The following is a 69,788-nucleotide window of genomic DNA, read 5'->3' as shown; positions in this document are numbered from 1 at the left end:
ATGAGTAAAGTGCATGCTTCTTTTGTGACATAACTTTTATGCTAATGTGTGTTCTAAACCGCGCAATTTAGAATTCACACACTTATTTGTCATTAATGTCACACTAATTCACTCACTCAATTCTAGTGATTTACCTCATTCCAACAATTATGCTTCCTTGCTTTTGTATTACCTTACCTTATGGTGTTATATTTTTGTTTTTCATGATGAATGCACCACAAGCAATAACGGAAGCAAGACTAAGAACACGTAGCAATCCGGAGAGTCGTCGTACCCCCTTGCTCATCTTTGAGTGCACCGAGGACGGTGCAAACTTTTAAGTGTGGGAGGTCGTCTGATCGTTCGACGATTTCGGGTGACAAGTTTCTAATCCCAACACTTTTGCATTTCATTCTAGGATTTTAGGATTTTTTACTTGCATTCTCTTAATTTTTGTATATATATACACAATAAGCTTAGTCAAAATAATGAAAATTTTCAAGATTTCTATCTATAGGGTACCTTAATTGATTTGAGTGAAAATTTCTCATTAAACTTGCTTGAATCACATATATATATTGTGGATCACATTTTTGAGCTAAAGAACACAAGCAAGTGAGATTTGAGCCTAATGGTGTGGTTACATCTTATAACCACTTATTTTCCTTCTTGTGTGCATTATTCTCTTTCTATGAATGTAATCTTTGATTTGTTTGATTCTTTATGTCCATTATTTTGTGTATACATGCATTTATATGATTGAGGCCATCATTTCATTTAACTCACTTACCTAAACAGCCTTACCTTTTATCTTCCATTGTTAGCCAATTTGAGCCTACGCTTAACCCACTTTGTTCTTAATTTAGCACATTACAAGCCTTAAAGCGAAAAACAATAAATGTCCTTATTTGGATCTTTGATTAGCTTAGGCTAGAGTGTGTGAGTATCATTCAAGTGTGGGAACCTTGGGACATTGGGGAAATAAAAGGGTAATTTTGTATTTGTATTGTTATTGAAAATATTGGGAATTTGGTACATACTCATGTATTGATCAAATGTAAAACCTTATGCATTGAGATTCTTGTATATAGAAAAAAATGAGAAAAACAAAAGAAAAAGAAAAGAAAAATAATATGGAAAAGAAGAGAAATATAGAAAAAAGAAAGAAAAAAGAAGAAAAAAAAAGAAATGAATAAAAAGGGGACAAAATGCCCCAAATCAAAGTATAGCTCAATAAAATCAATGCATAAGTGTTGTGAAATGAAAAGAAAATGCATGAGTATGTGAAAAAGTGAAAAATGGGTAGTTAGGTTGGAATTTAATTGTATAGGATGTCATAGGGTAGGTGGGAAGTTTAAGCTTATCAAAGATTCAAATTTCAAACTCACTTAACCAAATATGCATCCTACCTTGACCCTAGCCCCATTACAACCTAAAGAAAAGACCTCATGATACTTGTATGCATGCATGAAATATATGTCGATTGTTAGAAGAAAAACAAATCTTAGAAAGCATGATTAGGAGAGAATTGAGTGAATCAACCCTAAACACTTGAGCGAATAGAGTGCAAACACTACCGGTGAGGTTTGATGCTCAATTACATGTTTCCACCTATGATCATCTCTTTTCATGCAAGTTTGTAAAAATATTTAATAACTCAAATCAATTGTGGATTAGACTTGTTAGTCCTTAGCCCTTGTTCATATATGCTTCTTGGGAATTAATTTATTTTGACCAAGCAATTGCATTCATCTAGATAGTTGCATATAGGTAGATTGCATTTAGTTAGTTTCCATTGAATAAATGCCATACCCTTACTTCATTCTTGGTTTAAGCATGAGGACATGCTTGGTTTAAGTGTGGGGAGGTTGACAAACCCCGTTTTGACGGTTTATCTTGTATTGATTTTAAGAGATTTTATCACCTTTTACCCACATTTATTCAATGAAATAGCATGGTTTTATGATTGTCTCCTTATTTGTGCTTAGATGTGAAAACATGCTTTTAGACCCTTAAATTGATGGTTTTAATCTCCCTTTGATTCCACTAGATGCCTTGATGTGTTTGTTAGTAATTTCAGATTGAAAAGGGCTAGGAATGGATCAAAGGAGTGAAGAGGGAAAGCATGCAAAGTGGAGAAATCATGAAAAGTCAAAGAAGTTGAAATCGCCCATGGACGCGCGCGCGCACCTGGCGCTTGCGCGCACCTGCGAATCACTCCATGGACGCATACGCGTGCTGTGCGCGTACGCGTCGGTGTTGGTTTATGATTTTTTAATGAAAACGTGGCCAACGAATTCTGAAGGGTTGTGGGGCCTAATCCCAACCAACTTTGGCGCCAAAGATGCTATTTAAAGCCAAGGATTGAAGAGAAAAGGGGATTCCAACTCATTAGTTCATACACACTCATTAGGATTAGTTTAGAGTTAGTTTCTAGAGAGAGAAGCTCTCTCTTCTCTCTTGGATTAGGATTAGGATTAGGATTAGTTCTTAGATTTAGGTTTTAATCTTTGCTTTCTCCTACTTCTACATTTCAATTCTATGTTGTTAGATTCATCTTCTTCTATTCTTTTGTTATAATTTCCTTTATGTTGTTCTTAGATTTTGTTGTAGATCTAGAATTGTTCCTTCTACATTCTTTCAATTCAATAAAAGGTAATTCTTAATAAATGTGTTTCTTTTGATTTGTTGTTGTTAATTCCTTGTAATTGAGTAGTGTAGATTTACTTTTCTTGCCATTTACTATGCTTTTCTTTTATGCCTTCCAAGTGTTTGATGAAATGCTTGGTTGGATTTTAGAGTAGAATTTTATACTCTTGGCTTGGAAAGGTAACTTAGGAACTCTTGAGTTACTAATGTCCAAGTGATTGATGATTGGGAGCCATTGACTCTAGTTCTCACTAATTGAATTGGTGGAGAGTTAGGACTTATGGACTAGGATTGATATAGCTCATTTGACTTTCCTTTACTACTAGTTAGAGGATGATTTAATGGGATTAATCCTTGCCAATTCTCATATTGTGGTTAGTGATTAGGATAGAGATCCTTGACCACCAACCCTTGCCAAGACCTTTTTAGCCATTAGTTTACTTTCTTACCATTTATCTTTCATGTTTCTTATCCAAAACCCCAAAAATACATTTCTAACCAATAACAAGACACTTTATTGTAATTCCTAGGGAGAACGACCCGAGGTTTCAATACTTCGGTTTATAAATTTAGGGGTTTGTTACTTGTGACAAACAATCTTTTGTATGAAAGGATTATTGTTTGGTTTAGAAACTATACTTTACAACGAGATTTTATTTGAGAAATTCTAAACCATCAAAAATCCATTCGTCATTGGGCGGCTAAAGGGGAGCACGAACATAAGCTGAGTGTGGCAGAGATGAAGATGTTGAGATGGATGAGTGGTCATACGCGATTGGATAAAATAAGGAATGAAGATATAAGGGAGAGAGTTGGAGTAGCACCCATTGTGGAAAAGATGGTTGAATCGCGTCTCAGGTGGTTTGGACATGTGGGAAGAAAACCGATAGAACATCCAGTCAGGAGGGTGGATGAGATGGAAGATGGACAAAGAGCAAAAGGCAGAGGAAGACCTAAGAAGACCATCCGTGAGGTGGTCAAACGAGATCTACATGTAAACGGTCTCTCTGTAGACATGATACATGACAGAGCACAATGGCATCGTTTGATTCATGTAGCCGACCCCACTTAGTGGGACAAGGCTTTGTTGTTGTTGTTGTTGTATTATGTTATCGTTAGTTTTTTAAGATATTGTTGAGACTTGTTATATTATTGTTGATTATTTAAAATTTGATGTTGAATCTTGTTATATATATTTAATTTTTTTAATTTATAAAACCGTAAATTCAATCTGATCCAAACCGTTTGAAATTAGATCGAATTGGATTAGATTAGATTTTTTAAAAAAAAACATCAAATTTAAACCGTACTATAAAAAAATTAGTATTCGAATCGAATGAAATTTTTTACTCAAAATCGATCTAAATTGCACCGCCAATATTCCTAGTATCTATGTTATACTATAATGAAGTTATGGAGAGTAACAGAATATATAATAAACAATTATCACGTCAATGTTTAATTAATCAATGTGGCAAAGCATGCATGTGATACATGACTACCTAGTAGACAATAATGATCATAAAAACCAGAATGCAAATCATTAATTTCCAGAAAACGTAAGAGGAAAAGATAGATGAAACATCCAAAATTATATTGTGTCAATAACCTTGTGGAATTTAAGGAAAGGCCAGGTAAACTAATATCTAATTATATATGATAATAATATAATATCACTAGTTTTTTTACATTGTTCCCACTTTAGTAAAGTTTTTATTACAAAAGTAATGTTGATGTTTACAGAATTTATATTTATTTTTTAAGTTGCTTAAAAAAAACGTAAAAAGGTAAAATGAGAGAATATAAATATATATTAAGATATTTTCTCTTTCAACAGTAGAATTTTGCATCATTATTACTATGTCAATTTTTTTAATTATAAGCATTTTAATTAAGAAATTAAGTTCACCGAAAGTTACTTTCATCTTTTTACATTTTTTCTTCCTTTAAAAAAGGTGGGAGAGTAAACAAAAGAAAAAGGATATTCCTGCTATCATTTCTCGTTTGATATTAGGGTAGAAAAATTATGGTCCCCTCCACTTTTTTCAATTTCATAATAGAAAAAGTTGAAGAGGCCAGTATTTTTATTAAAATTTGGTCAATCATAAAAAAAAGAGAATAATTTTATATCATTAAATGTAATTTCACATTATTAAAAATATTAATGATAGCTAAATTGATGGTTACAAATTCCAAAATCTATCGATTCCTAACACTTCTAAAAAAAAAATATAGATATAAATTAAATAAAGGTGAGATAATATAAGTTTATTTTTCTTTAGGTCTACTTGAGAAATAACACATAATGGATGTATGCATGGATATATTTACTCTCATTCCTATTCATTTTTAGTTAATTTTCTTTCCAAAGTCTTTTAATGCATTTATTTATTTATTATGAATATTATTCGAAAAATAGGTGTGCAGCTGACTTTGCTAAGTTTTAATGTAAAATATTATTAAATTAATATTATTATTTGATAGTGTTTATTTTTTTAATTGAATATTTGACTGGTCACTTTTTTCAAAAGTTGACCGCATTTTATATTTGTTTAACTAGAGTTTTAAGTTTTTATTTATACAAATAAATAATTCATAAAAAATTATACAAATAAATAAATAAATAATAACAGTATATAAATATTATTTCAATATATAAATAAAAGGCCATTATTGTATAATTATTTTATTAATATGTTTTCCACACAAATACAATTCATACTTTCATTTTTTCACACTCTTATTCCCTTTTTTATCTTCATAATTAACTAATTAAGTAGTACTTTCCTTAAATGTAATATATATCCATGTATGTATTGTGTATTTCTTGGGATCAGATACCTCCATCAATTTTGTGAAAGGGATACAGCTTGGATTGTAGAATTTTACCAATTTATATATACCAAATAAATGGGGAGAATACAGCTTGTATATACAAGCTGCCATGCATTATAAAAAAATTTAATATCTTAGAGTTGCTTAGAGTTTTGCATAAGATGGAGTCACAAATTTTAATATCTTACATAAAACTATCCATTAATTATTGTAGATATATATACATTTAAAATCAGCTTTATTTATCAAAAATTAATAAATTCAATAATTTAAGTAGTTCATAATAATTTGCTTCTTTAAGTAATGCCTCAAAAAATAGTTAAACAAATATATTGTGCACATCAACCAAAACCAATAAGAATATATATAATATAACACATACATTATTTTTTTTTTTTTTGGTTTCCCACGGTATCCCCCAACCCAACAGGTCAAGGACTAATCCGTCGCAGTACTGAGCTCCATTTAAGGGTTTGCCGCTGGCCAATGGGTTGCTGCATGCACAAGGCGGGATAACACATACATTATTATTCTTTCATTTGAAGTAGTTGGAACTCCAACTTTTTTAGCCCATATTGTAACAGTTTAGACCATTCGCTAGCATGATATTATCTATTTTGGTATACAAGGTCTTACGGTTTTGTTTTTGACGATAAAGATGATAGCCGAAATTTCCTACACTCATTTGTCAGAACACATTATGCTAGTGGATAATTCATTATAAGGTCCCACATCGGTTGGGGAGGAAAACGAAGCATGCCTTATAAGGGTGTGGATACCTCTTTCTAGCATGACGCGTTTTAACGAATGAGTGTGAGAATTTTGACTATCATTCTTATCATCAAAGACAAAACTGTGAAGTCTGTTAGCAGATAATCTAGTCTGTTACACATAAATTTACATTTTTTTCCTCTTTATTTTCTTTCCCTAGTAATTAGTAAACAATGGAAAATACATGCAAACTATACAACTTCACAACATAGAGCACCATCTTCCATTTAAAAAAATAATTTATAATTGAATATTAAATTCTTTTCATAAAATTTTTTTATCTGATTATATGACAAAATTCTCACTTGACATAATAAGATAAAATTTTAATTAAATAAAAAGCTCCAATAATTACAGGAGGGAGTTGATTAAATTCCAGCAAAATCTCTAACAGTAAAACCAACTTTCTCAAAGCTTCCCTTTTGATTATTCTCCCTAAACTTCAAATAATCCAAGCAAAGAAAGGGAGAATAGAATCTCTTATTGGCATGATGAAGAGCAACAACCTCATTGGGTGCCACAATGACTTTGTGATCCTCAAAGCACCAAAAGAATGCCAAAGAGAATCTATTCACACAAGGTTGCTTCAAAACAACTCTATGTTCTGAAGATCTCAACTTGTCATTGCTCCAAGCTTGTAACATGTCTCCAATGTTAACCACTAGTGTTCCCTCTGATGGCTTTATGTCAATCCATTCTCCATCATTTGACTTCACTTGAAGCCCTCCAATTTCATCTTGGTATAAGATTGTTATGCAACTCATGTCTGTGTGCATTCCAAGTCCTTCAACTTCTTCTTCTTCTGGTGCTGAATAGTTGTTTATTCTTAAGTATCCATGGCACTTTCTGAATTCATCATCATAGAACATTTTCTCAAATCCTTCACCTATGCTCATCAACACAATCTTCACAATCTTCTCACACAGTTCTGCCATCTTGCTACAATATTCTTGCAAAGTTTCACTGTCAAACAAACAAAAGGAGAATCAATTTTTGATTAAATGAATTGAACATATATATTTTGTTATTTTAATGTAAAACATAAGGTAGTGTTTGGTGGAGAGACAGAGACGGAAAGACTGAGACTGAGAGATAGAGATTAAGAGACAGAGATTGAAATAAATCTCAGTATTCTGTTTGGTGTAAAGTAGGAGACAGAAATTAAAATAAGAATGAAATTCTAATTTAATTTGTACAAAGAGTAAAATTAAAATTAATTAATTGAAATGAAGGTATTTTAGGTATAAAATGTTATTAAAGTTTCGGTCTCTATTTCTAAAAATTTTAGTCCCCTGTGTCTCCACCTTTTGGAGGTACTGAAATATGAAATTTTGGGGATAGAGACAAAATTTTAGTACAAGTCTCTGAACCAACAAACATGATATTGAGGTTTTAATCTCGTAGTTTCTATCTCAATACCTCAAAACAAACACTGTCTAAGATTATACTGATATAAAGTACATAAAATTTAAATGTGAATCAAAAGAGTACTTTTTGAATAATCTCGAACCAAATATTAAAGATAAAAAGTAGTTATTCTTGCTGATGCGACTACAAATGTATAAAATTTTGTTACATTAACAATGAATGCATTTAAATTAGATTATATTAATTACCTGAATTTGGAATTGGTTTTGTGAAATAAAACATCCTCAGAAGACTTTGCAGAGAGATAAAAATCTGGTCCATTAACTCTGAGGCTCTCAAAGAATGGAGAAGCAATGAAGGGTGGTGTGTAAGATTTGACATTAGAGAAAGGCCCAAGCTTGAGCTTGGTATCAGATGGGAGAGAGAAGAGACATTTGGACAGTGAATGAAGCTGGTTGCATAGATCTTTGGAGATTCCATGGTTGATTATGTGGAAAAAACCCCATTCTTTGCAAGCTTTGGAGAGAGATTCTAATGAAGATTCTTCTAATGGCTGAGATATGTCCAAAATTGGAAGATCAGCATAATAATAAGCTTTATTATTATTGGATTTTGATGACATTCTTCTTCTTATTAATCAAACAAAAAAAATGTATGTATATGAAGAAGGAGGATTATGTATGTATGTGCTTATGTATATATGTTTCTGCCTAAGGTTTTGGGTTTAATTTTATATATATATATATATATATATATATATAGTTCTAAGTCAGAAGCTTGGATCACAAGAAGAATGGAACTCAAGCATATGCATATATAATTAAGCTAAGGCAGAGTATAAATAAGACAAGTTTATATTATAAATTTATAATGATATACTCTCAATTTTGTCCTTATCTAAACAATTATGGGAGACAAAATATTTTCTTCTTCAACTAATAATTCATTCTTCAATATTTTAAAAGTTGAACATATATTAATCATTTACTCCTCATGTACAATTTTAATTCTATATGTAGTAACTAATTTGTCACTCTTACTTATTTGAATAATTATATTACGGATATATTAAAAATTAATTATTAAATTAATCACGCGTATAAAATATATATTAAAATTTAAAGGGTAAAGTATATTTTTTGTTTTTGAAGTTTGATAAAAAATTTTGAGATAAAATTGAAACAAAATTTTTGAGATAAAATTAAAACAAAATAAAACTAAGGGATATTTTTAAAACTTTTATTAAATTTTAGGGACAAAAAATATACTTTACCCAAATCTAAATTATACATATGAAATGAATTAAATCACACGTACATATATTATACAAATATATGATGACTTGTGTACATAATATTTTTTGTTATTTGAATGATAAAGAATGATTTTATTATCCTTTATGTTTTTATGGCCATTTGCATTGGGTTTATTTTTATTTGAATAGTAAGAGATGAATTTATTGGGACAACTTTGTTTTCCATACTTTTGTCAAGGATTAAATTAGATTTACATTGTGTTTGAATGGTTAGAGATATATTTATTTCACGTTAATTATTTGCAAAAATTAAAATTTTTTTGTAAATAATGTAAAATAAATTAATACGCTTAAATTTGAAAGACAAATTTGTCTTTTGTGTTTAAGAAGTAAAATGAGGGTTTATTATTATTATTATTATTTGTCAAGAAAGTGGAGAAGTGCCAACAAAGATATATACCAAAAAGCTTAAAGCAAAACTAATTAAATTCTTGGTGCCCTTTGCGTAGAGTCATTAGTCATTAATTATTCATTAGTATATAAGTTAATAACTTATAAAAGATAATGGAGGCCTAAACTGAATGAGACTATATATATATATAAGCAAGCATCAAGCATGAGGCATGGCTTTTTGTAAAGGCCTTCAACATGGCTTTAGTAAAAATATAAAATCTTTCCTAAAAAGTGCTTAAAAATTTTTCTTAGCCTCCACTATGAGAGAGTTATTTACTTTAATACACTTTGTTTTCTGTGTGCGTCAAAAATGGTGAAAACTCAGGTGCAGTCGACTTCACATGAAGTTGATAGCTGAGAGTTGTTAGATGAAAATTTAGTCAAATCAGTCAAATCATCTAACGCCTCTCAGTTATCAACTTCACATGAAGTCGACTGCACCTGAATTTCCACCGTGAAAAATACTTTTTTTTTTTGTCTAGTTGTTTAATTAAGTTGGTGATGAAGCATTGTTGATTATTTTATGTTGTAGATGGTTTAATATTTTATTTAAGAAAATTAAATAAAGAAGCCTGATATATTCTATTATATATCATAGCATGCATTATAGTTTCATTTTCTTTTTTCCCAGCAACCTGATTTTAAAATAATAACACCAACATGATTTGGTCATGGCATATATATATATTTCTTTTCTTTTTTTTTTTTAATTTCCAGCTTGAATCATAATATGTGTAAGAAAATGCATTCACAGTCAGAAAGACAGGCTGGTAAGGAAAGCACACCAACCATGATGGAAATTGTATATTCCGCAATGCATGGAACTCACATTCTTATGTGAAAAGGTTTTGACTAAATTACTTGGTCAATAACCACTACTAATGGTGCTTAAGACCAGGAAATTAACCATTAAACCATCATTATTTTTAAGTTAATACATATAGAAGAAGCTTTGTTGACTTATTAGTTATTAAAGAAAAGAATAATTAGGTCCTTAAATTTTTGATCCACAGATATTTAAGTTTTTAAAAATTTGAAAATATATTTAAGTTTTTTATCTTTTTAAAACTTAAACATATCAATCCCTCATATTTACTTGGATCTGTAAGGTCCAACGAAAAAATCAAACATGACTTTTCTTGTACTAACCTGGTTGATACGAATGCACACGTGAGAAAATTTTTAAAATGAAACAAACTAGACCAAGAGATCGATGTGTCCAGATTTTGAAAATGTCAGAGGCTTAAATATATTTTTAAATTTTCGGGGACTTAAATATCCGCAAACCAAAAAGTCAGGGATCGATTTATCATTTTCTCTAATTATTATATTATGTACTTAAACATAAAAATATAAAAACATTATTGAGATGATATATAGAGATAGGAATAAACATAAAATTGAACAAATCTTGTGTAAGTACAAAAATGTTTTCCTTGTTTTATTTTCTACCTTCATTTTTTCAAACAAATTTGTATTTTTATATCTTTTTCTTTATTTAATAAAGTAGTTATTAAATGAGGAGTTATAGAATATAAGACACCATATTCAATGTCACAGTTGATTTACTATTAATGAAATAAAGTTCTTCATTGAATTTGCAGTCAATCGATCTAATAATAAGATGTAATTTAGTACAATGTCCATTATATTAATATTTTATAAGTACACATATATAATATAATTGTTGGTCAAATTCAAACATATGAACACATTAGTGCCTTCACAGTAACATAGACACAAACAAGTACTTGAAATTTAGGTGCTGTTGCAAATTAAAAATACATATATTAGCCCATTAACATTTATGCAAAGTTTGATACATTGATTCCATACATATCCTCTAATTTTGACCTTGCAAGTCAAGGAATATTATTATGACCCTTTTTCATTTATTCTTTATACTCGCTTCTACATTATAAGAAAATAGACTCTCAATTGAAAGAAATAGATATTTAGTCATATAATGTTCCATTACAATTTGAAGATTTTAAATATATTTTCAGTCTGTTATTTTATTGTTTGACTATTTTTAGTGAATTATATTTTATTTGTTTGACTTAGTGTTTTGGGATGACTTTTTTGTGCATGTATTTATTTTAATAAAAATACTATTCGTAAATCAAAATCAGCCATACTTGACAATTTTAGTGTGCATGTAAAATAGTCGTTATTTTAATTATATCAAACACAATGTCATTTCCCATATAAATGGGGTAATATTTTATGTAAATTATAATGTCATTTTTTGTTTTATGATATCTATTACTCTCATTTTTCTGTATGAAAATTATTACTAAATTGTCAAGTATATCCTTAATCAATGAACTAAATGTAGTAAAATGAAATCTCTTCATTTATAATCATCATTTAGTTAAATATTAGATAATAAAGAAGTAATTCCAAAATTGAAATTATCCCAATTTCCAACCATGGATGCAGAGACATTATTCTCTGGCTCCAACCACAAAACAGTGTGATAAAAAGATATCTAAAACATATATAATAAGATTGACCTAAGAAAAAAGATTATGAGCTAAGAAATTAGTTGTAAGACACAGAATCTGGACACTAGATTGCAATATAGATAGGGATATGTATTAAGATTGCACTTGCATTGGATCATTTTGTTGATCAAATTAAATACTCACACCAATTCCCTTTAACCCAAGTTGAGTCAAACCCACCAATGAGTTATAATTCAAATGACATAGTCTCCTCATACTCACCTAGAGATCGCGACTAGAAAATACCGTGAGAAACCAAAAGATATAATTCAATTATGATGTTAATTTTCGTTAAGATTGTTAATAAAACCAAAATTAAAACAAGGAAAAAGTGAAGAGAGACAAAGAAAGGAAAGAAAGAAATGCTACTTATTCAAGCTAAGATAGTGGTTATTAGAAAAGCACACTATTTCACACATTTGTCTTCTTGAAAACCATATGACCTGAGTCATCTACATCAAAAAGGCGCCCAACAAACTCATTCCAACTTTCTGTTCTTTTCTTGTTGGACAAGAAAGACCCTTTGGACCTTCTCAAACCGCCCGAATCTTCCCCGTCATGTATTTCCTGAAAGGTTCCGTATGAGGACGGCGAATAAGCTTGCGGAATATCCAAAGCGACCGCCCTTTGAAGGGCCGCGTGGTACTCTTGGCTGTGCTCCCGAGCCAGTGATTCTTGCCGGACCATCTTTTGTTCTGCTGGAATTTCCATCTGCTTATCTTTCTCTAGCATTAACTGTTGCAAGAAATATAATGCTTTAAATGCAGATACACACTGCCATGTCAAAACTAAACAATGATAAATTAGTACTAAATAGTAACACAAATTCTTATTGAAAATAGAATTCAACTTTTAGGATTTAGACCATATTTATAAAATATAGTCATCAGTATATAGAGAAAAAAAATTCGGAAGAACAAGATACATTGATATATTTGAAGGATATCCCTATATAATATTGAAGGTTAGATTACTCAGCAAATCCATATAGTTTCAATTAATTGTGATAAAATTGTGAAAGAATAGGAAAAGAAAAGATGAAGAACTTTTATTGAATGTTGATTGATTGAATTGAATTGTAAATTATGAAGGTAAAACTAAATATATATAGAGCATTGCCTACGAAAGATAAAAGTAAAGATAAGATAAGATAAAAAGATAACATAAAGATAAGAGAAGATAATAAAGACTAAAACTAGAACTGAATTTATGTATTCTGTTAATTCGACAGCTACGATGAACTTGACGAATACAATTCATTGGAAGAAATTAATAGCTTACATTAAGAGCCCACTGGGCTTCTCTCTCAATCCAAATGATGGCATGGTCGGAAGTCGCATTGCAAGAAAGAACAATATGATCGAACCTCCATCAACGGGTACTGCTGTCCTAACGACAGGTGGAAATCTTCCTATCCTGCACCCACAATAAGCTAAATTTCTTTTGAATTTCCCCAAAAGAAAAATATATGCAAATTTGTCTCTTCTATATAAGAAACCATAAACTTAAAACTTTCAACTCTATCTTATCTATGTTGACATTTGTAGAGTTACATTCAAAGTATTTGTAGTCAGAGTATCATAATTTACCTCAAGGGCTTCCGCTCCACAATGTGATAGAGACGACCAGGTGCGTATAGACGCCTTGGATCTTTAAGCATCTTCTCCTCCAGTGTGCAAGTATCCTTTAGGCACATTATACACAGTAAACAAGGTAAACTGCCAACAAAAGGGTTCAAAACTTTTTTAGCTCATCTTAATGGCAAAAGATGAATTGTACATATACAATGCAAAATTCACTAATTTGTATCAAAATTCAAATTATTCCATGTAATGCATCTTGAATTCAATCTCTTTACATTTCAGTTTTCATACAGTTAAGACACTGACAGCTTAATTATAGTTTTCATTGATGCCTTAATTGGGGGAAAAGGGTAAGGAAGACATACAAAATTTACCATAAAAGCAACTTGAAGACAACTTCTAGAGCAGTAGTTGTCCGAGGCAAAAAATCATCCTGCTTGCCAGATGAAACCATGTATGGAATATTAGTGCACAAAACTAATAAATTCAAAGGTAAAAGTTAAGGAGGGGGGGGGGGGGGGGGAAGATATAGGCTAGATACGTTTACTTGTATGAATTGTAAGAATATATTTTCTTGTTTATATTCAACACTAAAACTGACACAAAAACATGCTACATATGCAAACATAGATGTGATATAAAGTCCATTTTCATGTTTATATCATCAGTTACCCATTTTCACCTCAGCCATTACTAGCCCTTTTCTCCAAGTAGATTATCCCTTTAAAATTACGACTTTGATCAAATTAGAATTCAAAGGCTTCAGAACCCAAATGATTGCATGCATTCACGGCTAATTTTGTGCATACGTTGGTAAACTTTAACAGATAATGTTGTCCACTTAAAACACTACTGTGTCAACTAGTTCAGTCAGGGAAAGTTAACAAGATCAAAATCAGAGAAAACTATCCAACCTGGAGTACAACGGAATTGATAACATCCGCATATCTTACAGCCAAATTGAGAGACATGCACCGAGTAGGAGCTAAGGCGAAGCATCTTATCTTGTTTCTCTGTATCCCCAATTTGTCTCGGTTATCAAGTGCTAGCAATGTCAATAATGCTACCACCCCTGCCCCTAGGGAGTGTCCACCAAATATAAGCATATATGTCGGATTCTTCGCTATCAAATCCCGAAGAACCTCATACTCCGCATCGAAAACCCAGCCTGCAGCCTTAAGTAACCCATTATGAACATAACCACCATGAAACTCAGCCTGCCCCAGTTTGTTATCAAGTAAAACTGCATAATCACTTTCCTTTGCTAAATTAAGGCCCCTAACAGCCAGTATAATTTCAGCATGATCATGGTCAAGATATATCATGTATGGAGTAACACAACCTTGATTATCCTCATAATCCTTACGCAAGACAACCCAGTCAGGGTTCATGCCATAACCCCCTGGTGGAGCCCATTGGGGGTTCCGAAGATCTTCCTCATAAACCGATAAGATTATCCGGCAGATTCGAGGTACAGGCTCGAATTCTTCAGCAGTAGCTAAGCCCCAGTTTTCACTCTCATAGCCTGCAGTGTACAGACATTTCTTCCAAACCCAACGAGCACACCCAAGACAATACACACACTCAAGTATAGGAAGGCCACAGATAAATGACATCAATGCCTATGATTCAAGTATGTTGAAAAGTGTCAAAAATGGAAATAGCATATAAATCTCATATTGTAGATAATATCAAAAATAGGGTTGTGTTTGTGTCTATATAAAAAGGACATATGCTGCAATCACATTGTACCTCCAAAAATATCATAAAATCATTCACATTTTCTCTCAAGTAATTGAGGCTTTTACTTCCATGGATTTAAACATGGTATCAGAACCTTTTCACTTGCCATACAATGATTGAATGAGCTTCAGCTCAAAACAAAGTTTGAAACCCTTAACTATTTCCTCAATATAACATATAAGGATAATCCAAGGATTCAGAATAGATTCAACAACTCTATGCAATATGAATGGTAACAACAAACACTGAAAGCTTAAAGAAACCACTATTGTATCTCCAATCTCCATACATGAACCAACATGGTAGACAAACAAAACTCAAGAGGTGAATACACAGATATGCAAGTCACAATCTCAAAAAAGAAAACTTTGAGTTGAATTGAAGTACCTAAAGCATTTTCCAAGATACCCAGTCCTTGATCACAAGCACAGAGAGGAAGTGATTGGTTACACTCTTTGTATGTTCCTATGAATGGTTGCTGGGTGAAGACTAAATAGCAGAGAGTTTGAACTTTCAACAACCAACAATTGAAACTTTTTCCAAAAGGGTAGCAGAGAATTGTGAAGGGATGGTGTGGGTTGGAGTAAATCAGTAGAATTAGAAAGGAAAATGAACAATGAAGAGAAGAAGAACAAGAAAGAGAAGAAAAGGGTATTGAAGATGAGACAAAGATACCTGCCAGTCAAAGTCATTTTCTTAATCATAGGCTTTCAGAATCTACTCACTGGAATCATTTGATGCGGTTTGATAAATAAATATAAATATTATAGGAAAAATTCTAAGAATATAATTTTTTTTTTTTTACCAAAGATAATAATAATAATAATAACTCTCTCCATATTCAATTAAGAGGTTGTGGATTCAAGTTTCTTATCTTTAATAAAAAAAATTAAAATTAATATAAAAAATAAATATTTAAAAAAAATCATTTTTTAAAAAAGAAAATATTAAACAGAAGCTAAAACAAAATCATGATATTTGCAAAACCATAAACATATACAATAAGATTAAAAAATTATATGATTTTGTTCTAAGGTAGACACTAATATAAAGTATAATTGAAGTTATGCAAAAACCTCATCGGATGAAAGTTGAAAAATCTAAACCAAACCCAATAACATTGGGCTTTGGTGATGAAGTTATTGGACTTGGTAGAACATGCCTTGATCCCTTCCCTAAATTAACATCGGTGCATTATGACTCCATAGTCCACACATACATTTCTAATTTTTTTTTTGGTGACTTCCAATTCATCCATTTAATTATACCAATATGATCTTAATTCTTCTTTGTGCACATTTCAATAAATATCCGTTATTGAGTTAATTTTAGTTTATATAACAAGATATATTAGGCTCTCTCATGAATATAATAAGATAGTCAAGTTCTATACTACTCACGTAACAAAGGCCAATTGCTAATTTATTTAATAGTAAAGGGAAGAATAAACATTTTATAAGAGGGTAAATGTTTGTTTGAATGTTATTAAGTTGATAAAAAAAATATTTTTTAATAAAAAATATATTTTTTATTTTTTAACGTGTTTAATAAAATTTTAACAATAAAAAATATTAAAAATAAAAAATATCTTTTTTTAAAAATTATTATTTATATCTTTTTTTCTAATTTTTTTTTAAAAAAATATTTTTTATATAATAAATAAATAAAAATTTTTTTATATTATTATATCTAAACGTAATTAATAAATAAAATTTTTTTTGCATGAAATATTTAATTTTATTTTTCTGTAAAATTTAAAAAAATCGAAAAAAGATATTTTTGTAGAGTACTTTTATTATTAATGTAGTATGGTCTGTTATCCCTTCTAGCATTTTCATTTTCCTCTAATATCTTGATAAAATTTGCTTTACTAATTAATTAGTTGTGGGTCGTGCTCATTTTTGTACGCGTGTTCAATTCCTTGTGTTATGAGTGAATTGACTTTTGACTTTTTTAACTACTTTTTGCATTACTTCTTCCTTTAATTAACTCATTTTAGTTGAATTAAGGTTTAATAATCATCATCATGTGCTCTTCATGGTGACCCGTTTCTGGTAATTAGACTATTAGAGATCATACATATCAAATGAGCATTATTTATATGTAAGTAATAAGCTCATGGTCAACTGTATTTCTAATTTTCAATATAATATGATAATTTATTAGGTAAATTAATTATTGTTGGGATAAAATTTAATTTGATCTCTAACATTTCAAATGTCATATTTTAGTTTTAAAAAATTTCAAATAAATTAAATGTTGTACCATTATTAAATTTGACACAAGCAATTAACATATTAAAAAAATAATGACATTCGATTTCATTATATAAGTGAAATCGACCTTCCAACGATCATCAATATATATAATTTTTCTTATTTTTAAAATATTGATTATTGATTATTAGTACTTAAAATTTTATAAAAAAAATAATAAAAAAAGAAATATTACAAAAAGATTTTTAATTATATTTTTTTAACATCTGAAAATAAAAACATATGACTTAATTAAAAATATTATTAATGTTCATGTTACTTCATTAATTATTCATATTAAATTTAAAGGTGATATAACATTGAATTTATTTGAATGTTTTTAAAATTAAAATAAAACGTTTAAAACATTAGGAATGGAATTAAAATTTAGTCCAAATATTATAAATTAAAATAATATTTTATCCTAATTTAATGAATGTTTTCAATAATATAATATAAAATAAATAACCACCCAAATATATGTTAATCTTATCTTATGAACAACAAGATTATTTTCTTATATCCGAAATTATTTTGGGATAGATATTTTGTTATCCAGTGATTGGATGTGATAGATAATTAGATATGTGTCACTCCACTGTATCTAAGTTGGATTAGAGTTAGTTAGAGACGGCATGGCAATTAATTACGTACCTATTTTTTGGACGGAACAGAGACTAAGATCCGCTGTGGCCCACCACCGACCACCGTTATTCACGTGCACGCCCAACATTCTATCATTCCTTCTTCTTTTCTTCACTTTCATATAAGATGACATATGATATGATATGATATATATGAGTCAAGAAATAAATAAACATATTTAAATTTTGAGAAAAGTGTTTTTTGACTCATTCTCTCTCTCCGCCTAACCCTCACATCACCGTCACTGCCTTTGCGGCTCCACCGTATAAACCCACACTCGCATCACACTGTATTCCACCCACTCCACGTACTATAATACTATATATATATATATACGTCATATTTGTGGCGATAAAACCAAACAAAAAGCGAATTTGAATTTGTTTTTGAATCGAGTGCGAAATGGACAACGAGCAAGGTGAGAGAATTGAGTGTTTGGATCAAGAGAAAAACAGAAAACGAATGCAATAACATTGTTTCTTTGTTTGTTTTGTGTTGCAGTGATTGAGTTTTTGGGATGCGTTCCTCTTGTGCAGAGGCTTCCTCGCTCTTCAGTCAGGAAGATATCTCAACTCGTGGTTGTCAAGCACTATGGTAAATTCGAAGAACATGTTAGCATAGAATCATGCAGTGAATTTTCTGGAAATTCTACTATTGTTGTTGAATTGTTGTATGTACTTGTGTAGAGGCAGCAGAGTATGTTGCTCGCGAGGGTGAGGCTGGGGATGGTGTCTACTTCATCTGGGAGGGAGAGGCTGAGGTTGTTGGATCTGTGAAGGCCAATGATGAAATTCGTCCACAGTTTCAATTGAAAAGATATGACTACTTTGGTTATGGTAGTAAACATAATTCGTCCTTCGATCTTTGTCTTATCATGAATAGTTAGTTCAGTAGTATTAGGGGATCAGTACATTTTGTAATTTATAGTCATTAATAGTATTTTTAATTATGTGAAATTATATTTGATGATGTGAGATTACACATTTTTTTCTGTTAGTTAAATGCTGACTAAATTTTAATAAAAGTGTTGGCTCTTTAGATTTTCTTTAGTTAATAATCCTTCTACTTGCAGGTTTTTCAAATCCAGTTCACCAGACAGATGTCATTGCTTTGTCAAAGGTGCCCTATTAGTTTGTTTCTTATCATGCATTGTTTAATTTTCCTATGTCAGCCTGTATTCACTCTTGTTGATTCTTGTGTTAGCTCACTTGCTTGGTGCTGCCTCAAGAACACTTGCCACTGCTGCACCCTAATTCTATCTGGAGAGCCGACAACTCTGTCAAAACATCTTCAACTCTGGAGATTATATTGCATTTGGAACCCATTGAGGTTATTACTTTGAAAATCTTTGAAATGGATTCATTCATATTGATTTCTACTAGAAAGGATAAAGAAAAGCTAACCTATACATAGATGTCTATCTTTGATGATTGGTACTAACATGTTGCATATCAACATTGAAAACCTTATAGCCTTTTTTCCACTTTCTGTTTTGAAGGTAAATATTTTCAAAGGAGTTACCCTTCCCGATGCTCCACATTTTGGCAAGGTGTTTGGGGGACAGTTTATTGGGCAGGTATGACAAAACTGCTGTATGTTCATATAATGCATTTGACTTATTTCAGTAGAAGCTTCTAGACATAGACTACTGAGATGACCTCTTACTTGCAGGCATTGGCTGCTGCATCAAAATCAGTTGACTTTTCTAAGCTTGTTCACAGCTTGCATGCCTATTTTATTCTTCCAGGGGACCTACACAGTAAGCATGTTTACTCATAAACTTCTCTTTCTGATACTTTTTACTTCTCTTAAGATGAGATATATATATTTATTGAACTGTTTATCCTTTGTCTGAATGTCTTTTGCTGAGACTAGATTAATGAGTAGGTAATCAACTTTGAATAAAAATAGGTAAATAACTCATTAAGCATAAGCTATCTAAGCAATAATAGCAGTAAGTAATTTCAATTTTCAAGCTCTCTATGCTTCTGTACCAAGATAAACTCAATGCATTCATGTAGATTATTGCACTGCTAAAATAAATTGTTTGCTTTACTTCATAATTGTAAACAAACATACTTAGTATGAACATTCTTCTTCCAGTGCCAATTGTATATAAAGTTGATCGTCTCCGAGATGGAAAGAGCTTTGCCACGCGGAGAGTTGATGCAATTCAAAAGGGAAATATTGTGTTCACTTTGCTGGCTTCATTTCAAGTAATTTATGTTCTTCTTAGAGACAGTATTGAATGAACTTTCCCATGCAACAACAACTGAGACATGTTCATTTAACATATTCTCTTTCATAAATTCAGAGTATGCTTAAGTTATTTTCTTAATATACAGAAAGAAGAATTAGGATTTGACCACCAGGAGGTAGCCATGCCATCTGTGCCTCCACCAGATAAGGTAAGTTACATGGTTATTTATATTAATTAAGATTTAAGAATGAAAATGGTGTTGCTGATTTCAGATTATTAATTGTTTCTAGCTTTTGTCAATGGAGGAGCTGCGGGAGAGACGCCTTACTGACCCTCGTCTTCCAAAGTAAGATTTTGGGGGGTGCAATGTGTTGTTAAAGAATATATATAAGATTCTATTTAGAGAACATTCATGTATCTAAAACTAAGGATCTCTGATGACTAAGTTTGTTGCTTCAGAACTTACCGGAACAAAATTGCTACAACTAAATTCACCCCTTGGCCAATAGAGATACGGTTCTGTGAACCTACAACTTCAACAAATCAGACCAAATCTCCTCCCAGGTAATATACTTTGCAGGGGAAAAGAAGGGTAGATCAATTCTTTGCCTTCTTTAATACTTGTTTAAATGTTTTATGCAGTTTGAATTTTTGGTTTAGAGCAAAGGGAAAACTTTCAGATGATCAGGCGTTGCATAGGTACATATCTTGTATCACTTTTGAATACTTAACATTAGGCATAAGCTTTCTTGGATTTCATATTTTTTGTTTGTCCATTATCCATTAGGTGTGTGGTGGCCTTTGCTTCTGATTTAATATTTCTTCAAGTAGCTTTGAATCCCCACCGGAAGCAGGGTATGAAGGCAAGCTCTGTTAGTCTTGATCATGCGTAAGTACACAATTAACATTTTTTACATCTCAGGCATACCACCATTCAAAAGTTTTCAATTCTTCAAATTCATTTCTCAGGATGTGGTTTCACCGACCTGTAATAGCTGATGACTGGATACTATATGTGGTGAGTTTCACAATGTTCCTCTTTCAAATGAACAATGAACCAATCAATCAATATTTGACAATTGTGACTTTCCCTTCAAATGTGTTCTGCAGATTTTTAGTCCTAGTGCCTATAATGCACGTGGCACTGTCACAGGCCAGATGTTCAATCAGAAACGAGAGGTAAGTGTAATATCATTTGAACATAATCTCCATCAAAAATCATATTCCTTTTGATTCTTATGGTGGGTGTGCCTATTTTGTAAAAACATGCAGCTTCTTGCATCATTGGTTCAAGAAGGCCTAATCAGAAAGGTTAAAAGCCAAAGTTCTGCAGCTAAATCTAAGTTATGAAACTGCTGAAAATGGAAAGAAACATGTAGCCTGTATATCTATGGACAGGGTCATTCTTTGTCTCCCTTATAGTTGGGGGGGTTCACAACATGCAATACTGTGATAAGTGATATAAAATTGAGATGAAGTTTTGTCACTAGAGCATAGAAATATACAATGTAATACATTAACCAAAATGTTGTTCTTAGAATGCTTGTTGAATCTAACCATTGTAGTCCCTTAAATCAAATCAAGTTTGTCTATAAAAAGTGAGTATATATAGAAATGAGAATAAATCTTTTTTATTTTCGATTCCATTGATATTATCAAGTGTGATTTTTTATTATATAAGATATTTTTTTAGTTTCAGCATATTATCAGACCAAAGAGGAAATTGCTGACTTTCTTGATGATCTTGATAGTCAGCATATAATAGAATTCATAGGACATACGATAAAACTTACAAATGCAATACAACGGTAACCTGATTCACTAAGTAGATGCTAAGAGTTACTAGTGTGGTGTAATTCACTCTTGCTAGTCCATCATTAAAGCATCCCAAAATATATCATTTTCTGCTTTCTATGTAATGAGAGAGAGAGAGGAACAGCCAGTACTACTTTTTGTTGTCATAAGCAGCGATATTCTGGGGTTCACACTCGGGACTAAATAAACGAACCAGCAAAGCTGTGCTTGCGCTTGTAGTTACAGCACCACAAGCTGCCCAACGAAGACTCCTGGGAATTGTAATTCGAGGGCCTGCAGTGATAATGATGCAAAAACTTGATTATTAGTTGTAGTGGAACTGTGGAAGGACTCAAAAAAGTTGAAAACGTTTGCACCCAAAACTATTTGAAAAATTCATAAGACCATTTTAGAGTGAAACCAGATATCTGAAACACACATTTACTTTCTTTTCTACAGCTTTATTTTCTTTTCTCATATTCTATTTAAGGGGTAATTTGCAAGTTGGGATTTTGGAGAGGAGAAGAAGGAAGTGGTTTATAGTGTAGAATTTCAAAGTACAACACTACAAACCTTCCTTCCCCTCCCTTTCTCTCTAAAACCAACTTACAAACAAACTCATAGCCAACAAGAGAAAAAGTGTGACAAATGAAAAGTAGTGGCTAATCTCAGTGCAATGTTCACAAATAACATTAGGACTAGCTTCTACCAAAAGAGCAGACAAGAAATCTGTATAAGTCATATTGGCTCGCATTAATAAGTTGATTTCCTATTTCTAATTAGACAAGAAAAAGATCCATACATTATCTATTTGCTTTAATATCATCATCCAAGGAAGATCAAATGACTATTCTTTGTTTTGGTAAATAGAAAAAAGGCCAAAAAAAGAAGCAAGGGCTCAAAGTTGTAACAATTTCAAGAAGCCAAATAAATCACAGGAAATGAAACATGGAAAAACATCAAACAGAAGAGTTTGCTGAGATTCAAGTGGGACAATGTCACTACTCTTCTGTAGCAGTGCCAATGGGCCTGAATTGGCTTGGCCGCTTAAGGATTTCATGAAGGGTTAGCTACAAATTGGAGGGGTTATATGGGGCTAGCATCAGAAAAAAGTCTGAAGTCAAGCATGGTTTTACCTAATCCATGAATAGGATTTCGTCTCTCTCCATTCTTCTATTTTGATCCCAATTCTTTGACTAATTGCAAGTGTGGTTAAAGAATCAAAGGGTTAAGTGTAGTGAACCTGTTATATTACCATAATCTTACACTTTATATTGATACTGCTACAAGAGTGTATTGAACCTGTTACATTACTATAATCTTCTAAAAAACATTCAGTGATACTGCTAGCATTACATTGTTTGTTCATTTCCCATTTCTATAGTAGTAATTCTGGACGAGGTAAGTAGAGCTAAGCATATCTCTCTGTAACCAAGTATTCAGAGTTACATTCTTCCCATTATTTACTAGAATGATGATCTTTTATTGTTTCCTAGTCCACTAGTGATACTGTTAACTATGGGTTGTTAAGGGCTTAGGAGAATACATACATAAAGTACCGAATAACACAGATTAAAAAAGGATAAAAAACATGTATTATATATTTATAAATGGGTGAACCTTTGAAATTTGCTTGTGAAAGACATTCATAAATGCAAGGAAGCAGAAACTAAAATCTTACCATTATGATAAGTGTAGCATTTCACCAAACACTTGGAAAGCATGTGAAAAATAACAAGATGCATAGACATAAACAAGGGAACAAAAGAAAAAAGCAAACCATAGTGCAATCGGCAAAGAACCCAAAATCCTAAGGCTCCACCAACACTGAATATCCCAGCAGTGTGTCTCATCAACCTGGAGCAAGGTTTTGCATCAGACCTCATCAGCTCACCATCGGAAAATCCCAAGAAACGCCGCAGCGACATCTTATTATATTAGCTGACACAATTTATTAGCACCACCTTAGAAGAATGAATGATTATTCAATCTAGCTACTGGTTCACTAGATCAATGGTTCAATCGTAGTAAAAAAAATTAGCAAGAACTGAACAATTATTAGCAAAAAAATTAATAAATCAACAAGAACAGTAGCAGCAACAGCAACAATCACTAACAAATTAATAATAACCATAACAGCAATAACTACAAGAACTGAACAATTATTAGCAAAAACTTTAAGTAATCAAGAACAATAACAGCAAATATATTCAATAACTACAAGAATTAGCAACAAGAAGAACAACTAACGGATGCTGAAGAAGAACAATTAGCGACGAGATGTTGAAGAGCTGAATCGAGGAACAGAGTCGCGCATTATACCTGAACGCCGGAAGGGATGGAACTGGAGGCGAGTCTGGCTGAAGAAAACGGCAACGAGAGGCAGAAGACGACGGCAAGGCGACAACAGAGCTCGCGGAGTGGCGGACAGAGGAACTCGCAGCTTCAATCTCTGGGAGAGGAAGGCCAGGCAACGTCGGAGATGAGGGAGACTATCACGGCGGAGCAGAAAGGATGGCGGCGTCTGGAGAAGAACTGGACGCTGGTGGCTGCAGCAGAACGGGACGGTGTTGGCCTGCTGGGAGTGTGGCGGCGACTGGACAGGGAACAAGAAAGTAGAATAAACTATAAAGTAATATAAATTTGAATTTGAAATTTTTTTTGTTTTTTTACGGTATCCTCCACACAGGTCAAAGGACTAATCCTGTCGTTCGTTGGTTAATAAATTGTTGTATGTATAAAGTGAAATTCGAACCCACAACACTTGTTTAAACGGATTAGTGAACTAATCACTAAATTAATCAAACTTGGTTATTTGAATATTTTTATCGGAAAAGCTCTGCATACAAGCCATTAGGGCTTGTATTCATTAAACAAATACGCGCTGCTCCACGTACATTGATTACACGCGCTATATAACATCCCGCGTATATTTAACTACCAAATTTAAAATATTTGTTTCCTTCTTCGTTTTCGATATTTTGAGATTTGGTTGTTCTTCTTCTCGCGCGCCTTCCCTCCTTCTTCTCCATCGTTCTTTTCCTGTCCTTTTCTCACTAGTATGTTCTTCGTTTACGTTACCTTTTTCTCTCTCTGCAACTCGACTTTCGTTTTCTATTTTGATTTGTTGTTTTCTGAAATCAAAGTTTGAACTCGTTTTGAAGATAATGGATCATTCAACCTCTGATTGTCAGCTGAATCCAGGCGAAGTGGATTATGAATTTGAATTTAACGAATTTTCTGAGGTTTGATTTTTCTTTCAGTAATTTGTATAGCATTGTGTAGTTGAAAAATTGCTGAACATTGACTGTGAAAGTAACACGTTAACATGAATCTGTCCATTCAATGTATTAGTTGTGATTAATTACCTGGAATTTATAGCAGACGCTCGGGTGTAGATCAATTCTTCTTTGGGTGTATTTTAGCTAGAAGTGTGGGTGTATCTACACTTTACTGGTTTTTTGTTATTTTAATTGAGTTGTTGTTGTTCAGGTGTATTATATCAGACATGATTGGGTGTGTTTTTAGTTTTTGACATGGTGTATTCTGCAGCCTGAGTATTTACAGTTTATGGCTTTAAAGGTCATTCTATAGTTGAGTTGTTGCGGTTCGGGTGAATCATATTAGACATGATTGAGTGTATTTGAATGATATCTATGGGTGTATTCACAGTTCTGACACGGTGTATTTTGCAGCCTCTTTCGGTTGTTGATGACGAGCTTGTTCCGAAGGTCGAAATGACCTTTACCACCCTTGAAGATGCTGGAAAATTTTACAGGAACTACGCCAAGGCTGCAGATTTCTCTACAAGAGTTCGGTGCACAAATAGGAAGGGAAACGAGATTAAGAATCAACTGATTACATGTAGCAGAGAGGGAAAATGGAGATCTAAAATATCTCCGACCGAGAAGACCAATCCGATAGCCGGTTTAAACTGTCCTGCAAGAATTTATATACACACATTGAAGGATGTCGGTGCTTGGATCATTTCAAAGGTTGTGCTGGATCATTCACACCCCTGCTGTCCAAGCAAAGCAGAGATGCTCAAATAGCACAGGGAACTAACCATGTCCATTCGTCGTACGATAGAGAATAACGAGGAGGCCGGTATCAGACCAAGCAAAACCTACCAATCATTTGTTGCCGCTGCCGGGGGTCACCGCGAGTTAAATTTTATCGAAAAGGACGTGAGGAATTACATTATCAGGGAAGTGCGGAATGTTTCCGAACAAGAAGATGCAAAGGAATTCGGAAAATATTTCTTAAGAATGAAAGAGAAGAATCTGAATTTCTATTTTGAGCTCGAACTCGAGGAGGATCAATCGATTAAGCTGGCTTTTTGGGCCGATGCAAGAAGCAGAGCCGCCTTTGAGTATTTCGGAGACGTCATTTCATTCGACACCACCTACAATACAAACAGGTAACAAACTGTCCCTGTTTATGATGCTAAATTAATTTATTTTTACGAATCCGCAGCAGAGGTGTATATTGGCTGTCTCATTGGGTGTATTCGAAGCATTTGTTGGGGTGTACCTAATGATTTTGCATTCTAGACCATGGTAATTTGTTTCAGGTATAATTTGGTCTATGGTTCTTTTGTCGGGGTGAATCACCACGGTCAGTCAACACTTCTCAGATGCTCTTTGATGAAGAACGAAGAAATTGAATCATTCAAATGGTTATTTCAATGCTGGCTTCGTTGCATGGGAGGAAACGCTCCAAAAGGGTTTCTCACCGATCAGTGCGCATCAATGAAAAGGGCTTTAGAGGCCTGTATGCCAACAACAGTTCACCGCTGGTGTATTTGGCACATCATGAAGAAGATTCCAAGCAAATTAAACGGGTACAAGGGACATGCCGATATCGAACAAGAAATGAGCCATGTTGTTTGGAACTCTCATAGCAAAGACTCATTCGATAGGAATTGGAACGATTTTCTGCTGAATTTTGGTCTTGCGGACAACAAGTGGCTTTCAGGTAATGTGTTTTTAAAATCTGCATCAGAGGTGTAAATTGTATGTTCTCTCGGGTGTATTTTACAGTCTGTGTTTGGGTGTATTATGCAGATCTGTACGAAGACCGTCACATATGGGTTCCTATCTATCTGGATCACCACTTCTGGGCAGGGATGAGAAGCACACAAAGGAGCGAGAGCATGCATTCATTTTTTAACAAGTACATCACCCGGAACAGCTCGCTTATTCAGTTCGTCAAGCAATACGATAATTGCCTCGGAAGCAGGGAGCAAGCTGAGAGAGAATCAGATGCTGCAGATTTTCATACGGTCATACCGTGTGCAACCAAATCCTCCATTGAAACTCAGTTTCAAGATGCATACACTCATGCAAAGTTTAGGGAAGTCCAAGCGCAATTCAGAGGAAAGGCGAATTGCATCACCAGATTAAAGAATTCCGCTCTAGGCTATTCAATATACGAAGTCGGAGAACAAGTTTCCAGCTTAATATTCAACAAGTTCGTAGTTACCTACGACTTAGTTGCAGCCGAGGTAAAATGCCAATGCTTATTATTCGAGTCGAGAGGGATACTGTGCCGTCACGCACTAAGCGTGTTAAGCTTCGAACAAGTAAGCCAAGTGTCTCCTAGATATATACTGGAACGATGGAGCAAGAAGGTAAAGAGGCGACACACACACATCAAGAGCAGCCACGACGAGCCACTAATGGAGCCAAGAAGCAAGAGGTTCGACCAATTGGTTTTTCGTTCGCAAAATATTTGCGAATTTGCCTCCGAATCGGAGGAGCTGACTGCAATTCTACACTGTGCGTACGATAACGTCATGGCCGAGATGGAAGCATTAAAAGCCAAAGGAAGGGGAGATCTTCTTTATCCCACGAAGACGCCAACTTGGAATCCGTTAACGAGCTTCAAAGCCCGCCAAGGATTCGAACAAGAGGACGTCCAAAAAACAGGCTAGGTTTAAAGCTGGAGAAACAGATTGCAAATGCCACAAAAAAGAAGAAGACGAAAGTTTTAAGCGAGGTACAAGGAAATGTTCTTTAAATTTGTGGCGATTGAGTTTATTTTTCTCGTTAATAGTTTAGCTAATGTGTGAGTGTTATATTCAGATAAACGTGTTTGATGCTGCATCAGCGGCGCATTCAAATTCCAACCAATATCAAGGGCACGTTATGAATTATCAGCCCAGGGTACCAGCAGCAGGGGATAACTCGTTGGGTGTATAGTTTTATAGAATATGGGTGTAAAAGCACTGTTTCTTTTGGGTGTATTTTTGTTAATTCACAATTTACATATAGACACATATATAGATACATATAGAACAAAAGCTGTAAAAATTCGCAGGTTATGGGTGTATATTTCATTTGATGTTTTTCTTCATATTTTAGTACATGTAATTCATACATTTTGAATACAGCGCAAATAGTTGGGTGTATATTTTATGCAATCTTGGGTGTATTATTAGACTTGCGTTGGGTGTAACAGTTTATAATTTGCGTTTACCACCTATAATACAGTTTTTGAATACATCACAGACAGTTTACCAGCACATATAGTTTAACTATGGGAAAAAATATACATGGAATAGAAGTTGTTGATAATTGGTAAATATTTACATCATTTGTTTAATTTACAAACTACCCAGCAGTTGGATTATCCAGTTTCTATATCAGCAGAATTAATCTGACAAAACGGACTCAATAATACAGAGGATGGCTTCGATAGCCTTATAGCACTACTCTCTCTAATTGCCCGATCTCTCTGTTTATTCATCTCACTGAATAGTATCTGGGAAGCATACTCCACTCTATAGTGGTCCACCTCCTCCTACAATTAAAAAGTATATTCTGTTTAAACAGCAATATTAATTCAGTAAAGTAATACCGAGTTATATAGCTCTAAAGACAGTTACCTGTGGCCAATTATCCCATTCATACTTCCCCTTTTTGATGTTTTCCGGCTCAATTAACTCAAGCCACTTCATAACGTAGATAGCGCAGTCATAGCTGAAAACGAAGAAAATAAATTACAAATCTCATTTAGGAAAGTTTAATGTTCAGAGTCACAAATTTATACCTTGTTTTTTGGCCTGATATTTTAACATATGATGCTTTAATTTCCTTCTCCTTTTCGCCTTTCTCCAGAGGTTTCCCGCCGGCATATGCTATCAATCTTGAAAATACATATCCCTTAAATACCAAAACAAATCAGTAATACACCCGAATGAATGCACAGGATACACCCAACTGAATATGGAATCTACACCCAACACAACCTTCGAAATAGACCTATCTATTAAAGTAAAGAAGACAGAGGCAACTTACAGTGAATTTATTAATGTCCTTTCCCTCATCGCTTGGAGCTTTTTTGTGTAGCGGGTCAAGTATTTGACATTTCCGCTTTGTTGTATTTATCAGCCATAACCATCAATGTCCCGAGTGGCAAACAGGAGCAAAAATCTGAAGGATTTCCACATTTCAACAGTGTGTTATTTTATTTGGCATATAAGTAAGTAAGCGTACTAACAAATTTAGCAAACGAAAACTTACATATGGATGCGAACTTAATTTTTTTCTATCTATGAAGTGAATGAAACTCGAAAACACCTAAAAACCCTAAAAACATTAGAAAAATCTACAAAACCATATAGAAAACACTAAAAATCTTAAAAAATCCTAGAAAGCCCTAAAAAACTCTAAAAATCCTAAAAACGATAAAAAAAACCTAGAAAACGCTAAAAAAATCCTAAAAACTCTAGAAAATCCAAAAAAAAAATCCTAGAAAACCCTAAAAACCTTAAAAACCCCAAAAAATCCTAGAATATCCTAGAAAACCCTAAAAAACCATAAAAATCCTAAAAGACCCTAGAAAATCCAAAAAACCCCTGAAAACCCTAAAAATGCTAGAAAACCTAAAAAACCCTACAAAACTCTAAAAAAATTCTAAAAACCTAGAAAACATAAAAAACCCTAAAACTCTAGAAAACTCTAAAAAACCCTAAATTATATGCCGAAATCAATTTTACATTAATAAACATTGCAGTTTACTTTGGTGTAAAAACATTAATGTTAGTCTAATATTACCTGAGATTCTATATCACTTTTTGCCTGGAGGGATGCAAGGTGCGTTCTGATCAAAATGTATTCTCCTTGGCCAATCAGAGTGCAAATCTCCTCATACTCGTTAGTATTGCCATCTGCGTCTTCCTTCAGTCTCGTCCCCCAGATGTAGCACTTTTGTTTCATATCATCTGGAATTTGATTTATTCCCCCTGGAGTTTCAAACTTTGCAGAACTTTCTCCCCCAGTCTCCCTCTGAATTTGTGGACTTTCGTTTTTTCCCTTCGCCGCATTGCTTGCTAATTTTTGGACCAAATTGTCTAATTGTTCTAGCATACTTGCAGTTTCTGGAGATTTTTCCCTTTCTGTCTCCTGCATTGACGCCCCCTACTGGCTTGAATCAGTCAATCCAAGGCTGAATGATGGCATCCCTGAATCTGTTTTAGGAACATAGGTTGCTGTCCGTGCCATCATCAACAGCGCAGCAGCGTCTTCTGCGGCTGGATGACTGCGTCATGATGTATAAGAATAAGAGTAAGAATAATAATATACGGATGATAAGCAAAGATTGATTTTAGTCTGATGAACTTACATCTTAGTTGGAGCTGGGGGAAGCGTGGGTGTGGTTTTTTGAAGTTGTTTGGGGGATTCAGGAGTGCTGCACAGTTACACAAAATTAATCATGGCGTAAAAAAAAATTGATCAGGAACAATATACACCCAAACTGTTAGCCAATGTACACCCAAACCCTAAACAAATATACACCCAATACTATTTCTTACGTTTCTCTAGTCCCTTCAATCCGTAGCATAGGGGTTGGTTCGAAATCTGTGTCAGTGGTTGTTTGGGATGCCGGCACAAAAACCTGGATCGGGACTCTAAACAAGAAGAAAAATGAAAGGTTAACAACGTATTTGAAAATAATAAGGTTATAAGGTTGAAATATTCTTGGGAAAACTCACATTGCAAGCGCTTCGGACGGTGTTTGTTCCCTCACAACCATCATATTCGAATCAGTCGGACTCAACCTAAAATACACCCAAAGTAGGTCAAAAAATACACCCGAACAATTCAAAAAGAAGCCAGGCTTTGTTTTTTGAGAACTTACATACTTGCAGTTTTTTCTTTTTTTTTGTTGCCTTTTTTTTTTGAATAAAATAATAAAGGGCTTTTTTTTCTAAAAAAAATATATACAGAATTAGAAGTAGAAGGTATTAGAAGAACAAAAGTAACGGTTATTTGAAAGAGAAATTACATGCTCTGTGACGGCTGGTTTACACTACTCTATTCTGTGCGTCCTTGAGAGGAAGGATCATCACTTCCCAAGTTCACAGCCGGTAGTCTAAACAGATTTCATGTTATTCAGACAAAATAAGATACAGGTTTAAAATACACCCAAATTTATGCACAAGATACAACTAACCGAATGGACAATATAGACCCAACTTAGTAAACAATATACACCCAACTTGATCCACAAAATACACCCAAATTGTTTTACAAAATACATCCAAATCATGATAACAAGATTTTATTAAATAATAAAGCTTCTTACGTTTCAGAGGACACATAGCGACCTTCTGTCGATCGCAGGTCAGCTTGGTTCTCCCTGCGAAACAAGATACAATTATTAGCAAACAAAAGACACCAAAATCTCAAATACACAGCCCAGCAAGACATACCCCTCTGCAGCAGATTTATCAACGTTTTCCCTTAGCCATTCATCGAGTTCGTCACTTGATATTTCATATCTCTCACTACATTCATAAAATAAGATGTTAAGAAAAATAATTACGATGATAGACCATAGTATAGCATACGAGGTACTGTACCCGTCAAAGTATTGATCTTCTTCAGGAGGTGAATCCTCCACAACAACTTTTTTCTTTTTTTGTTGTGTTCTGGGTGGAAAAAAAAAGTACCAATCAGAAATAAAAAATTTATTTTATCACAGAATTTTATCCAAAGAATTGCTTACTTTTTTGGAGTTGTTTTTGTTTTTTTCTTTTTCTTCTCCTTCTCCGCAGGTGATGATTCTTCACTCCTATAAGTTAATAATAGACACTTCAGTTAATACACGAAATCTTTATAATGAAGCCAAAAGAAATGAGTAATAATTTCAGGACATTACTCATCACTTGGTTCAGATTCAGATTCTGAATCAGAATCTGACTCCTCTTGCCTCTGCTTTCTTTTTTTGGAGTCCATTCTGGAAGGCAAACAATCATCATTCAGAACATACTAATAATACACCCAAATGAATTCACGAGATACACCCAATTGAATATACAATATACACCCAACGCAGCAAACGAAACACACCCTGTTTAATAAACTACATACACCCAACGTGATCAAACAAAATACACCAAACTCAAAAAAGAAAATACACCCAAGTGTGGTACTTACTTTTTTCCCTTTTTGCCGGGGTGTTTTCTTCCCGAATCCTCTGAGTCTTCTTGAGCCTCAGACTCAGAGGTAGAAGTGTCACTGTCAGTAGTTTCTGTCTCCGAAGACGATGTTGGACTCGCCTTCCTTTTTTTTGTTTTTTTGATTTCTTGTTTTTTTTTCTTTTTTTCTTTTTTTTTTTCATTTTTTCTCTTGTCTCTGCCATCTTCACAATCCCCTGAAACATGAGATATTTTAGTTAGCAGCATTCAGGTAAATAAAATACACCAACTTATTATGATTACTCACCAAAATTTCCTCTCTTTCTGCAGTCATTCTTTCCACCAACTGCTCCTTAGTCCAGTTGGCAATGCAGGGCTTTGGTGGTCTTTCAGCCCTGTTCTTGCCTTTGTTTTTTGAAAGATGAAAGTAGATTATCATCAGGGCGAAGAGGCAGCCATTAATTGCCTTCTTCTTCTTCTCCTGGTAGTTTGTGATGCCCTTTACCATGAAGGTCAAAATATGCCCCCCAATTTCTCTCCGATATGCCGTCCATCTTAAAATTTGGGGCCAGGTGCACGGGCGATATTTTGTTTATTGTCGTTGGCAAAAAGAACGCCATCTGTATGTAGAGGATGAATATCCTCTTGAACATCAGGCGTTCCTCTTCGTTGCCAACGCCGATTTCCATCATTTCATCGGTAAGACTTTTGAGGGTCTTACCCTGGAATCTTTTATAAATTATTTTGTCATCATCAGAAAGTTTCTTATACTCAACTTTCTCAGGAAATAGATCTCCTACAAAAAGGAAGACAACAAAGTATCCAAGTCGGTTCAGATACACCCAAGCATCAGCTTAAATTCACCCAAGCAACAACTTAATATACACCTATAATTTTAAGCTAGTTACCTGTTGCATTGATGCCAAGCGCATGACCTATTTTTTTTGGGGTTATTTGGAAAGAACCATATCCTGTCTTCAGTTTGTTCTCCCCAAGTTTGAAGTTGTTTGCCAGCTCCCTTAAGAGTTGGTGATCCACCCTTAGTGGTGGGATGTGCATCAAGCCACCAAATCCGAGATCCCTCACAATCGCCTTCTTCTCCTCAGTCATGTTTCTAAACTTATCACTCAGGAGATGTGTGGCACACTTGAGGTCTTTTGTTTGGTTTCTTGCTTCCATTTTCTCTGAAACGAACAATACACCCAAAGATATCAGTAATATACACCCATATATATGAGTCAGATACACCCATTAATAACAATAAGATACACCCATTGATAACAGTAAGATACACCCATATATATGAGTCAGATACACCCAAAGATATCAGTAAGATACACCCATTGATAACAGTGAGATACACCCATAGATATTATTCAGATACACCCAAAGATATCAGCAAGATACACCCATTGATAACAGTGAGATACACCCATAGATATTATTCAGTTACATGCGTATAGATATTAGTCAGATATCACTCAACCATGCTTCAATATCAAGTCACATTACAAGGTTAAGCAGTATACACCCCCCAATCTACGGAATAAACCCCCAAAAATCAACAACAATAGCAGGAGAACTTAGAACAACAACGTAGAACGACGTAGAACTTAGAAGAACGACGTAGAACTTAGAACATTGTAACAAAGAAGCAAGAATAATAGTAAACCCTAGAAGAACGACGTAGAAGAAAAGTAAAATATACAGGAATCTTAATGGACTTACGTTGAGTATTGTTGCTTTGTTTTCTCTTCAGATTCTTCACGGAGAGTTTGATGGTGTTTTGATGGAGGTTTCGAACAACGATTTGTATATTTTGAGCTTTGATTTTCGCTCGAAAATGGGAGGGTTTCCTTGTTTTCAAAGCGCCTTGAGAAGTGGAAGAAGTGGAAGAAGTGGAAGAGTCTGTCATACGTAACCGTTTGAGTGTTGAGCGTGTGATTTTGACGCGCCATGTTATCCTCTTCATGCGCGTGAGTTCTCTTTGGGCTGGGCCAATTTGTATGCTTGTAGACTTGTATGTGTAGCAGGCCCATATTTTTATATAGTTTGAGTCGTTATTTCATTTTATTTTATAGGTTAAGATAGAGGAGATTTCTTTTTTGGTCATAGATAGAGGAGATTTCTTTTTTGGCTTTCTAACCAATTTTGAATCGTATGTTGGGCCTGGACCCGAAAAATCAGGAAATTGTTTGGCTGTTTGGGAGATCTGAAGGTTGTGGTCGGAACATTTTGCTTCTCTCCTTTCAATGGATTTTACTAAGTTTGATTCATTCATATCTTGCTTAGATAGAAAAACATCACAAGTATTCATTCTTTTGATTTGGCTATTAATGTGAGTTTGTGACAATAATATTTTACTCATAAAGGAATATTATGTGGAACAAAAAGAAAACATACAAGTGAATTCATCTTACTTGATATTTTATGATATTTTTAGATGGAAACAATCATATTTTTTTCTCTTAAAAAGAGAAAATTTTCTTTCCCACCTAATAAGTAGTGTTTATTAGAAGTGGCAAACGAGTCAAAACTTATCGGTTTGGTCTGCAAAACTCGTTAAAAAAGATAGGCAAAGTTAGAAATTTAAAATTGTCAAACTTAAAAAGTCCGTCTAACACGCACTGCCTTCTAAGTTATATTTTGGATTATGTGTTACGTTTGATTGATTATAAATTTAGAGATGTTTAATTATATGTGTTAAACAATGTTTGTTTTGCTTTGGACAATGTTGGTTTTATTATTTTGTTTCAAAAAATTTGGTTTATAATTATGTTTATTATATATTTATAATTATAAAGACTTTAATGTTTGTGAATTTAGAAATTATAATTTTTTTAATGTCTTTAGAAATTATAAATTTATTGAAATAATTGTGAAATTATATATATTGTTTAATATTTAATAATTTTTAAAACAAATAAAAAGAGATTTGGCAGGTTTGACCCACCAACCCGCTGTTAAGTGAACTCCGAAGCGGGAGAGAAATTCAATACTGTCTCACTAGGCGGGGTGGGGCAGGCGGGCTTCTCCCTTTGCCATCCTAGTGTTGACGATTATGTTAATAGAATTTAATTTTGATACACTGTTAGTGTAAAATATTTTTATACGTATATCTAATTACGTAATATCATATCAGTAAAAATAATTCTCTTTCACATACACTGCATGAATAATCATTTAAAAAAATGGATGTAATTATACGACTGTGTAAAACTTTTACATTATTAGTGCATCAAAATTAAACTCTATATTCATATATATGAGACAAAAAATTCATCTTTGATTTAATTTAAATTTGTCAAAATAGTATTTGAACATGATTTTGTGCGTGTATATATATATATTAGAGTTTCTTAAAATCACGGTTAGGACTTAAGGTTAAGGAGATAACAATAAAAATAAATAATATTATATAATTAATAAATATTATTATTTTAAATCAATAATAATTTATATTTATATTTTTTAAAATTTATATATATAAGTTAATAAATAAATTTATTAAAAATAATTTAATATTTATACTTGTCAAATGATGAACAAAATTATTAACTATTTCCAAAAGTTTCTCAATAAAAATTATTTTATTTATCCGATGCCTTCAATCTCTTGATAACTGAAAAAGTTTATTTTTCTAGTTTGATCTTTTGTGGATACTTTTGATCAGACAGTGAGGTTTGACTTCATCAGCAATGGTAAAATCCAAGGTTTGAAATCAATTAACCATAAAATTTTTAACATTTTATCTCTTGACACTTGTTTTTATGTAATTATCAGTAATATTTATTTATTATTATATACTGATGTATCCTCAATTACTTGAATTTGAATCACTCATTGACCACAAAGTCAATATAATGAATGAATATTGTGAAATTAAAACTTATTTAGTGTTTGAAAGGCTTAGTTATTAGTTGGCTCATGGATATATTTCAAGGGAAGGCATGCAAACTTATGAATAAAATCAGTATATTATTCTTTGAATCTAAGAGAAAGAGAGATGATTTTTTTATTTTTTTTATTTTACTCGTTTAAATTTCTTTAGTTACCATTAATCAACATATATTTAATTTGATGAATATTTAAATTGCTCCTTTATATTATTAATATATTAGATTGGAAATGATTCGATATTAATGTACTTTAGAGCCATTAAAAACATATAGAGTTGACTAATTAGAAGTTAACATTTTCTTTTATATATATATTATTACTAAGAAAATCAAATAAAGTATACTATATATATATATATATATATATATATATATATATATATATATATAAATGTATTACTAAATAACATTTAATTAATAAAGAAAAGAATAGTTGAATGGTATAATTTTTAACATTTTATAGACTAACGGTATATATAATTGATAAAATTTTGAATACGAAAATATTATGAAAAAAGAAAAAGATAAGCTAAGGTAGTCAACAGTAATAATAAAAACAAAGATAATATCGTATATAACATATTAATCATATTGCATTACTATTAAATAATTTGAAGGTAACTACTATAAAAGTAAACAAATAAATATGTTTTGTTAATAAAAAAAAAAACAACCTTCTACTATCCTAATTTTTTTGAATTTTAAAACTAAAAATACAAATAATTGACTTAAGTTGACTTATATTATATTTAGTTCCGACTTTTTCTAAAACTATTCCCTTAATTAGCATTAAAAGAATCAAATCCTCAATTAATTATATATATGCAAACTCTAACTATTCACAATTTCACACACACACCCAAAAAAAAAAAAAAATGGAGGATATGATAAGATGGATGCTTCTCATATTATTCTCACTTATTTTTATTGCAGAAGCACGTCGCGAAAGCAAGGTTTTCAATGTTAAAAGCTATGGAGCAGTTGCTAATGGCAATACTGATAATAGTGTGGTAATTAAGAAACCATTGTTCACTTCTTCCTCTCTTAGCTTTTATTTTATTTGTTCTTGATCTCTTATATATTATCTCCTTTATTCCAATATTAAGATAATATTCAATTTGCCCCCTGAATTTGCACATTCAATTTAGTATCTAAAATTTTAATTGTCTTTATTTAGTTTTCAAACTTTGTGAACATAATTCATATTAGTTGTTGAAACAATTTTCAACGTATAAACGTTAACGGAACACTGTCATGAACAGTCGGATGCCACACTAAATTTGGTAAAATGATGTCATTTTAGTTTTGGCACTCAAATAACCCAAAAACAACATCGTCAATGTTGTTTATTAAAATTTTATCTAACAAAATAAGTGATATGATGCCATTTTTGAGCTATTTAAATGCCAAAACAAAAACTGTATCATTTTACAAGTTTTAACGTGACACTCCATTATTGTTTTTATACTAAAAATTGTCTCATGGACTAATATGAGACACGTTTATAAATTTTGGGGATTAAATAGAGACAATTGAAATCTCAAGGACTAAATTGAGACTCACGTATAAATTTAGAGACCAAATTGAGTATTAACTCTCCAATATTCTAAAGTTAGAAAAAAAAGTTTTTGGATATACACATATAAATCTTATTTTATTTTGTTTAGGTTGTATAATTTTTATTTATTTATTTATTTATATACATATGTAGGCATTTTTGAAAGCATGGAATGATGCATGCAATTGGAATGGAAAGGCACAAGTATTTATTCCAAAAGGAACATATATGCTGAATTCAATTGTGTTCAAAGGGCCATGCAAGGCTTTTAGGATGGGTTTTGTTATAAAAGGGATTTTGAAGGCACCACCATATCCATCTTTATTCAACACTGATAAATGGATTGGTTTTTTGTATGTTAACAAACTCACATTGAGTGGTGGTGGCACATTGGATGGTCAAGGAGCTTCTTCATGGCCTCACCATAATTGCAACAAGAATCCACATTGCCCAACTCTTCCTATAGTATGTATATAACTTTTTTTTAATTATTATTATTATTCTTAATATTTTATTTCTGGGTGAAAACTTCACGTAAAGTCAAATCAGTCAAATCATCTAACGGCCCTCAGTTATCAACTTCATGTGAAGTCGACTGTACCTGAGTTTCCACCTTATTTCTGTCACCTTTCAATGTATTTATCAAGTTTAATTTGATTCATTCATATATCTTTCTTAGATAGGAAAACATCACAAGTATTCATCATTCTTTTGATTTGGCTTTTAATGTGAGTTTATGACACAATTATATTTTCCGGCTTTAATTTGATGAATACATTAACCAATTACTGTTCACTAAGGAATAATTTGTGGAACGGAAGGAAAACACACAAGTGAATTCTTCTCATTTAATATTTTATGACATTTTTGGATGGAAACAAACAATCATATCTTTTTTTGCTTAAAAGAGAAAATTCTCTTTCCCACCTAATACATAGTGTTTAGGATTATGTTCATATATGATACATAAAATTCATCTTTGATTTAATTTAAATCTGTTAAAATGGTACTTGAATTTTGAACATGATTTTGTGTGTGTATATATTAGGGTTTCTTAAAATCACAGTTAGAACTTGAGGTTAAGAGATAAAAATAAAGAGTTATGCTACGTGTACACTAAAATCAGTCATCAAATTCAGCCACCAATATAAAATACATGCTGGAATATAAATATACATTGAAAATAAATTAAACAACACATGTATTTATACACAAATATATTGGTAGCTAATTTTAGTGGCTGATTTTTTGATGTGCAAATAGTATTTTTGTAATAGAAATGAACAATGTTATATGATCAATAAATATTATTATTTTGGATCAATATTTGATCAGCAATAATTTATGCCTATATTTATAGAAATTTATACACAAAAAAATATAATTTGCACTTATATTTATCAGAATTTGTACGTATAAATTAGTAAATATATTTGTTGAAAATAATTTAGTATTTATACTTGTCAAATAATGGCCAAAATTACTAACGGATAGCCTCCAAAAGTTTCTCAATAAAAATTATTTTATTTATCTGATGCCTTCAATATCTTGATAAGTGAAAAAATTTATTTTTTCTAATTTGATCTTTTTCAAACCGGTTTATGAAATTGTTGTTAGCAAAAATGTTATATTTTATAATGATAATGACATTGTACTTCTCTTTTCACTTTTGTGGATACTTTTGATCAGACAGTGAGGTTTGACTTCATCAACAATGGTAAAATCCATGACTTGAAATCAATTAACCCTAAAGGTGGACACTTTATGATATTTGGAAGTGAAAATGTGAAATTGGAAAGGCTAAAGATATCAGCACCTGGGGATAGCCCTAACACTGATGGCATCAAAATTGGTGAATCCAATAATATAAACATCACAAGTGCTACTATAGCCACTGGTGATGATTGCATTGCTATGATTTCTGGTGCTAAGAACATTAGCATCTTTGGTGTTCATTGTGGCCCTGGTCATGGAATTAGTGTTGGAAGCCTTGGAAAAAATGATGGAGAAAAAGATGTTCAAAACATTGTTGTGAAGAATTGCACATTTAATGGTACTAGTAATGGCCTTAGAATCAAAACTTGGGCTGCTTCTTTGAGTAAACCTCTTAGGGCTTCTAATTTTCTCTTTCAAGACATTTTCATGGATAAAGTTTTTAGTCCCATTATCATTGATCAAGCTTATTGTCCAAGTCATGGTTGTAGCAATCAGGTTAGTACCTCTTAACATCTTTTCTTTTTTCTTTTTTTTTTTTATATGGAAATTATCATCATATTATTAGGAATATGAAGAATCTTGTTTAAGGAATTGTGGTTATAAAAACGGAGTGAAAACTCATGTACAGTCGACTTCACGTGAAGTTGATAGATGAGAACCGTTAAATGAAAATTTAGTCAAATCACTTAAATCAGTCATATCATCTAACGACTCTCAGTTATCAACTTCACGTGAAGTCGACTGCAACTGAGTTTGTACCATAAAAACGGATCCAAGTTATGTGGTTTTGTAGCATGTCTAAACCAAATTGTGATTACCTCATAGAATTTGATTTTTTTAGCTTTTGCACAAGTAAACAGGTGCAATCAACATGCTCTATTGATATTAAGCATATAAGAGAGGATTAATCAGCAAACTATTATAGTGGCACAAAATAAAACTATATAGTCTTAATAAGCCTCTTGTTAACTAAGCTTATATTGAAGCATTTGATTGTTGTAAAACTGAGGCTAAGATTTTATTTTTGTCTTTTTAAGGTGGCTTCAAGTGTTCAAATCAGTGATGTGACATACAAGAACATTAAAGGAAGTGGAAGTTCTGAGATTGGAATAGAATTGAATTGCAGCAAAAGGAAGCCATGCCAGAACATAACAAGGGTGGACATAAATTTGCGGCCTTATGGTGGCAAAGGACAACTCAAGTCTTTGTCTTCATTTGTCAATGGTGCTTGTTATGGCCAACAGATTCCTCCATCTTGTATTGGTTAAAATAATAATAATAATAATTGCACTGATTATCTTTGGTTTTTCTTCCTTGTTATGTTGATGGAAACATTTATTCTTGGTTCTTGAGTAGAAAGTGTATCAATTACAATTGGCTCGTTTGTTTAAATTTTTTACAACAGAAAGTTATTTTTTAACATGAGTGATTTGTCTGTATTTCAAAAAAAAAAAAATGATACAATTTTAATGAAGCAGATAAAAGCATACTCTATAATACATACATCTTTTTTGTTACAACATGCAATGTTGTTCAACAAAGGTACACACTTGAATACAAACACATACATTCAGAATTATGCACCATTAATACATGTGCTTTACTTTAACTTCACTAACAATGATTAACTGTTGAAAAGAATCTCATTCTTTCTTCATATTGCCAAGCATTTACAGCTAATTACATTGGAAGCAGACATTAATTTTGGAATGGAAGAACCAATCATAACCCTCTTTCCAATATTTCCCAAATCACCAACATCAACAACCACAGTGCTAAGTCCTCTGCCAACAACGAAGATGGTCTTACCGACTGCAACAACCCGGCACGGAGGCCTTGTAAGCAGCGGCGAAAATCTTCCAACGGGCAACCATTCCTGCCTCTCCTTATGCCACATCATTAATCGCGTTCCTGAACTCTCATCCAAAACATAAAGGACTCCATCAACAACAACTGCAGGACCGCTCCATCCTGATACCAGCTCAGTATCAGCATGCTGCCATGTGCCATTTGACGGATCATATACAACGCCATACACGCGGTGAGTTACCGGAGATTTGCCGCACCGGATGTATATCTTCCCATCCATCACTACAGAATCTTCTATTTCGGGAACAATATTGGGATCTCTATGAGATATCCAAGTATTTGTGCAAGGGTCAAAAGTATCCCAAGAATGAGGATCACTTGAATTTGAACCTATTCCTCCAATGGCATATAACTTCTCACCTAAAACTTCAGAAGCAAAGTAGCACCTGAAAAAGTTTTTTTTTTTTTTTTAGGTAAAATAACAAAGTGAATTATTTTTCCATGATAGGTGGGGTTAAAAGTAAGATGGATAAAGACATAATGTAAATTTCAAATTTGTAACTTACAAACATATTAAGTTCTTACTTTCAACATATATATGATACCAATATTGTGGTTTTGTTATTGTGTTTTGGTATTGAAAATTCCCCAAAAGTAATTATGATATTCTCCCTAATATATACTACTTCATGCTACCAATGCTGATTATCTTATTTTGTAAAATATCGACTTTCTTAGCTTTCAAAAAAGGATAGACATGAATACATGATCAGAATTTATACCTAGCAGTTGACAAGGAAGCAGCTTCAACCCAAGTGTTTGTGGAAGCATCATAAGAATAGGCCTCATCAGTAGCATCTTCAGACCACCCACAACCTCCAAATAAGAATAGTTTATTTCCTAAAGCTTCAAATCCCATGCCTTTTCTCTTCAACATGCGAGGCGGAAGCCCCGGAATAAGCTTCCAAGATCTTCTTGATGAGTTTGGATCCAAAACATAGCAGCAAATCTGATCTTCTAATTCACCCCTGCACAAAGCATAGATCCAGGTCTCATCAAGTTTGTGCTTTCGGCGATATTGATACCACTCTTCACTGCAAACTAAGTCCCTCCATCTCTTTGAGACACACTTCAGGACTGAATGATGTTTTCTAGGAATTCGTGCCAAGCAGCAAAGAGATATGTCATCTGGAAGACCAGCAATGAGCGTTGAAGTAGTGGCTTCTGCTTCATTGGCATCAGTTAATGATTCTTTACTATCATCCATATGCTCCACTGGAATTAATGCAGAGGACCTGAAAAGAAAGGAAAATGTCAATAAAGCCACAATTCAAATCTTAAGTTCATTTGCTCGGTATCTCTTCAACTTCAACTAATTTGAGGGTATATTACTAAATACAACAAAAATCTTTTCAATATGATTCTGAACTGAAACTTAAGTCAAGGGGTGAAGTCCTAAAGACAAATTCAAATACATATTCAAGAGCAACCAGGTTCATACACTTTAAAGGATTGACATTCACAATAAGAACAGGTCACAATCATATCATTAGGCCTTTGACCTCACACAGTCACTCAAACAGCTCAATGTAACCCCAAAGAAACAGCTAGCAAGATGAACTACATGAAAGCCAACTGCACTACATAACATATTGAAGAATGAAAAGAAAGATATTTTGTACCATGTGATCCTATATTATGCGTATCCCCACCATGTTGTCACTATCCACCGCAGAATGTAAATGTATGAGACTTAAAAAAGGTTGGCAAAAGCTGATATTTCCTAATCACGTTCAAGATGAATAGCTAATCCCCCATTTCACAGGCATCATAAGTAATAGTTAAAATGGACAACGATGCGGCCAATACCATAGAAACAAACTTCTTTTATCAAAGGTATATCACAATACACTTTAACTTCAAGCAAAATATTATCATCCAATATAAGTAGGATAAGAGAACAACAAATTGCCAGGCTATATGTATATACCATGTGTAAACTTAGGCATGGTTAAGGAAAAGGGTAAGCCATCAAAGTACAATCACATGCTTAATCTTTTTCAGCGTTTCAAAATCTAATTCCTATGTAACAACTATGGCCCTAAATAGCCCAAAGTAGTACCAATTTATAGCAATGGAATTAGTTACTGAAGGAATTAGTATAAATAGGATAATAGGAACTAGGAAGTGAATTAGAGGATAGTTGAACTCTCTTCTCCTGGTTAATCTTCTTTCAATTTGTATAATTCTCCCCCAAATTCCCAATAATCCTACCCTAAATCTTATACTCATTACAATGGTGCTCCCCTTGAGCATCAAAACATTATCCCCCGCAAAAAAAGCCAGCTTTATTAGCAAAAAGGGTCAAAAGGGGAGAAATCAAATTAAAAAACAAAATCAGAAGCAACACATTAAAGCACAGCTAAGAAAAATTCATGCATTTGCAGTTTGCATAGACCATGAATTAATTAGATACCCTGTGCATTGCAATTCTAGATCTGAAATAAAAAAGTTAGCTTCGAGAATTTTCGTTGGTTATTACAGAAAAGTTTCTAACTTGCAAATAAATGCAGAATAATTTGTGAGATGTAAATCGAGTACCATACGAGCTAAATATTAAAAATTGAAAAAATAAGAACGAAACTGTGGGGAGAGAAGAATGGTAGGTGTGAAGATGAACTCACCGGAAGGGAGCTAGGGATTCGTCTCAGAAAAGTGCATAACAAAAACACGACAACAATTTCCACGCAAGCAATTCCGAGAGACATTTATAGTTTCTTACTTTCTTCAACCACCATAGATTGGATAATTGGAAGTTTCTTACTTTTTTTTTTTTTTAAGCAGAGAAAGAAACTATAAATAAATAAACTAAAATGTTTGGCTGATTTTCTTTGGTTAAATAAATAATAACAATCTATAATTGGGTGTAGCTTGCATATAAATACGTTAAGTATTAAAGTCAAACAAAAATACTCTAAATTTTCTCTCTTACACAAAAATACTCTAAATACTCTAAAAATACTCTCAAATGGAGTGTGTAATATGCACACATTCTTTTTTTCTTCATTGTATTAAACTATTTTCTACCATCAGAAGTAAGGCAAAGGCTATGGTATGGAGCACTGAGAATATCTAGAGGTATGGACGCCATGTGTATGCACGTATTGAACGACACCTGTGGTGATAGATATCAGTGCTCCTGACACAACATGAAAAGACAGAGACTTTTGCAGACGTGGGCCATGAGGGGGTTCAGATAATTAGTTATTAAGTATGCTGGTAATGGAATAATAATGCTAAACAAATTTTTGGAAGAACATAGATGGTGGGCAGTCGAATTTTCGGCAGAGCAGGGCTTTGCTAGTTGGGTCTTATTTTTTTGTGAATGATTATTGTGTTGGCCTTTATTTTAAATGAGATAGTAGCCCAATTTCAGATCCATAACCAAAGAACAATTTCAGATCCATCAGAGTCATGGTGATGAGAATCATTGAACCGGGTGGTTTGACCGGGTCGGTAAAAAAAAAGAAAGATACAGATCCAAGTCATTCCCAAGTAACGCCCCTTGTGACCCAAACCCACCCTTCTCCCAAACATTCATTCATTCATGAAATGGAGAACGAAAAATCAAAGAAGCCCTAGCCGCCTAGCCTTCCGGCAAGCCCTCCGTCTTCGCCGCCAATCCCAGGTAGTCAGCCCCGCCCCCCATCGCATGTCATCGTTACCGTCGCGTGTTCCTCCATCGTCGCCGCCAAAACCAGCCTCTCCAGCGTCACCGCGTATCTCAGTAACTCGGCAGAACCTCTTCGGCTCTTAATCTACGCCGGCTTCTCGGCACCGACCCAGGTTAGTGGCTGCTTGTCTCCATCTTCCCGGAGGGTTTGGTCTTCCTCTCAATCTATTGTTGCATTTGTCTTCAAGTCTGCTTCAGTGTTGCTTTGCATGTTGGTTCCGAAGTTTGGATGTTGAATTCCTCTTCTTTGGTCTTGCGTCTCGGTTTGAAGTTTGATTCTGTCTTGTATTTGGCAATTTGGATGTATGGTTCTGAATCTTCTGTTACGCTGCGGAAATTTGTGTGTATGGTTGCTAATGGTTGGAACTTATCCTGTTAGGCAGAACTTATTATGTATGGTTGCTAATGGTAGAAACTTAGCTAATGGTGGAAATTTGTATATTGTTGAAGGCTTTAGGCCGAATTAGAATATCTCTGAAGTCTGATGTAGTGATTTGTGATTTTGGAATATCTCTAATTAGTTGGTTATGGATTTGTGTATTGAATATGAAATTTGCGATAAATGATAACTGATTTGTCCTGCTGCTGTTGCGTTTTTTTTTCTCATTAAACTTGTTAGCATTGAAGTGTCCTGTTTTCCCTCAAAATAATTTTGGTTCACGAGTTCCCAACGTGAATGTTAGGAGTCCAGTTGACGATGCCTGGTACTGTTTAGGGTTCTGGACGAGTCCTGTTCCTGCCGGTGGACAGCTGGAGGAGTCTGAAGATTTTTTTCGCAGACTATTGTGGACACTTCAACCGTGTATCGTGGCATTCCGTCATTGCAACCCCAGTGAACGCGCCTGAGGCTCTTGACGGAGGATGGTTACCTCCGTCTGCATACCGGGCATTCTGCAGTCGATATGTAGCGGCAAATTTCCCCCTAAACTTCGAGCACAAAAACGGAAGGATGCTACTTGTGAATGAGGCGTACGCTAAGACCGAGGTCGAGTTCCGTTACTGGTTTGATATTCGGAGGTCTGAAGACCCGAGGGTGTGTGACAATTCGAACCGGATTGAGTATTCGTTGTGGACACAGCATTGTGATGGGGCCGTAGATTTGGACAGATGACGACGAATGTATCTGAGTGTGTGAACTGAATCATCAACGGTGTCAGGAACCCACCTGTGTGCTCGCTAGTGAAGGCATCGCACGGAAGGTTGGTAGAGTTATTTGTTCGCAAAGGGAGAGAGGCTGAGTCACAACTAGATTCCGGGCAACAATTTAGACAGCACTGGGTGAAGTGTATATATTACAACTTCAATACGGCTAGGTGCTTCACCGTGACTTCGTACGTCGGGGATAAATTTGAGTACACCGTCGCAGAGACAACTCCGACTGGTTCTTTCGCACTGGGTAGCTACAGAGTCTCGCTTGCAGCTAAGACATGTGACTGGGGATACTTCCATTTACTTCGTTTCCCGTGTCCACACGCACTGGCATGTTGTGCATACTCACGGCTTACATGGGAGCCTTACGTCCACCAGGTGTATCGTCTTAGTTCGGCCTGCAGTGTGGATGGGATGGGTTTCACACCTCCCACTCCGGAGGGATTTTGACCTCCTTTGGACGGGCCGACTGTCGTCGCATACCCGAATAAGAGGCTTGCGAGAGACGCTCGTCACAGGTCCACTGGGATGCGGACCAACATGGACGCGGTAAATACGAACAGGCCAAAGAGATGTGGGCTTTGTCCGCACCCCGGCCACACACGTTTCTGTTGCCCACAGATTACTAGGAGCAAGGCACACACGGGATCATGCTTAGGTGTATTACTAGCTTCGGTAATTTTGTTATTTAAATATCGCGTTTAGACTCCACCATTATTAGTTGTCTTACTTGTAGTTCGTACGTGATAGAATTTGTTAATGTTACTGCGATGTACTGTGAAGGGGGTCTTAATTAATGAATATGTTTTGTTTCTGGAAGATTTAGACTAAATGTATGTTGAACGCACACCGGAATAAAAAACTCCACGAGTTAAATTAAGACGTGGTGCGGAGAAAATGCTATTAACAGAAATCAGTGCTTGGAACGAATTATGAGTAATTCGAACCGGCTTAGTTCGAGTTACTTGGTGAGTCTTTCTTCAGTGTAATTCGAACCAATTGAGTTCGAATTATGCTCCTGGTAGGTCAAACCAGAGATGGTCGAATTATGTACATGACGTGCTGCTTCATAATTCGAATTAAGTTGGTTCGAATTATATGTTAGGGTAGTTCAGATCAAACTAGTTCGAATTACGTAAAAACGCGATTTAGCTGATTCGTGATGTTATTTTCGGTGTGGCTTATTCACGTAATTTTGGACCTCCCTTGACTTAAATGTGTTTTTTGCCAATTTTTTGTCAGACAAGCATATATTTTTCGGAAAGTTATACATTTTAATTTATTTAAATTAATGACAATTAAATGCACAAACAAATACTAATTAATAAAGAAAAAACATTTCGGTTTTACTAGAGTGCTGAAGAATAGGCGGCGGAGTGAAAGAGTTACGCGTGGGTAGGTTGCTTTGATGATAGCCGACAATTTCTGCAGCGTGGCCATAAAGTGATGGAAATGAACGTTTACTTAAATGTCAATTGGTAACTCTATATAGCTCTCAATAACTCTATGTATCTTCCGATTTTATTGTTTCTCTTTTTAATATTTTTAATTACAAATTTTAATTCAAATACTTACAATTTATGTATTAACATTATTTTTTATTCTCTTTATGACTTTATATATTTTATTTTAATCTCAACTTATTCATCCTTATTATTTTTCTTTTATCTTTTGTTCTGTTATATATGTACCTACATTACGTATATAATTTTAAAATAAATCGATTAATTTACTAATTTAGAATATATTTTTCATTTTTAGAAATAGTAATAAAAAATATTTTAATTATAATACGTAATTAGAGAAAGGCATAAAATCTTGTATCCAACATTATACCGGAATTAAATTAAGAAAATATATAACAAATTTAATTATTTTAAAAAGAAAGAAAAAATTATTATAAAGTAAGTTTTTATTATTTTATATAAATATACTTTCCATATACAGATTTAATTTTTTTTAGTATTTATATGTAGTTCTAATTTCAAATTATAAATATTAGTATATCATTAGACGATAATTTGCTAATTAATTCAGTCTTTTATTGTTAAGTTATAAAAAAATTAGCTAAGATAACAACTTATCTATAATTAATTAAAATATATTAAGTTCAAATTTTAAAAATAGAAAAATATTTTTTTTATAAAGTATATATAATGAATAGATTTTTAACATAAAAAATATTCACTAACTCTTTTTAAATTTTATATCTCCATATGATTGGTAATGTTCAACAAAATTTTTTAATATATATATTTTTCCTCCGCTCCTAAAGTTTTTTAAATTCGTCACTGCTTATTAAACTTAAAACAATTGTCTAATTTGTTACACGAATAAAAAATGAAAATAAAAAATATTTTAAATTTTTAAAATTTAAAACTTGATATAAAAAAATTAGTCAACAAAATATTTACAAAGGAATAAAAAAATGACTGAAAATGGGCTATCTAAAGTTTAGAGACTATTTAAAATGATTGAAGAAGCAACCAAAAAATTTAAATTTTGTTACCCATTTTTTTGTCAACATGTAATATTTGTTGGTCTCCCAAAAGCAGTCCAATAACGTAATCATAATTATTAACTAAGTTAAACAACATCTAATTAAGAGTTCTCTTCCATCACTCTCTGACCACGCTGCGGAAATTATCAATTATCATGAAAGACAACCGACACACGCGTAACTCTTTCGCTGTGCCGCCTATTTTCAGCAGTTCCTGAAAGAATTTTTGTTCAGCACCATAGTATGACCCAAAACATTTAACCTAAACATTGCCTTAACAAATTGAAGTAAAATAAACACTTCTAATTGTCATCATTAACTACATTTACAAATATTTACTTCAAGATTATTACTCAAAAAATTCAGTGTATTCGTATTCTGTATTTTTATTTTTCTATAATTCTATTACAGACTCTCACATATATTAGTGACTTTTAATTTTGGGTCCATTGGTATCACTTCTATTCGGACATATAGAAGAACATCTTCAAGGTTCGGTTAATGTGAATTTCGTGATTAAGATTTGAAAATATTTTTGATAAATGGGCTGAAGTTATTTGGGCTCATTTAGGGTTGTTTATTTTTCATGCTGCATACTAATTGGACGAAAGGAAAAAACTATACTGTATGAAGACATAAGCCATTACAACATAAGGGAGAAGGAAATGACAATATAAAAGTTATTTGATTTAATTTTTACGATACATACATTTAAGGAATAAATTAAAAGAAGATAATTTATTACTTATTTTACTTGAATACAACAAATATAAATTACTTTATTTAAAAATTTACTATTTTCTAATCTTCTATAAATAAAAATGACAAAACAAAATTATAAAAAAAATCTTTTTATCATTTTTCCTATTTTAATTTTATTTTCTTTGCTTTTTCTTATGTATAATTTTATTTTATATTAATTTTGTTTATTTATTAATAAAATATATTCATATTAATTATATCATATAATAATATATTTTTTTCCTATATTAATCGAAGAATTTCAATAGTTATCAACTACATCTAATAGAATGACTGAGAAATGAGAACTACGAGAAGTTAAACCCAGGTTTAAAATGCTGAAACAAGAAAAAGAAAACAGTAAATATATGATTAGAGAAAAATGTATAATAATGACAAAATATACTAGAACTGAAATTTTTTCTCCAACTAATAAAAGTGAGGTGTTAATTCCTCATGAATTTATTTTCTCTGTGGAATGAAATCACTGTTCTATTTTCTAAATTTATTTTAGAAAAATATATCTATTATAATTATATTACAATTAACATTTAACGAATACTGCATGATTATACTAATTTAGAGAAATCTTTTTATTATAATTATATAAAATCAATATTTAATACATTATCAACTAATAAAAGTGAGGTGTCAATTCTTCATGAATTCATTTTTCCTCCAAAATGAAAGCACTATTCTCTCTTCTAGATTTATTTTAGAAAAATATCTTTATTATAATTAAATTACAATATTGCAATTAGCATTTAATGAATAATACATAATGATAATAATTTAGAAAAATAAAATAAAGTCCACTAATTTATCTTTTGACTGCACACGTGTGTAGAATAACTTTTAAGAAGGAGCCATGTATAATAAATGCAGTCGATGATTGTAAAACTGTATACTAACATTGATGTAATATTATTTCAGGTATATATTTTGCAGGCATCAAGGAAAAGTGTTCAGTTATTTTTTAGTAGATTTAAATTATTTATTGTTTGTTAGCGAGTTTTGTGCATTAGAATTCTCTAATAATTTATTATTGATTTTGAGCTAATTTTGATATGTTCTTACTTGACAGTAAAATATATAAAAATTTGTTAGTGAGTCTAACTATTATTAAGTAATTTATGGTCACATTAAGTATATATGTTTGATTTATTGAATAAAGTAAATTACTAAAACCAATTAATAACTATTTTCGAGTTAATATATTTAACAGTAGATTAAGAAAAAGCAAATAATACATAACATGTTATATTTTTATTAATCAAATTATTATAATTAAATTTAATCTTAACAAATAATTTAAAATTATAATTTCAATCTTATCGCGTGGATGGCACGGATTAATACACTTGTTTATATAATAAAATAGAATACATTATTTGCTTCTTAAAATTAATTAAGGATAGCCTTTTAATTCATTTACATCTTAAACAGCATGATCCATAATTCAATATAGCTAAAACAATAAAAAAGCTAAGGTAGAAAACGGAATGCATTTTCTATATGGAGCTCTTATAAGAATTTTTTTTTTAATACCTTCAGTAGCGTTAGCTTTTTGTTGGGATGCTCGTGGGTTTTATTCTCGGTTAACCCAGTATTTTTTTCCCCCTTTCGTAGATCACATCTTTTCAGGCTTTCTTACATTTTATTGGACATCCAAACTCTATCCAGTTATAAAAAAAACAAACTATGTGCATTTTTTTGGTCTATCGCTCAAAAAAGATAAACTACATCATTAAATTAACCACTTCTCTTTGTTTCGGTAATATCATTTGAAGCGAATTCCAACACACTGCATTCGACTGACAGTGTCAGTCCCTTTATCTGCTGAACAATCACAACCTGCTGGCCCCCCTTACATGCGTTGAAAGCATACTCATTCCACGTAGCATCCAGACATATGGATGTCTTTTACTGTCCATACCAGCGTCCGTTGCACCGCGCCCAGCATCCGTTGCAACGGCCCCCAGCCAACGCTGCACCGCACCCTGTCTCCGGTGCAACGGCCACGGCCAACGTTGCATGGCGCCCTGCCTCCGTTGCATTGTGTTTTAAGGGAAGTTTAGGAAACTAAGTATTAAAGAGAGTCTTCATTGTATATAATTCATTTTCATAATATAAAGAACGAAAAAGAAAGTTTACATAAGTCTTGTATACAAAGAATTATAGAATAATATATTTTAATGAAGTGATAATCACAGTATAATAGTATCATGATATACACTGTGATTCTCATTTCATTTTATAATAATAACGAAGCGATGATCATAGTCAAAAGAAGTTGATGGCTCGCATACAATTATTTTTAAGTAAAATTGATAATTAAAAATTAATGTATAATAATTTAGTTAAATTTATTAAAGTATTTAATAATATAAAAATATCAACTTTACACAAAAATAATTATATACGTTCACTCTAAAAAAAAGTATAATTATTTATTCAAAATTGAAAAGAAAGTTATTGATGAGTATAAATAAAGAAAATCTTGTTTCTGCGAAGATTTTTTTTCCCCTAGGTAGGTCTAGTATATATATAATCTTAGAGGATAAAATTGGGACATTGGAGGCTGAAATAAATTCCGACTTCGTTGTATCATATTAAAAAGTTAAATGTTCTTAATGGGTTTCAATTTCTTTTTCTTTTTAATGCTACATTTTACTTTTTTATCCACAATAAAATTTTGTTCTGCACGGTGGCACAAAAAATGGTGACCCAAGTTCAAAATCCAATCATGGTCACATACACAAAAAAAAATAGAACCTGCCCAATAGCCCCAACTTCCCAAAAATAATTAGCACCTAATAATACTTATTAATTTTCCTAGACCGTGCAGTACATCTGCAAATATCTGCTGCTCCCTAACATGATGTCCCATCAGCTTCTCTTGTGAACATGGACAACAGAAACGTGTTCAATGAAGAAGGTCTCCACATAATATCCACAGGTGTGGATATTTAATACCATCCACACCATAAAACTTGCCCAGAAGTAAATCTTCCAACACTAAACCTTATGCCTTAACTCAAATGAAACTGTTTCAAACTGACATCACATTACTTTCACTGTTGAAAAAACACAATTGCAGAATAGCTCATGAAAAATTGAAAATTTTCCATGATCTGTTGCCACTGAAACTGTGTCAAATAAGATCTTTGCAAATCATTAAACAAATTAGTCTGGGTGGTGTAGTTGGTTATCACGCTAGTCTCACACACTAGAGGTCCCCGGTTCGAACCCGGGCTCAGACAACCTTAAATTTTTAACCGATCTGTTCAATCGAGAATTGAGATTCTCTGTTATTCTTTCCTCTTGTTTTTGTTCTATTATTTATTTGTTTTTACTTTTAAGTTTTAATCCTACACTTTCTGCATCTTTCTGTCACCACAACAATGCAAGCACAACTCTTTTCACTCGCACACTGCACTCTACCTGTGTCCAGATTCCCAAACAATGCAACTCCTCCAAATTTTGCAACTTTTCAACAATCCCATCACTCCTCCAAGCTCAGTTTCAATGTGGGTCTCAATCATTTGCTTCAAAAATCTAATTTTTTGAGTCAAAGCGTACCTGGTTTGATGAGTAGCTATGATGGTTATGTGGGTGTAGTAGAAGAATGTGGTCCCTTTAACGGAGAAAGTGATGTTGGCGATTGTGATGATGGGTTTTACATAAGAAGGTGTGTTGAGCTTGCAAGAAAAGCTATTGGCTTCACAAGCCCCAATCCAATGGTGGGGTGTGTTATTGTGAAGGATGGGAAAATTGTTGGTCAAGGGTTCCACCCTAAAGCAGGTCAACCGCATGCTGAGGTATGAACCTTCTCAAAATTTTCTCTTTTATTTGTTTGAATGTAATATTACAATATTATTTGTAAATTTTTTTTGTGCATCTTTTGACAATGTATTGTATGTTAGATTCTCTATATGTTTTATTGCATTGGTATTTCAATCTAACATGTATAAGAATTAAGAAGCCTAATTTGAATTCAAATGATTTTCTTGTGAACATAAGAATATATTTGTATTTGTGACCATAGTTTTCATACAGTTATGATTAGAAAGAGAATTTGTAAATTTGTAACTCTTCATCAAGGTTTAGAAAGAGAATGCCTTTGATGATGATTATGCTGAGAAAGTAGATGTAAATTTTCAGGTGTTTGCCTTGAGAGATGCTGGCGATTTGGCGGAGAATGCCACGGCTTATGTGAGTTTAGAACCTTGTAATCATTTTGGAAGGACTCCACCTTGCACTGAAGCTTTAATCAAAGCCAAAGTGAAAAAAGTGGTGGTTGGGATGGTGGATCCAAATCCCCTTGTGGAATCCAAAGGGTTGGCTAGATTGAGAGATGCAGGTATTGAAGTTGTTGTCGGTGTAGAGGAAGAGTTATGCAAGAGCCTTAACGAGGCCTTTGTTCATCGCATGTTAACCGGAAAACCTCTCCTTACATTGAGGTAATTTAAATCCTCTTTTTGCTTATCATTAATGGTTTTGGTTCTGCTTTTGTAGAGTTGAATCTAATTAGAAATAATTCTGCAAAACAGATTATGATATAAAGTGATTTATATTTGGTAGTTTCTCTAAAAGCCATTCTAAAAAAAAATTGATTCCTTCAAAAATCAATTCTGGAAGCCATAGTTGATTTTGCAAAAATTGCAAAAATCGATTTTCCATCCTCCAGAATTGTTTCTAACCTGTCCAAACATGTTTCCAAACACACTCATTCAGGCACATTTGTTCTGTTGGTGCACATTGAAGTTTTGGTTTTAGCATATAATGATATATATTTCATAGCATTGCCTTTTCTGATTTGCAGATATTCTCTTTCTGTCAATGGGAATTTTTCAGACTTACTTGGGGATGGAGTTACAGAATGTGGTGGATACTATTCACGTTTATTGCAAGAATATGATGCAGTGATACTTTCCTCTTCCTTATTCAGTGGGAACAAATCAATACCTGCATCTCAAGAACCTGGAGCAAATCAGCCGCTCCGGATTGTAATACATAAGGATTCTAGTTCTTCAAATGAAATTCCACTTGCTGTCAATGAAGTTACTGATAAAGTTATAGTTTTTACTGATAATGGAACAGCAACCGCTCTAGAACTGGCCGAAAAAGGAATTGAAACCGTCATTTTGGATCAGATAAATCTAGATGTGATTCTGGACTATTGTAATCGACAAGGGATGTGCAGTGTTCTGTTAGATTTGAGGGGAAATTCCAGTGAGTTTGAAGAGCTTGTTAAGGAGGGAATTGAAAAGAAAATTATTAGTAAATTTGTGACAGAAATTTTGCCAATTTGGAATAGAGGTAGTGAGACAGATCCTCTAATACCGGTAAAAAGCTTGGATCAAGGAATCCAAGTGGAAAATTTAAAGTCCAAGTGTTCAGATCAAAATATGATAATTGAAGGACATTTTAAATTTTAAGTAATTGAGAATTCTGAATCAACTATTTTGATCAAAGTTTGGATGCCTATGAACTCTCCCCTATTTATTTGTTATGTATGATTTGATGTGAATAATTCAGGTACTTCATTTGAGTTACTTTCACATTGTTTCTGTGTAGCGTGTAAAATAGCCAATTATGTAATTTCAATGTTTTTTTCATGAACAATGATGATAGTGAAGATACATGGGAATAATACCACTATCAATGTTAATGCATGTACATAATTCTGTGCAATGAAGAGGGTTGCTTTGGCATTTCAGAATAGGGTTGCTTTGAGATATTTTTCAGAAAGTCGGGTCTTTAAGTTACGATATAGACCCCCCAAAAAATTACTTGTATATTACTAAAACACATTTAATGAGTATTTTAGTAACTTCCGCAAACAATTGTAAGACTACAGATAGTACAGCATTTCAAGGTTTACAAATCAAACAGAACCAACCTTGGAAAAAATGATCCTATCGTATCAAGTTGTAGTGATTCAACAATTGCTTATGTACAAGCCCCGAAAAAGTAAATGGCTATAAGTAACTGGTTTGTATAAATAATCAATATTCCATAAATACACTGAGAACCAAGTTATATGTACATGGATTATGATATATACAGAGTTGAAGAGCCACTTCATAAGTAGAATACATCATTAGAGAGCACAACTTTGCTCTATTTTCAAAATTTTGTAAGTATTGCATAACTAATGTGAGTAATTACAAAACATGAAGCATTCGTTAGCAATCAGCTTTGGCTTCCAAGTAGTGTATACAGAGGCACCTCATAAGCAAAAGTTGGAGAGATTCGTGGAAAGTTTCCCTTTAAACTAGGAATTAGGCCAGCCATTTGGTGAATGCTCCTTCGTGTGGCCGCTCTGGGAGTGCTTCTTTGCCTTCTTTTGCTTTGCAACAAGTTGAGTGTGGATTAAGTTTTCAGCTTCAATTGATTCTTGGATGTCGTTATGGGCCTTTTGGCACAGAGCATCAAGTGCAAGCATAGGAAATGGCTCCTCTATAAGAACTCCAACCTGCATTAATCATGAATCAATCCATCAATCACTTTTTAAGTTTGGATTTAGGGCAGTTCAAGAAAAATTGATTCAGCAATGTTTCTTTGGCAGCTGTATGCAAATTCAACTAGAATTGGTTAAGATTAAAGACTCTACATTTCTGGTTTTATACATGCAAAATTTAATCTAGAAAAATAAGTTGAAACAAACACACCCTTAAATTCACCTCGTGAATTACACATACAAGAAAAAATAAACAAATGTGAAATAGCCTTAGAGGTCAATTTTCTCTGAACTATACAAACTTGCAGAACAACATCATTTTGAAATATAAACTAGTCAAGGTAAAGGAAGGAAAATACTTCTTCAATACAGAACAAAGAAGCAGCACTAATGAAGGTAGCAGGAACCACCATCCAATGACAATCATCCCAAAGTATGATAGGGAGCGTTAAATGCCACAGGACAAGAAACCTTGACGTCAAGCGAGTATATGATAGTGGAATGGGAATACCCATAAGTTGTTCACAGATGCCAATCCCGTCTTGGAAACAAGAGATCTTTGATTCCTGTAAGGCAATAAGACAAGTGGCATACAAAATAAGAGATTGCTAGTGTGCCATGTACCATGATATAGGAAAGGTTAAACTCTCTAACGGAGAGGATGGTACACATCCAAAATATTGCCGCCTAATTACCAAGCGGTCACATAACTTGCTACTTCAATTTTTGACATTGGAAGTAAAATTTTTACAATTTTATCTTTGCATTCAACATCTACTTACTAAAAAAGGCCAACAATTCTGATAAATGCCTACCAATGCACTTCTTCTGGCATCCTCCAACTTTAGCAGATGAATGCTTTGAGATATGAAGTCAACAATGCACCGAGGTCTATGTTTCGAATTAATCACTATAGCTAGATCATCTACTTCTAGCACATGCTGAAGATCACTCCTAACATCTGAACCATACAACACATGACACTGCATTCAAATCATACACAATGTGAGTTTCCTGACCAGATCAATAATAAGCCAAAAATTAGTGGGAATTAAAAATATGGAGCTATTCTAGTATTCTGACCTCAAGCATCTAAAAACCCAAACCTACATGCCTTCAACAGAACCTCAAAAACTATCCTTTACATTACCATGGCAAACATCCCAACTTGACTGAAGCTCAACAAATGAAAAAACCATTTTGACCTCCACCAACTCACCACCAATCTTACCAACACAACTAACAAACCTCACAGACCACCATCACAATAGTAATTAAGTGTAATCCAAACTTGATGAAAACCCAACTAAGACAAAGACGGTTCCAACCTTAAGCACAACAGGAAATGCCATGATGTACTGCAAAAGTGCCTTCTTGAGAGGCAAATCCGAAGGACTCTCAACAACAGCCATAACCTGCGTAGCAAAATCGTGTGCCCCAGCAATGACCTTGGTCCATGCCTTCTTCCCCTCCACAAATCTGTACTCAGGAATGAAACGCACATAAACTTGCAGTTAGTTGCATCAGTTGTTCCATAATCACTGCTATAGTAGATTGTGTTGAATGACAGAGTATATAATATATACCACACAATTCAGAGAATGAAAAGAATACTATACAACAATAATTTGTGCATGTAATTATTTGGCAAAATCACCATGTGCCATTCAAGTTAAACCTCAAAGGGGCAAGCATATCCCTCCATTTTACTCCATCCAACAACCACCTTTAGCCAGAACTTTTTTGTCCCAATTTATTCAAATCAAATTTGTTCATGCAAGTTAACCCTTAGACTATTCCATTTGACAACCAAAACAACCATGGTGTTTTTCACAGAAACACTGAAATCTCCTCCTTTTTCTCCCCTTGTTTTTTACGGTTATAGTAGCATTGCTTTCCGAAAATTGAAATTCAACAACTAAAGAGTTATCCCACTTGACGAAATCAGCTACAGAATCCAACGATACAATATCATAAATCAAGTAATTTTCACTTGAGTGAACAATTCTACTACGAAGCGGGAAAGTATAATTTTTTCTTTCACACCATTATCTGAAATCTGAGTAGCAACCTTGCGTATGAAGCCTCGGTTCGGAAAACGAGGAGGAGGGCCAGGGCGGGTGCGGTGAGCTGGTAAGGCAGAGAAGAAGCCCTGAGAACCGGGAAATACTCCGGCAGCAGGAAGTGTGCGGAGACGGCGGAGTTGTAGGCGGCGATAGCGGCGGCGAAGGTTGTGAATGCGAGGACTGGAGGGAGCAAGGAGAGGACGACACGGGAGGAGAGGGTCGAGAGGAGGTGGCGGAGGTGGCGGAGGGAGGAGCGGTGCTGGAGCCACTCAGTGTGGGTGTAGAGTCCCCTCTTCCTCTGCATGCCACGCTCTTTGACGGCGTCGGCCCAGTCCGGCAGCGAGAGGAAAATTGAAGTTAGGGTTTGTGAAAAAGGAGGATCCTTTGATGGGTCTTGTGATTGGTTTTTGAGAGAAGAAGTTATGGTGAGGTTGAAGGAGAGAGGTTTGGGGTTGTGCTGGTTGAGGTGGTTGCATTTTGGGGTGAATTGGGAATAAAATTTGGTAGTAGTGGTGGTGGGTTTTGTGTGGTATTGGTACATTGGAAATGGAGGAGGAAGAAGAAGATTGATGAAGGGTGGGACTATGTGAGCATGTTATGTTTGTGTTAATGCCTCAATGGTTTGTGTGAATGTGTTTCTGTATTTCGTCTCCAAAGACACAGCATAGTTTGGTTTGGTTTGATGAAGAACGGTGTGAGAGTGAAGAGTAGGTAGTTACTGTTGGTTACTGGTTTCAGTAGCTAGGTGTGTGTGAAATAGAGAGAGGATGGGGGTAGTTTGGTTTGAGAGGCTATTAATTGCTATGGAACACACATGTCATTTCTCTTGAGAAACTTATAGCGTCTTTATTAATAGATAATTATAGTGTTACATATTCCAAGTGTGACTCATATGTTAGTGCGCTAATATGTTTTTAAAGCAAAACACTAATTTAATAAGCAGAAAGAAATCAATAACATGGAATCAATTTCTTTTGAGGGTATCCATGTGTTGAAATGGTGGTGTAAAATTAAGGGTGAATGCGGATAGGATCGGATTAGATATAGTCAAAATTTCGATCCGATTCGCACTAATATCCGCAGTCCGCACATTTATGGATCGAATCAGATATTGGATATATCCGCAAAATTTAAAAATATTTTTAAAATCTTATCTTTATTAAAAAAATATCAAAAAATTTATTATTTTTATTTTTTTAAATATATTTACTTTTAAAATAATATTAAACATATTTTTCTTAAATAATAAATTAAAATAATATAACATAATTATTAATTGAAATAAAATATAAAAAAATATTTACTTATTTATTTCTTTATTTTTGCGGATACACGAATATGCAGATACCAATACAAAATTCGCAATCCAATCCGATTAGTGTGCAGATCTGATGCGTTAACCTTGCGGATCAGATCAATATCCATAGTTTTCAGATCGAATTCGGATAAATACTGCGGAGATAATCGAATCCGATTCATCAACACCACTATGTAAAATTATAGGGAAGTAAGTAGAGTTCAAAAATCAAAAGAATTTAATAGACTTCTATTATATACTTGCCAATTTCATGAAGTAAACTAGTAAAGTGGTCTACGTAAAATAGATCCCATTCTATTCCATCAAAGCTCTCCTATTTTATTCCATCTAATTCTAATTTGGGATGTATAAGACGAAGTGAAGACCATATATTACTCAAACAATGTGATAAAATTATAACCCAATTTAGTTGGACTCCATCCCATCCTCTTAAGATAATTTATTTTACTTAAATTTTTTGGAAAAAAATTTATTTTATATTTCAACTACTTCTAAGCATACATTTTAACAAATATATTCTAAACTAATTTTTTTTTTTAGGTAACACTAGTCAACTCTTTTAAAATTATTTTATTTATTTTAAATTTTAAATTTTAAACTATAAATTTTTAATCTTTTATTATAAATTATAAACATTAAACTCTCAAATTAATTAATTAATATTCAATGACTAGAAATTAATTACTAATACTTTCTCTTGTAATATAATAAAGTCACCAAAGCAACTATAATATAAGTAAACGGTAAATAAAATTCAATAATTCCATTAAAAAGTTTTAAATCCAAAAGATACATAAAACAAAAAGAGAAATTCTCCATATACAAGCATTTTTTTATACAAGTCTTTACAAGTTATTATATTAACGCGCTTGAACGTTACTGCACGTTCTTCTTCTTCTTCCTCTTCTTCTTTTTTTTTCGTTTCTTACTTTCTCTTTCTCCTTCTTCAACCGTTACTGCACAATTTCACTGCATCGTCTTCTTCTTCTTGCTGCACATTCTTCTTCCTCTTCCTCCTCTTCTTCTTCTTCTTTTCTTTCGTTTTTTGCCTTCTCTTTCTCCTTCTTCATTTACGTGCTTTTCTCTTTGTTTTCTTTTTTCGTTATTCTTGATTTCCATTATTTTTTGATATCAAGCTCTGAAATCATTTTTGAAGAAGAAGAAGCAGCAGAATATGAGGAGGAGAAAGAGAAAGAGTTCTGAATTATGCATAAAGTGTCCTTTGGGTGTATTTTCTATAATCGTTTGGGTGTATTTTCTGTAATCGTTTGGGTGTATTTCTGAAGTTTCATTATTTTCAAAACGATTTCAAAGCTTGATTTCAGAAACCATGAAAATCGAAAAAAAAAAGAAGTAAGAATACCAGTAATAAACGAGTAAAACAACTAATGAAAAGGCAAAGAGAATAACGAAGAAATATCGTTTGGGTGTATTTTCTATAATCGTTTGGGTGTATTTCTGAAGTTCTATTATTTTCAAAACGATTTCAAAGTTTGATTTCAGAAACCATGAAAATCGAAAAAAAAGAAGCAAGAATACCAGTAATAAATGCAAGTAAAACAACTAATGAAAAGGCAAAGAGAATAACGAAGAAATATCGTTTGGGTGTATTTTCTATAATCGTTTGGGTGTATTTCTGAAGTTTCATTATCTTCAAAACGATTTCAAAACTTGATTTCAGAAACCATGAAAATCGAAAAAAAACGAAGCAAATAAAACAACAATGAAAAGGCAAAGAGAATAACGAAGAAATACATGGAGGAGGAGGAAGAAGAAGAAGAAGGAGAAGAAGAGGAAGAGGAAGAGGAAGAGGAAGATGAGTTGTTCATAATCCACGGTGAGTGAAGAAGAAGAAGAAGAAGAAGAAGAAGAAGAGTTGTTCATAATTCACGGTGAGTGAAGAAGAAGAAGAGAAAGAGGAAGAGGAAGAGGAAGAGGAGTTGTTCATAATTCACGGTGAGTGTAGCGCTTTGGAAATTAAATAACGCATTAAAAGACTCTAATGTGTAGCAACTTGTAAAACTTGTAAGTCAAAAAGACTTGTATGTGTAGCAAGCCTCAAACAAAAAGTAATTAAATAAATATATTATCTTCTTTATTTTTACTTTGATAGTGCCGAACCTGGAACACAGAGTTTGAAGCTTGAAGCTTGGAGCTTGAAGCTTGAAGTTAGAGAGAAGCGAAGAAGATAATCGCATTGGATCTGATCAAATTGAAGAAAAATGAGTTTGTTGAGTCCAAAAACAGAGAAGCTGGTGAAAAGGGTAACCATTGTTGCAACCGTCACCGCTTCCTATTTTCTCTTGACCGCTGATTATGGCCCTCAGCCCAACGCTCTCGACCCTGTCTGTAATCTCTCTTTTTCTCTCAGTCAAAAGCTTTAATCTTTACCCTTTTCTTCTTTATTGTTATTATTATTGGATACATGTTCTAGTTTTTCCCAAATTCTCAGTTGATTTTCTGGTTTATGGGCTATTACTTATTAGTTGCAAGTTTCATGGCTGCAATTTGGAATTTTTTTTGTCTCAAACAAAGGTCAAGTTAGCTCATCTAATTTGGTGTTGGTTATACCTATTGGATGAATGCTGTTTTCAATTTGAAACTTTATTCAGAATCTACTGGTGAATTGGGGGTTGGACCACCATGATTATTCTACTGGTGCATGGTTCCCTTCTCAAAAACTATTCAAATAATCAAATATCAATACTTTCATTTTTGCAAGTACATGTAATTGCTTGTGGATAAGCTGTAAAATGTTGCACTAATAACTAACTTTGTATATTAGAAACTATGGCCTTGCAATAGAGATAAGTATGTGCCTTTTGTAGTTAGAATGCTGTTTCTAGAACCTCTTTTCTGGTTGTACTCTGAAAATTAATTTCCTCATTTGAGTTCACCTTCTCAAGTATCACTGAATAAACCTTGTTAATAGAGTGCATAGTTTGAGCCCTTGATGCTTATGTGCTTCACTGGCAGGAGTGCCTGAATGTCAATACATCACTACTACCATTGGATTCTCAAAACCCAAAAGCTTCAGAAAATATTTGATTTACAGTTTTATTAAGAGCATCTGTTAGTCTTATTATTTAAGTTTATGTCATCTTCTCCATACTAGATTCTGCCTCACAATTATATTTGTTCTTAGTCTTACCTGTTACTTGTCTTGTCATACCCAAAAGAGTTCAGCAATCTCATCTCTACTACACTTATTTGTTTGGTAGAGGTGTAAAAATGGGATGAAGTTTTCATGGATGAATTCGATACATGAAAGTGTCCACCTGAATTTTATTCCCCAACCAAACCTATTCTTATTAGTAATTCACTAGTCAACATTCACTATCATAGTCCATAGATATGTCTATATAAAACGTTTGACGCATCTACAACAGAAGAATAACTTGTTTTCAATGTATATTACTTGTTTTCAAGTTATAATATCAGGGCACCAAAGTTAGTTAGAAGAGATAGTTGTCTATAAATAGAGAGAGAGAGAGAGAGAGAGAGAGAGAGAGAGGGGGGGGAGTTAGAGAGTTAGAGATTGAATGAGAATACTTTGTTTTATTTTATTTAGTTTTAAGTCTTTTTGACAACTTGAAGATGATTTAATTGAAATGCTAATTCCTAAGGATTATTTCCCTCTGATGGAATGGTTTCTTAATGGCAGGTTAAGAAGCAAATACTTTCAGCTCAGAGTACTGTGAAGGAGTACATTTTCGGATCAAAAAGAGAGTCTCAAGAAAATAACCTGGCGAAATTGGACAGCGGCAAGGAGAATCCATGAACTTATCTTGATACTATGATCATAAACATTTGATTCATCTTGATGAGTGAAGGTTTTCTTTTTAGCCATTTGCATATGTGAATTAATGTTGTCTAATAGAATGGTTTAATGACAAGAAATGTTTGTTATACTCATTTTACATGTGAAAGTGTGCCGACTCAAGTTCAGTACCAATGGCATAAATGACAGAGTAGCATCATTGTCAGTTTTTCCATTGCTATACTCTTCCCAACGTCCATTTTCTTACTTTAATTATGTATTGATGTGTTTCGTTTATCTTTTGTTAACTTTCCTCCCCTTTTATTTGGATCCTGTGGCCTATCATATATATGTTTTATGCTCTTTACTCTTACTTTTTCTCTACAACCAACATATTATTATTTTCTCTCCAATTTCCTTTCATCAAGTAAAAGATAAGAAAAAATATTTTTACTTTCTTCATCCAAGTAACGACATCATAGGTATTTTTCTTCCCATTTTTCACTTCTCATCCAACTCTTTTTTTTTTTTTTTTATTCAATCAAAAGCATTGATGTCACAAGATTCAAGGCACCAACAAATGAACACAATATCTTGGCATTCCAACAAAAAAATAATGAAAATACAAGGCCATGATCAACAAAGCTATTCACTTTTCACACTTTCAACCTTTTATAAAATGAAAAAAAATGAAAAATTTTGCCAGAAGTAAGGAGCCATGCTTTAATGAATCAAATCATAAACTAAATTGAACATCCTAACCAACCCAACAAAAAAGGGGGAAGGGGTGTGTCATAACCAACACTCATCCAATCCAATCACTGTTCCTTGAAGTAGTAGTCTTAAAAAACACATTCAACTTTGTTGTTGTGGATCTATGGTGTAATTCAAAGATGAAATCTTTGGAATAATTAATCTTGTGGGGGTGGTGGTTGTCATCATCATCATGCAGAACATAAATCAGCAAGAAAGGTTTGTCTCTGTACAAAGCCTTATTCACTTTTGTTTAGCATTTGAACTCCTCTTAGCTTCAAGTGTTGTAGCTTCTTTGATTGCTACTTGTGCTTCATTCTCCATTCCAAGTCCTCCAAGTGCAACAGATTCAAGATAAAATGCAATGTGCCATACAGGAGAAATCACTCTTGTTTGCACTGCATCATTCAGTGCTTCCTGATACATGTCGCTAATAAGATAACACAGACTGCGTCGTGCATAGACTGTAGGAGAAACCATCGTTCCGGCATCAATGAACTGTGTATAATACAATTATGTCACATTTAGATAAATATTGTAGTCCGATTAAACAGCTAAAAAGAATGGATTCAGAAATTCTACCAAAACTATTCCAAAATATTGATGTGAAACTCTAGTTACCAGAAAGCGGGTACAAGAACAGGTATGCGACTTGTTTCAGTACTAAATTCGATACCTTTTGTGATTAAACTATATTTTATAGAGAATTTGGTAAGCAGTGTAGGAAATGGGGAATTCAGTAAATGTACACATGCAAATAAGAGAGAACCATGGTAACTATGCTCTAGCTAGAAATCTCAAGCATTACTCACAAACATGAAACTTTCATGCTAACTATGAAGGATTAGGATCCAGTTACCTTCCAATTCAGTAAAAAGTAGTGATCTGTATAACATACAAGTGCATGTAAAGCATTAAGAGAGCATAAAAACTACCTGCGTGTAGCATTCAATGGCTAGTTTAAAATCTTTCTGCCGGAAAGCAACGTCGCCCTTTTTCTTACAATTCAATGTCTCCTGCATTTGATCAGTCCACATCTGGAATGATAACTGCAGTATCCAAATAGAGAAAAGCAAACACAAAAGTAAGCATCTTGTCCACTTGAGCATATAAAATGTATATTACATAAATCTTGTAAAAAATTTTAAAAGGAATATAGCAATTAATTAAAATAAAATATAGATAAAGAACCTCATTTGCCACTCCTTCATCATCTTTATAGCCAAGTTTTTCCAGAACTTCATGTATGGCAGTCAAGTCCTTTCTTGCACATGCTTCACCAAGTGGAGACAATGAAGCAAAAGTAGCAGCACTATGTGGAATTCCCATCAAGACATCTGAAGGAACCTATAAAGAAAAGATGAGATCTAAATTTTGTTATGAGAAAATAGTAAGGAGTTGTGATATGTTTGTCATTTCAGCATGTTTTATGTGAACATACACTAATAAACAAACCTCTGTTTCCTTTTGAAGAGGAGCCAGTGCAGCCACTAACGATTTCGGATTAGGCCGTTCTCGAGGTTCGTACTGTAAACACCGTGATGCTAACCGCACCAACTCAGTCCCATCATCATCAGAAAATTGCCCTTCCAAACAAGAATCTGTTAGCATCTGAAGATTTCTGTCCCGAATCAAATCAAGGGCCTGCACAAAATTTTACAATACTTATATATGTATGTGTATTAATAATAGTACACAAACATGTTATGTCTTTGTTAGGGAATTCAGGCTGAAGGAATAACTTACATGACTTGGGGGGATATGCTTCCCACTAAGAAGGTCCAGCAAAAGAGTGCCAAAGCTATAAATCACACTTTCCGGTGTTACTCTCCCTATGGAACAAAGAGATATATGAAATATTGCATCACTCAGATCTTGCAAAATATAACTGGTTGTAAATTTAAAATGCAATACAGATTTTCAACTATGCTGAGTTTGAAGCATTAATAGGCCAGACTAAACAACATTTCGTACCAGTTCTGAGATACTCCGGAGGGGTAAATGCCAAATTTGTGCTGTAACTTTTCCCATCCCTACTATTTTTCATGAGGCCGAAACTCGAAAGCCTAGGATTACCATCCTGAAAGTTTCGAACATTTTTATCTCAATCTAATTATGTTAGACACATATAAAATAGGCAAGGCACATAAAGCTTACCTCATCAAATAGAACCCGATATGCATTAAGGTCGTGATAGAGTGCTCGCCCTTTACTTGTACAGTACTCTAGAGCTTGTGCAAGATGTAGAACAACTCTTAGCCGCATTGCCCATTTCATGGGTTGTGTTTCCCCTGGTTTAGACACAAGAAATAAGACAACTCTTAAGTCGAATATATTCATGGCTCCATTTCTAATGTCATTTGAATTGTATAACAAAAATACTCGCATGTTCTTCGAGCACATTTAATGTGTGCTCAAGAACATTCCTAGCCACTCATTCTTGATGTTTACAGAACTTTTAAACATTATAACTAAAAATAAACTGCACCCATTGGTATCATGTAAATTCCAAATGGAAAATGGTTAGTAAAATGGTGGCTTAGGCACTAATCCTACATCTAGCACCACCAACAAAACCTTAAACTAAATAAATAAATCATAAATTCAAGATATAGTAATAATATTTTCAAATATGACAAGGAGAAAATATATGCATGGAAGGATTGCTTACAATGGAAAAGGTGCTTTGCAAGTGTTTCATTGGGCATATATTCGGCCACAAGCAACCTTTCATCTCCTTCACAACAACAACCAAGCAAATTTGCTAGTCTCTGGTTCCGAAGCTGACCAACCGATCTTGCTTCCTCCTACAGTTGTTGCAAAAACTTGTTTTGAGTAGGTTAAAACAAAAGGGCAAAAAGAAGGTCTATCATCACAACTTGATGGACATTAGCTTCACATAAAAGATGAAGCTGAAAGATGTTATTAATTATTATCTAGCCTTATACAGTCTTAGATCATCAACATGATAATTGAAAACTAAGTTGTGTAAGAAGTCATGGGGGAAAACTTACCAAAAACTGCCGAGAATCAGGCCAAGCATTTCTGTTGAATCGTTTAACGGCAATCCTCATTTGATTCTCCAGCTTCCCTTTATAAACAACATTTGGTGCCTTCTCTCCATGTTCGGATACAATATTCTCAACAGCAAAACCAGAGGTAGCATTCTTAAGTTGCTCTAGAGAAAATTCACAGAACATAGGCCAGTTACTGACCTCACTTGTGTCCTCATTTTCTGGAACAAAAATCAAATAAACATCCATCATAAATCAGAACTTCTTGTCACACAACCAGAACAACACAATCCACTATGGTTATAGTATGATTTTACCCACCGGCATCTGGAGTTTCAGGAACAGATGCCTTAACTTGTGAATTCATACAACATGGAAAGAATCTGGAGCACTGAATCCCCATTCTGAGATGCACAAGTCAACCTTGAATTAACAAAAGCTTCTTCCACTTTCAATAATGTGCCTTTTCCAAATGTGTCTAAAAATAGCAAGTCCCCTTCACTCCACCAGAAGTCTAACAAAACCTTATTCGCTGCCTCGAGATACTTCAATCATGGTCTTTAACTTGTTTTTCCTAATCTCATGTAGTAAGATGTTGGAGCTAGAACTGTCTGCAAATCACTTTAAAAGCTCAGTGTAAGTAGAAAGGTAAAAGGGTATACCAAACAACAATTTTTTTTGTTTTTCTCTCAATACAAACTATGACCCAATGTGATCCTCAATTTAGTACCAAGACATACAACAGAATATTCTGTCATGCCACTAACTTCATGAACATTTTGTAGGATCAAGTAAGCACAGAAAATATAATTAACCACCAAATAAAATTCCATCAAATCTAAGGCTACTTCATTAAATCAAAAGGACTTTTGGTAGGTGATCTCACATTCTCTCATAACCAAAACTAATAACACCAGCAACCTCAGTTTTTGCATTTAAAGCTAATAAAACATGAGAGACAAACATCACACATGAATATGTAACTTCATTAATCCAAAAATGGTTTAAATAAAAGTTAAAACACAAACACGCATATGCTGAATACCTCACTTTTTCATAACCATATAAAATAATACTCTACATACTACTATCTTAGCATCTACCTTCTTATCTGGTTTCAGAGTCAACTCAGTTACTCAACAACCCCAGAAATGCAACTCAAGTCAAGTCTTCAACATATAAATATACATACACACAGTACTTTTTCATCCTACTTCAAAAAGCTACTTAACCTTTAAGCTTCTTCTAAGTTGAACCACCTTGAGCTGGAAAGAAAAAAGGAAAATGTTGCTCCTTTTTTTCTCTTTCTCTTATTTTTCTTTGTTGATCAAAGTCAACAGCTTTTACAAGATCCACATTTTGGAAACAAGGACCCTCGTTTTGCAAATTGAAAAGTGTAAGCCTTTTCCTGGATCCAAACAAACCCCAATAACCATTTCTCCTCATAAACTCAGCATTTTCCCGAAATCACCACTTCTTAGTTCCAACTTCCAAACAGATCAAGTAAAAACATTAAACCCCAAAAATGAAAATTTGCTTTTTCTTTTTAATGAGCAAAATCAAATGAGAAATGGAAAAATATTGGCAGCTAGTTGGGAACTCGAAGCTGAACTGAAAGATCTGAGGGTTGTGTGTGAAGAGCAGAAGAAAAAGAAAGATGGTGATGGATGATGGAGCTAGCTATATGCTTTTGATTTTTCTAAACAATTATTTTTCTTTTTGTTTTTTTTTTTAAATAAAAAATAGTATAATATAAAAATGTGAAAAAAAATCAATTATTACCGACATGTCATGAGTGTATGTCATGAGCATATGTTCGAAGATCTGGAATCTGCATGTTATTTAAAACATTTTTTTATTGCATGATTTGTTGGCAAAACACATTGTCTTGTGGACTTTTATATATTCCATTTATAATGTTTCTGTTTTAGTTTTTAAAATTATTGATTAATATATATGATAAATAAATAATCAACTTAAAATGATGGAGTGCTCAGTTAACTTTAAACAAGTATTAGAAATTTGAATTCATCTTATATATACAATAATTTATTGGCCAACAACAAATTTTTAAATAGAGTTCAAATCATAGAATTAGTCAACTAAAAAAATATATGGAAAGTATGAGGAGCCAATGGAATATTATGGAAGTTTAGCGAGTATTAGAGATATAATCATTAATGTTATATTTTTCCATCAGTTGAAGTTTTTGGAATGAGTGGTATCATAATATGGTATTAGAGCTCTAGATTTGAAAAGCCAAGAGTTTGATCCTTGGTGCATTTCAAAATCAATTTAACTTTTTTGGAAAGATATTTATTATCCCTAATACCTATTGTCTCCTAACAGGATCTAAAAGTATATAATAAATAAATAGTAGACAATTTACAAAAACTTAATGTAAAAGAATCTCATGTTTAAAATATTTGATTTATTTCAAGATAAGTTATACTAAAATAATTTTAAAGAAACAATATATTTAAATACTTTTTTATTCATTAAATTTTGTTATAAAATTTGTTATTGGATTTAAATTTTATATTATCTAACTAATTTGTATAAATGAATCATTTTTTGTGCTAATTAAAGTTTATTTCTTATATACTTTTTTATCTAATTTTTTATTATCACAATAACTCTTATAATAGATAACTATAATTCTCTAATTAAATCAATATAAAAATATAAAATATATTATTTGTAAACGAAAATTAGTTATTAAAATTAGTCATTATGTATTTATATATAAATATAAAAAATTATATTTTATTTAATTTATTTTTAATATATATTTTATATTTTAATATGTATTTTATACTAATTTTAAAAGCTAATTTTAGTAT

The 69,788-nt window shown here is 33.1% G+C and overlaps 10 protein-coding genes and 1 non-coding gene across 15 annotated transcripts; 5 read left to right on the top strand and 6 right to left on the bottom strand.

Moving 5' to 3' along the window:
• Nucleotides 1-6,539: 6,539 nt before the first annotated feature.
• Nucleotides 6,540-8,250, bottom strand: LOC130962150 (gibberellin 20-oxidase-like protein). Its single transcript, XM_057888259.1, has 2 exons — nt 7,851-8,250; nt 6,540-7,197 (listed from the first exon to the last, which is right to left on the bottom strand). Exons 1-2 carry the CDS (start codon nt 8,222-8,224, stop codon nt 6,603-6,605), a joined length of 969 nt encoding a protein of 322 aa, XP_057744242.1. The 5' UTR covers nt 8,225-8,250; the 3' UTR covers nt 6,540-6,602.
• Nucleotides 8,251-11,916: 3,666 nt separating this feature from the next.
• On the bottom strand, nt 11,917-15,811 carry LOC130960377 (uncharacterized). Its single transcript, XM_057885756.1, is given in 7 exon segments — nt 11,917-12,552; nt 13,099-13,184; nt 13,187-13,233; nt 13,407-13,535; nt 13,775-13,833; nt 14,315-15,022; nt 15,531-15,811. Coding segments are annotated over 6 exon segments (1,347 nt in total). The 5' UTR covers nt 15,017-15,022; nt 15,531-15,811; the 3' UTR covers nt 11,917-12,228.
• A 2,596-nt stretch (nt 15,812-18,407) lies between these two features.
• Nucleotides 18,408-21,884, top strand: LOC130960711 (acyl-CoA hydrolase 2). The gene is made up of 16 exons (XM_057886158.1): nt 18,408-18,461; nt 18,545-18,637; nt 18,730-18,879; nt 19,116-19,162; nt 19,247-19,372; nt 19,542-19,619; nt 19,715-19,802; nt 20,147-20,259; nt 20,389-20,451; nt 20,534-20,589; nt 20,703-20,807; nt 20,886-20,942; nt 21,031-21,132; nt 21,213-21,261; nt 21,354-21,422; nt 21,516-21,884. Exons 1-16 carry the CDS (start codon nt 18,446-18,448, stop codon nt 21,591-21,593), a joined length of 1,290 nt encoding a protein of 429 aa, XP_057742141.1. The 5' UTR covers nt 18,408-18,445; the 3' UTR covers nt 21,594-21,884.
• A 26-nt stretch (nt 21,885-21,910) lies between these two features.
• LOC130960710 (uncharacterized) lies at nt 21,911-24,633 on the bottom strand. Of its 2 annotated transcripts, none has more exons than XM_057886157.1 (3): nt 24,360-24,633; nt 23,818-24,001; nt 21,911-22,331 (listed from the first exon to the last, which is right to left on the bottom strand). In XM_057886157.1, exons 2-3 carry the CDS (start codon nt 23,963-23,965, stop codon nt 22,189-22,191), a joined length of 291 nt encoding a protein of 96 aa, XP_057742140.1. In that variant the 5' UTR covers nt 23,966-24,001; nt 24,360-24,633; the 3' UTR covers nt 21,911-22,188. The 2 variants fall into 2 exon arrangements, with proteins under 2 accessions (XP_057742140.1, XP_057742139.1); XM_057886156.1 differs by having other exon boundaries at nt 23,818-23,978.
• Nucleotides 24,634-37,237: 12,604 nt separating this feature from the next.
• Nucleotides 37,238-40,904, top strand: LOC130961144 (exopolygalacturonase-like). The gene is made up of 4 exons (XM_057886856.1): nt 37,238-37,372; nt 38,074-38,385; nt 39,610-40,131; nt 40,674-40,904. The coding sequence occupies exons 1-4, from the start codon at nt 37,238-37,240 to the stop codon at nt 40,902-40,904; spliced, it is 1,200 nt and encodes a 399-aa protein (XP_057742839.1).
• A 202-nt stretch (nt 40,905-41,106) lies between these two features.
• LOC130960483 (F-box/kelch-repeat protein SKIP4) lies at nt 41,107-44,337 on the bottom strand. Of its 2 annotated transcripts, none has more exons than XM_057885889.1 (3): nt 43,922-44,075; nt 42,228-42,740; nt 41,107-41,891 (listed from the first exon to the last, which is right to left on the bottom strand). In XM_057885889.1, the coding sequence occupies exons 2-3, from the start codon at nt 42,710-42,712 to the stop codon at nt 41,291-41,293; spliced, it is 1,086 nt and encodes a 361-aa protein (XP_057741872.1). In that variant the 5' UTR covers nt 42,713-42,740; nt 43,922-44,075; the 3' UTR covers nt 41,107-41,290. The 2 variants fall into 2 exon arrangements, with proteins under 2 accessions (XP_057741872.1, XP_057741873.1); XM_057885890.1 differs by lacking the exon at nt 43,922-44,075 and adding an exon at nt 44,130-44,337 and having other exon boundaries at nt 41,108-41,891.
• Nucleotides 44,338-52,598: 8,261 nt separating this feature from the next.
• On the top strand, nt 52,599-55,269 carry LOC130961763 (riboflavin biosynthesis protein PYRD, chloroplastic-like). The gene is made up of 3 exons (XM_057887763.1): nt 52,599-53,389; nt 53,733-54,031; nt 54,394-55,269. Exons 1-3 carry the CDS (start codon nt 52,973-52,975, stop codon nt 55,007-55,009), a joined length of 1,332 nt encoding a protein of 443 aa, XP_057743746.1. The 5' UTR covers nt 52,599-52,972; the 3' UTR covers nt 55,010-55,269.
• TRNAV-CAC (transfer RNA valine (anticodon CAC)) lies at nt 52,758-52,831 on the top strand. Its single transcript has one exon. It is a non-coding gene; the product is annotated as a tRNA-Val (tRNA).
• A 299-nt stretch (nt 55,270-55,568) lies between the features above and the next one.
• On the bottom strand, nt 55,569-58,910 carry LOC130960618 (voltage-dependent chloride channel 1, chloroplastic-like). The gene is made up of 5 exons (XM_057886064.1): nt 58,106-58,910; nt 57,363-57,513; nt 56,850-57,017; nt 56,394-56,600; nt 55,569-56,049 (listed from the first exon to the last, which is right to left on the bottom strand). The coding sequence occupies exons 1-5, from the start codon at nt 58,639-58,641 to the stop codon at nt 55,849-55,851; spliced, it is 1,263 nt and encodes a 420-aa protein (XP_057742047.1). The 5' UTR covers nt 58,642-58,910; the 3' UTR covers nt 55,569-55,848.
• Nucleotides 58,911-61,513: 2,603 nt separating this feature from the next.
• Nucleotides 61,514-63,475, top strand: LOC130961711 (uncharacterized). The gene is made up of 2 exons (XM_057887697.1): nt 61,514-61,763; nt 63,083-63,475. The coding sequence occupies exons 1-2, from the start codon at nt 61,641-61,643 to the stop codon at nt 63,197-63,199; spliced, it is 240 nt and encodes a 79-aa protein (XP_057743680.1). The 5' UTR covers nt 61,514-61,640; the 3' UTR covers nt 63,200-63,475.
• A 252-nt stretch (nt 63,476-63,727) lies between these two features.
• On the bottom strand, nt 63,728-68,608 carry LOC130961615 (serine/threonine-protein kinase BSK3-like). Of its 3 annotated transcripts, none has more exons than XM_057887583.1 (11): nt 68,049-68,608; nt 67,267-67,566; nt 66,946-67,166; nt 66,603-66,738; nt 66,089-66,222; nt 65,906-66,011; nt 65,678-65,763; nt 65,387-65,575; nt 65,123-65,278; nt 64,867-64,980; nt 63,728-64,429 (listed from the first exon to the last, which is right to left on the bottom strand). In XM_057887583.1, exons 2-11 carry the CDS (start codon nt 67,346-67,348, stop codon nt 64,175-64,177), a joined length of 1,479 nt encoding a protein of 492 aa, XP_057743566.1. In that variant the 5' UTR covers nt 67,349-67,566; nt 68,049-68,608; the 3' UTR covers nt 63,728-64,174. The 3 variants fall into 3 exon arrangements, with proteins under 3 accessions (XP_057743566.1, XP_057743565.1, XP_057743564.1); XM_057887582.1 differs by having other exon boundaries at nt 67,267-67,556; XM_057887581.1 differs by having other exon boundaries at nt 67,267-67,556; nt 68,178-68,608.
• Nucleotides 68,609-69,788: the final 1,180 nt, after the last annotated feature.

Source organism: Arachis stenosperma, chromosome 2 (assembly GCF_014773155.1).
Source record: "Arachis stenosperma cultivar V10309 chromosome 2, arast.V10309.gnm1.PFL2, whole genome shotgun sequence".
Classification (NCBI taxonomy): domain Eukaryota; kingdom Viridiplantae; phylum Streptophyta; class Magnoliopsida; order Fabales; family Fabaceae; genus Arachis; species Arachis stenosperma.
This window is presented reverse-complemented; position numbering and strand designations above follow the sequence as displayed.

Excerpts from the sequence above, each read along its gene's own strand:
- LOC130960711 (XM_057886158.1), top strand. Across the intron at positions 18,880-19,115 it reads ATATGACTACTTTGGTTATG|GTTTTTCAAATCCAGTTCAC; the intron begins GTAGTAAACATA and ends TTCTACTTGCAG. Across the intron at positions 21,423-21,515 it reads TGTTCAATCAGAAACGAGAG|CTTCTTGCATCATTGGTTCA; the intron begins GTAAGTGTAATA and ends AAAAACATGCAG.
- LOC130960483 (XM_057885890.1), bottom strand. The coding sequence starts at position 42,712 with ATGGATGATAGTAAAGAATCATTAACTGATGCCAATGAAGCAGAAGCC. Across the intron at positions 41,892-42,227 it reads GCTTCCTTGTCAACTGCTAG|GTGCTACTTTGCTTCTGAAG; the intron begins GTATAAATTCTG and ends AAACTTTTTCAG.
- LOC130961615 (XM_057887583.1), bottom strand. The coding sequence starts at position 67,348 with ATGGGGATTCAGTGCTCCAGATTCTTTCCATGTTGTATGAATTCACAA. Across the intron at positions 66,223-66,602 it reads TGCAAAGCACCTTTTCCATT|GGGAAACACAACCCATGAAA; the intron begins GTAAGCAATCCT and ends TGTCTAAACCAG. Across the intron at positions 64,981-65,122 it reads ATGAAGGAGTGGCAAATGAG|TTATCATTCCAGATGTGGAC; the intron begins GTTCTTTATCTA and ends TGGATACTGCAG.
- LOC130961711 (XM_057887697.1), top strand. The coding sequence starts at position 61,641 with ATGAGTTTGTTGAGTCCAAAAACAGAGAAGCTGGTGAAAAGGGTAACC. Across the intron at positions 61,764-63,082 it reads AGCCCAACGCTCTCGACCCT|GTTAAGAAGCAAATACTTTC; the intron begins GTCTGTAATCTC and ends TCTTAATGGCAG.
- LOC130960710 (XM_057886157.1), bottom strand. The coding sequence starts at position 23,965 with ATGTCGCTGCGGCGTTTCTTGGGATTTTCCGATGGTGAGCTGATGAGG. Across the intron at positions 22,332-23,817 it reads TCTTTGCCGATTGCACTATG|GCCCTCGAATTACAATTCCC; the intron begins GTTTGCTTTTTT and ends TTATCACTGCAG.
- LOC130961763 (XM_057887763.1), top strand. The coding sequence starts at position 52,973 with ATGCAAGCACAACTCTTTTCACTCGCACACTGCACTCTACCTGTGTCC. Across the intron at positions 53,390-53,732 it reads CAGGTCAACCGCATGCTGAG|GTGTTTGCCTTGAGAGATGC; the intron begins GTATGAACCTTC and ends GTAAATTTTCAG. Across the intron at positions 54,032-54,393 it reads AAACCTCTCCTTACATTGAG|ATATTCTCTTTCTGTCAATG; the intron begins GTAATTTAAATC and ends TCTGATTTGCAG.
- LOC130960618 (XM_057886064.1), bottom strand. The coding sequence starts at position 58,641 with ATGTACCAATACCACACAAAACCCACCACCACTACTACCAAATTTTAT. Across the intron at positions 56,601-56,849 it reads ATGCCAGAAGAAGTGCATTG|GAATCAAAGATCTCTTGTTT; the intron begins GTAGGCATTTAT and ends ATTGCCTTACAG. Across the intron at positions 56,050-56,393 it reads CTTTGTTCTGTATTGAAGAA|GTTGGAGTTCTTATAGAGGA; the intron begins GTATTTTCCTTC and ends TGATTAATGCAG.
- LOC130962150 (XM_057888259.1), bottom strand. The coding sequence starts at position 8,224 with ATGTCATCAAAATCCAATAATAATAAAGCTTATTATTATGCTGATCTT. Across the intron at positions 7,198-7,850 it reads AAAACCAATTCCAAATTCAG|TGAAACTTTGCAAGAATATT; the intron begins GTAATTAATATA and ends TTTGTTTGACAG.
- LOC130961144 (XM_057886856.1), top strand. The coding sequence starts at position 37,238 with ATGGAGGATATGATAAGATGGATGCTTCTCATATTATTCTCACTTATT. Across the intron at positions 38,386-39,609 it reads ATTGCCCAACTCTTCCTATA|ACAGTGAGGTTTGACTTCAT; the intron begins GTATGTATATAA and ends ACTTTTGATCAG. Across the intron at positions 40,132-40,673 it reads GTCATGGTTGTAGCAATCAG|GTGGCTTCAAGTGTTCAAAT; the intron begins GTTAGTACCTCT and ends TGTCTTTTTAAG.